Source organism: Staurois parvus, unplaced genomic scaffold, assembly GCF_062004578.1.
Source record: "Staurois parvus isolate SC_StPar_1 unplaced genomic scaffold, SC_StPar_1.0 ptg000379l, whole genome shotgun sequence".
Lineage (NCBI taxonomy): Eukaryota > Metazoa > Chordata > Amphibia > Anura > Ranidae > Staurois > Staurois parvus.
Window position 1 is genome coordinate 67,762 of NW_028318175.1, and position 72,089 is coordinate 139,850.

At 45.7% G+C, this 72,089-nt stretch overlaps 1 protein-coding gene and 1 pseudogene across 1 annotated transcript; one reads left to right on the forward strand and one right to left on the reverse strand.

Annotated features, from left to right (window-relative positions):
• Positions 1-26,249: 26,249 nt before the first annotated feature.
• On the forward strand, positions 26,250-26,998 carry LOC149456050 (zinc finger BED domain-containing protein 6-like; annotated as a pseudogene).
• Positions 26,999-35,497: 8,499 nt separating this feature from the next.
• Positions 35,498-53,909, reverse strand: LOC149456051 (CD276 antigen-like). The gene is made up of 2 exons (XM_089685529.1): positions 53,777-53,909; positions 35,498-35,871 (listed from the first exon to the last, which is right to left on the reverse strand). The coding sequence occupies exons 1-2, from the start codon at positions 53,841-53,843 to the stop codon at positions 35,498-35,500; spliced, it is 441 nt and encodes a 146-aa protein (XP_089541655.1). The 5' UTR covers positions 53,844-53,909.
• Between the last annotated feature and the right edge of the window lie 18,180 nt (positions 53,910-72,089).

Sequence of the window (72,089 nt, forward strand, 5' to 3'; positions counted from 1 at the left end):
TCCATGTATAATACATAAGGAGGGGGGATATGATCTCCATGTATAATACATAAGGGGGATATGATCTCTATGTATAATACATAAGGGGGGATATGATCTCCATGTATAATACATAAGGGGGGATATGATCTCCATGTATAATACATAAGGGTGGGATATGATCACCATGTATAGTACATAAGGGGGGTATAATCTCCATGTATAATACATAAGGGGGGGATATGATCTCCATGTATAATACATAAGGGGGGATATGATCTGCATGTATAATACATAAGGGGGGATATGATCTCCATGTATAATACATAAGGGGGATATAATCTCCATGTATAATACATTAGGGGGGATATGATATCCATGTAAACTACATAAGGGGGATATGATCTCCATGTATAATACATTAGGGGGGATATGATCTCCATGTATAATACATAAGGGGGATATGATCTCCATGTATAATACATGAGGGGGGATACGATCTCCATGTATAATACATAAGGGGGATATGATCTCCATGTATAATACATTAGGCGGGATATGATATCCATGTATACTACATAAGGAGGATATGAGCTCCATGTATAATACATAAGGGGGGGATATGATCTCCATGTATAATACATAAGGGGGGATATGATCTCCATGTATAATACATAAGGGGGGGATATGATCTCCATGTATAATATATAAGGGGGATATGATCTCCATGTATAATACATTGGGGGGGATATGATCTCCATGTATAATACATAAGGGGGGATATGATCTCCATGTATAATACATAAGGGGGGATATGATCTCCATGTATAATACATAAGGGGGATATGATCTCCATGTATAATACAAAAGGGGGGATATGATCTCCATGTATAATACATACGGGGGGGATATGATCTCCATGTATAATACATAAGGGGGATATGATCTCCATGTATAATACATAAGGGGGAAATGATCTCCATGTATAATACATAAGGGGGGGGATATGATCACCATGTATATTACATAAGCAGGGAGGATATGATCTCCATGTATAATACATAAGGAGGGGGGATATGATCTCCATGTATAATACATAAGGGGGATATGATCTCCATGTATAATACATAAGGGGGGATATGATCTCCATGTATAATACATAAGGGGGATATGATCTCCATGTATAATACAAAAGGGGGGATATGATCTCCATGTATAATACATACGGGGGGGATATGATCTCCATGTATAATACATAAGGGGGATATGATCTCCATGTATAATACATAAGGGGGATATGATCTCCATGTATAATACATAAGGGGGGGGATATGATCACCATGTATATTACATAAGCAGGGAGGATATGATCTCCATGTATAATACATAAGGAGGGGGGATATGATCTCCATGTATAATACATAAGGGGGATATGATCTCCATGTATAATACATAAGGGGGGATATGATCTCCATGTATAATACATAAGGGGGGGGATATGATCTCCATGTATAATACATAAGGGGGGATATGATCTCCATGTATAATACATAAGGGGGATATGATCTCTATGTATAATACATAAGGGGGGGATATGATCTCCATGTATAATACATAAGGGGGGATATGATCTCCATGTATAATACATAAGGGGGGGATATGATCTCCACGTGTAATACATAAGGGGGATATGATCTCCACATATAATACATAAGGGGGGATATGATCTCCATGTATAATACATAAGGGGAGATATGATCTCCATGTATAATACATAAGGGGGGATATGATCTCCACGTATAATACATAAGGGGAGATATGATCTCCATGTATAATACATAAGGGGAGATATGATCTCCATGTATAATACATAAGGGGGGATATGATCTCCATGTATAATACATAAGGGGGGATATGATCTCCATGTATAATACATAAGGGGGGGATATGATCTCCATGTATAATACATAAGGGGGATATGATCTCCATGTATAATACATAAGGGGGATATGATCTCCATGTATAATACATAAGGGGGGATATGATCTCCATGTATAATACATAAGGGGGGATATGATCTCCATGTATAATACATAAGGGGAGATATGATCTCCATGTATAATACATAAGGGGGGGATATGATCTCCATGTTTAATACATAAGGGGGATATGATCTCCATGTGTAATACATAAGGGGGGATATGATCTCCATGTATAATACATAAGGGGGGATATGATCTCCATGTATAATACATAAGGGGGGATATGATCGCCATGTATAATACATAAGGGGGGGATATGATCTCCACGTATAATACATAAGGGGGATATGATCTCCACGTATAATACATAAGGGGGGATATGATCTCCATGTATAATACATAAGGGGGGATATGATCTCCATGTATAATACATAAGGGGGATATGATCTCCATGTATAATACATAAGGGGGGATATGATATCCATGTATACTACATAAGGGGGGATATGATCTCCATGTATAAATACATAAGGGGGGATATGATCTCCATGTATAATACATAAGGGGGATATGATCTCCATGTATAATACATAAGGGGGATATGATCTCCATGTATAATACATAAGGGGGGGGATATGATCACCATGTATATTACATAAGCAGGGAGGATATGATCTCCATGTATAATACATAAGGAGGGGGGATATGATCTCCATGTATAATACATAAGGGGGATATGATCTCTATCTATAATACATAAGGGGGGATATGATCTCCATGTATAATACATAAGGGGGGGATATGATCTCCATGTATAATACATAAGGGGGGATATGATCTCCATGTATAATACATAAGGGGGGGATATGATCTCCATGTATAATACATAAGGGGGATATGATCTCCACATATAATACATAAGGGGGGATATGATCTCCACGTATAATACATAAGGGGGGATATGATCTCCATGTATAATACATAAGGGGGGATATGATCTCCATGTATAATACATAAGGGGGGGATATGATCTCCATGTATAATACATAAGGGGGGATATGATCTCCATGTATAATACATATGGGGGGGATATGATCTCCATGTATAATACATAAGGGGAGATATGATCTCCATGTATAATACATAAGGGGAGATATGATCTCCATGTATAATACATAAGGGGAGATATGATCTCCATGTATAATACATAAGGGGGGATATGATCTCCATGTATAATACATAAGGGGGGATATGATCTCCATGTATAATACATAAGGGGGGGATATGATCTCCATGTATAATACATAAGGGGGATATGATCTCCATGTATAATACATAAGGGGGGATATGATCTCCATGTATAATACATAAGGGGGATATGATCTCCATGTATAATACATAAGGGGAGATATGATCTCCATGTATAATACATAAGGGGGGGATATGATCTCCATGTTTAATACATAAGGGGGATATGATCTCCATGTGTAATACATAAGGGGGGATATGATCTCCATGTATAATACATAAGGGGGGGGATATGATCTCCATGTATAATACATAAGGGGGGATATGATCGCCATGTATAATACATAAGGGGGGGATATGATCTCCATGTATAATACATAAGGGGGGATATGATCTCCATGTATAATACATAAGGGGGGATATGATCTCCATGTATAATACATAAGGGGAGATATGATCTCCATGTATAATACATAAGGGGGGGATATGATCTCCATGTTTAATACATAAGGGGGATATGATCTCCATGTGTAATACATAAGGGGGGATATGATCTCCATGTATAATACATAAGGGGGGGGATATGATCTCCATGTATAATACATAAGGGGGGATATGATCGCCATGTATAATACATAAGGGGGGGATATGATCTCCATGTATAATACATAAGGGGGATATGATCTCCACGTATAATACATAAGGGGGGGATATGATCTCCATGTATAATACATAAGGGGGGATATGATCTCCATGTATAATACATAGGGGGGGATATGATCTCCATGTATAAATACATCAGTGGTTCATATAGTGAACTCGGTGTAGTTATAGAAAAAGGAAAAAGGAGTATAACGAGCGCTGGACAGTTTTAGAGCGAAATATAAAAGCAGCTGGCATGAAAGGCAAGCCTCCAAAATGCCTCGTGGTGAACAGTCATATACAAAAACATGCAGCGCTAGAGTAAATGGATCTATCTCATGATGAGGAGTGACCACTTAATAAGATATAAACGCAGTTACCATTATAGTCTTAAGCAACCAATATTATAACATTCTCATGGTTTAAGAAGGTGTAAATGGTGATAAAGGTGTCAAAGTCAATCTATCATAGGAGTGACGTAAATCTGTGACATCTGTGGTAGGAAATGTGGCTGTTGAATGCACTAACCAGATAGCGCAAATAATAGCGCATTGGAGTAAAATGACCTACTCCTGGTCACTGGATCAGGGAACCTGCCGGAATGGTGGTCGTCTCTGCTGTGGTCACCAGAGTCATCCGTGTCCTCTCCAGTTATGGAATTCCCAGGTATCCAGTGGAATAAACGCTCATCCGGTATGCAGTAGAATCCTTGTGTCAGCGACCTCCAGGGGTGCGATGTGCGCTCAAGGACCAGGAATCACCTTCAGGGCTCAGAAATAAACCCAAAAGAGAGGCTTCCGATAGTGTGATAACTTTTATTATGGAGTAGTACACAAAAAAAGCACTTACATGGTGCAATATACACTTCCAAAGATGGCCGCCCGTGTCAAGGTGTGGACCATGTGGGTAGTGGTTGTAGGTTAAGTAGCATCTCTCTAACGCGTTTCGTGGCAATTGCACGTTATCAAACGTGGAGAGGACACGGATGACTCTGGTGACCACAGCAGAGACGACCACCATTCCGGCAGGTTCCCTGATCCAGTGACCAGGAGTAGGTCATTTTACTCCAATGCGCTATTATTTGCGCTATCTGGTTAGTGCATTCTACAGCCACATTTCCTACCACAGATGTCACAGATTTACGTCACTCCTATGATAGATTGACTTTGACACCTTTATCACCATTTACACCTTCTTAAACCATGAGAATGTTATAATATTGGTTGCTTAAGACTATTATGGTAACTGCGTTTATATCTTATTAAGTGGTCACTCCTCATCATGAGATAGATCCATTTACTCTAGCGCTGCATGTTTTTGTATATAACTCGGTGTAGTTCTTCCCCCTGAGGTCATCACAGAGGACAAGGGGGGCTCTTTACATCTGGAGGAAAAGAAATGTAATCTCCAAACACGGAAAGGTTTCTTCACAGTGAGAGCTGTGAGGATGTGGAATAGACTCCCTCCAGAGTTGGTTGTGGCCAGCTCAGTGGATTGCTGTAGGAAAGTCCTGGATTCTTTCTTGGATACACAAAATATAACTGGATATAACATTTATAGGGGAAGTTGATCCAGGGAATATCCGATTGCCTCTCGGGGGATCAGGAAGGAATTGTTTCCCCTGCAGGAGCAAAGTGGATCGTGCTTTGCTGGTTTTTTTTTTTGCCTTCCTCTGGATCAACTGTGGGTGTAGAATTATAACTTCTCTTTTTTTTTTAACAGTTGAACTGGATGGACTTTTGTCTTTTTTCAGCCAGACTAACTATGTAACTATATGTAACTATGTTTACAATGTATTATATAATATATCTTGTACGTATACAATGTATCCTTTTTTCCCTTCAAGAGGAGAAAACACTGGAACGGGCTGTACAGTGAAAGCCAATCAGAGGCTATCACAATGATCAGGTGATCAGAAACCAGTCCTCCCGGTTCCCGATTGTTAGTACAAGACCTGGAGCTGTCACTAACAGCTTGGTCTCTACCCCAGAAGCACACTGTGCAGTGCTCTCTCAGCACAAACACAGCAGTACATATATGCAGCCCCACAGATAAAGACCCCCCTCCATGAGGATGTATAAATATGTAAGATCATCACAAAGTGGATAACAAAGCTTTCCCCAATATTGTAATAGCAGAAGAAACTGTGAAGGGATGGACGCTGCTCAATGACCCCAGGAGTCAGATGTTAAGGAATGGCCTCAGCTACCATTCTGGCCACGCCCTCTGATGCATTTTGCCCCACCCACTGGGGGTCTTGGTCACAGCCTCTGTTACCAAACCCCAGGTGGGTGGGGCAAAACATGTCTGAGGGCGTGGTCAGAATGTAAGCTAAAGCCATTCCCTAACATTGGACTCCTGGGGTCATTGAGCAGCATCCATCCCTTCACTTGTATTGGCTGACACTGGAATCGCTCGGACTCATGCTCCCCTCTTCTCACTTCCCGGTGGGGTGATCTTTTTCCTTCCATCCACAGCTTGGAGCCGCGCCATAAGGTATACTCTTCACCAAGCACAGGAAACTGACAGAAGAGGAATGCAACACATTAATAAAGTAGATGGACTTGTTTCAGGTCAGCGGGGATCAGAGCAAGCAGCAGGATCTGCTCAATCTCTTTGGTTTAGATCAGGGGTCTACAAACTCTCTAAATAAGGGGCCAATTTACTGTCCTTCAGAGTTTAGGAGGGCCGGACTGTGGCCATTGGAAGTAGAAAAGGTCCTGATGTCAGTGGGAGGAATAGTGCCCCATCATTGGTGTCAGTGGGAGGAATAGTGCCCCATCATTGGTGTCAGTAAGAGGAATAGTGTCCCATCATTGGTGTCAGTGGGAGGAACAGTGCCCCATCATTGGTATCAGTGGGAGGAATAGTGTCCCATCATTGGTGTCAGTGGGAGGAATAGTGCCCCATCATTGGTATCAGTGGGGGGAATAGTGCCCCATCATTGGTGTCAGTGGGAGGAATAGTGCCCCATCATTGGTGTCAGTGGGAGGAATAGTGCCCCATCATTGGTGTCAGTGGGAGGAATAGTGCCCCATCATTGGTGTCAGTGGGAGGAATTGTGCCCCTTCATTGGTGTCTATGGGGAGAATTCTTCCCCAATTGGTATCACTGGGTGAAATAGTGCCTCAAGGGTCGGATAAAAGCAATCAAAGGGCCACATCTGGCCCCTGGGCCGCAGTTTGGAGACCACTGGTGTAGATGAGTGCTACAGACTCTATGCTCGCACCACTCTTTGTTAATACCCCCCCCCCCCCACTGTGTCGGACAGATTGTTATTTTTGGTCTTTTTACAGCAGCAGCAATTATAGCTACAAATGCCAGCGAGTTATAATGAGGACCAACAATGGGGCAGAAGGACAGAGCGCACTACACAGGCCCGGGGTTCTTAAATGAAGTGTTTTTGGCCGTGTGTAGCAATCCGAGTGTCAGCTAATGGGTAGTAACCCCAAACCACAAAAATATAACAAAATGTTTTTCACAGCCCAACTTTAGAGTCTATGATGTGTCCAGGACTCCAGCACGGGATTTGTTGTACATCGAAGATCCCGATCAGGTTTGTTCCATAAATATTACAGATTCAGTTATAACTCGCTTGTCTTATCTTCTCCGTAAATTGGGTGTATCTCCTGAAAATGAACACACGTGTTATTTGTTAAAGTCTCTTGTAACAGAACAGGGTACAAATAGATCTGGTAATCTGGATGGAGACGTTTGTGTTTTTAATACTGAGCCATTTCTTTTCTGTATTGGGCTAAAGGTGCCTGCTATCCTCTGCTTGTCAATAGTACAATATTGTTCACCTAACGAGGGGCGTTCAAGTCAAACCGGGACATTTGAGTTTATATAATAAAAGAACAAATTTAATGGAGTGGAAACTGCATTTTTTTTTAAATACTCCCCTGCTACATTTATCCCAGCGTGTAACTAATGCCTTGACAGCTTCGGCATAGAAAGATTTGTCAGCCTGACCCATCCTAGGACAGCCGGCTTCATTCCTCATCATTATGTTCACCGTTCCCAGAGAAAGATTTGTCTTGTGCAATTTCAAGATCGATGATCCAGGACCAGGCATTCCACGTGGTGAATGTACACAGGAATGACTGCTGTGGGCTGAGAACCACCAATCCCGGGATCGTCACTGATGGACAGTACAAATCCCCCCCAAATGTCAGGATGGTACAAATCCTCCCAAATATCAGGACAGTACAAATCCCCCCCAAATGTCAGGACAGTACAAATACCCCCCAAATGTCAGGACAGTACAAATCCCCCCCAAATGTCAGGACAATACAAATCCCCCAAATGTCAGGACAGTACAGATCCCCCCCAAATGTCAGGACAATACAAATCCCCCCCAAATGTCAGGACAATACAAATCCCCCAAATGTCAGGACAATATAAATCCCCCCCAAATGTCAGGACATGACTGGTGACAGTAGGTTAAGAAATAATTTTATTCAATTTTATTTTCTTTTTTTAGTAATTTTTTTCTTTACGATTATTTTTTAACACTCTGTTAGCAGAGCAATACAGTGTTACCATACCTCTTCCCAGAGGAGAAACACCACAAGGACAGGCTATAGAGTGAATATACACTGTGATAGTTAATCTCAGGCTATCACAGTGATCATGTGACCAGGATTTGGTTCCCCCGGGTCCCCCGCGCCTTGTGACGCCATCATGCGCTGTGATTGACCAAAGCAATGTACAGCTATTCATTATAAAAAAAAAGTGTAGTGTAAAAAGTGACATCAGACAGTCTTTGACAAATCCTTTATTAAAAACAAAAATCAACAAAATGTCACCCAAAGTAGATCCAACGTTAACCACGATGCCCGCCGCCACCGCCGACCGAAAAAAAAAGGAAAAAAAATCTCGCTCCGCCCTGAACGCTGGCTACCAGATGACAGTTCCTAAATACTGTTATGACGTCACAAAGGGGCGGGTTCACACCTGCCCCCTTGTGACTTCATCATGCACTGTGATTGACCAAAGCATTGCAACTGACCTGTGGTCAGGTGCATTGCTTTGGCCAATCACAATGCTTTGTCAGGGTGCAATGCATTGTGGGGCGCGGCAGGCGAACACACAACTGTTCCACTCGAACATGCAGCCTATCCCTACTTGTCACCATCAGAGCTTAATACCTTTCTGGTAGGAATGATGGCCAGGGGTTAGGAGGCACAAGGTTTTCTCGGTGATGTACCCCTTGGGAGTGGTGCCCCAGGGGTGCCAAGAAGACACTTTAGATATTTGCACACCATTGAGTTTTCATTGGCACTTGGTCACATGACTTTATGCTTTTCTTGCACATGTCTCTCTTGCATATGTCTGTGGCTCTCTGCCCCCTGCTGTGCTCTTCGCCCCTAACGTGTCATTTACTGGCCCCTTCCTTTTCCGAATGCAGAGTCAGTGATTGGTACCGACCACCGACTCTGTACAGAGCTATTCCTGTTCATTCATTCTATGCAGCTGAGGCTGCAGAGATAGAGATTGTGGACTGTCCTCAATCTCCTTTCTCTGTCCCAAAGGTGGAACATCAGGGGTCTGTTTCACCATAGCCCCCCAACGGGGCTCCTAAAACCGCTTCCCAAACACCTCTTTGCCGCCTGCACACAACGCTAGTGTGAACGTAGCCTTATAGTGACAGGGAAGAGGTCTGTATGTAAACAATACAGGTCTCTCTCCTGTCAGCATGGACATGCTGCTTTGTATGATGTCTCCCTAGTAACACAGCACACAGTTAACCCTTTGATCGCCCCAGATGTTAACCCCTTCCTGCCCAGTGCCATTAGTACAGTGTCAGGGCTTTTTCTTAGCACTGATCACTGTATTGGTGTCACTGGAGATGTCAGTGGCAGTTAGTCAGTGTGAGTTAGTGTCAGAATGTCCACCGCAGTCCTGCTATAAATCGCTGATCGCCGCCATTACTATTATAAAAAGAAATTCCAGTATCTATACCGCCATTTGTATAACTTTCACATAAACTAATTAATTTATATGTATTGGGATTTTTTTTTAGCAAAGACACGGAGCAGAATACAATTTGGCTGAAATTTATGATGAAATTTGATTTTTAAATTTTTTTAGTGGAAATGTTTTTATAGCAAAAAGTAAAAAATATTGGGTTTTTTTTTTCAAAATTGTGTGTATTTTTCTGTTTATAGCGCAAAAAATAAAAAATGCACAGGCGATCAAACACCGAAAGACAGCTCAATTTATGGGGGAAAAAAAGACATACTCTTCATTTGGGTGCGGTGTTGCATGACCGCGCAATTGTCAGTTAAAATAATGCAGCGCTGTATCACAAATGATTGGCCTGGTCAGGAAGGGGGGAATCCTCTGGAGGGCGAGGGGTTAATAGTACTCACAGCTCAATCAAGATAAGGAATTGCTGAGAGCAGTATGACCAAATAACACCACATTAGAATTCCCCCCAAAAATAAAAGGAGTAGGAAGGGGTCTCCAATCCTCCCCCCTCCCCAGAAGGTGTGGCTTGTCTATGTCTATTATATATATGAACCACAAACTAATGTATTAATCCCACCGGATTGGATGACAGAAAACGCAAAACACCCCAATAGAGGGAAAGGATGAAATATTGTACAGTCCTCAGCTGGGTAAGTCTTCCTCACCATACGGCCCCCACAGAAATCTATAAAGAGGTGCAACTCAATAAAATAATAAATAATCCCATTTCCTCACAAATCGCACACTTATATAGGGGGGTTTGTGGCTGAATTCTGTAATAAGGATGTCGGCAAACATATCGGAAACCTCCCACAATTTCTGCAATAGTTTATATATGATATATACAGAAGATGGTAAATGTTTTGTTTCCTTAGGATGGCTGGATCCCCATTAATCTAATAATCTCTCCCTATTGATACCCTTACACTCCATATTGGTTGTATAAACTGTCAGACACTTACCTGTAATGAAATCTCTCCAGAAAAATATCCAATATATAAGCAACATTAATAAAACTAAAATGAATAGAATGGAAAATATCACATTTATCGTTCCTACAAAAGAAAAGCAGAAGAGATGTAATATTAGTCACTCCCCAACATACTGACTATAATAAACCTATTGCTGCAATTAGAGATGAGCGAATTTTTCAAAAATTCGATTCGGCTGATTCGGCAAATTCCAGTATGAAATTCGATTCGATGCGAATTAATTCGCTACGAAGTTAACTTATAAAAAGGGTTTCTAGGCTTCAGAGAGCCTTTAAATTAGTGCAGAACACTGTACCTTTAATTTAAATGCCCTTGGAGATGAGGAAGAAGAAGGAGAAGGATGAGAAGAAGGAGAAGGATGAGAAGAAGGAGAAGGAGAAGGATGAGAAGAAGGATGAGAAGAAGGAGAAGGAGAAGGATGAGAAGAAGGAGAAGGAGAAGGATGAGAAGAAGGAGAAGGATGAGAAGAAGGAGAAGGAGAAGGATGAGAAGAAGGAGAAGGAGAAGGATGAGAAGAAGAAGAAGGAGAAGGATGAGAAGAAGAAGAGGGAGAAGGATGAGAAGAAGGAGAAGGATGAGAAGAAGGAGAAGGATGAGAAGAAGGAGAAGGATGAGAAGAAGGAGAAGGATGAGAAGAAGGAGAAGGATGAGAAGAAGGATGAGAAGAAAGATGAGAAGAAGGAGAAGGATGAGAAGAAGGATGAGAAGAAGGAGAAGGATGAGAAGAAGGATGAGAAGAAGGAGAAGGATGAGAAGAAGGAGAAGGAGAAGGATGAGAAGAAGGAGAAGGATGAGAAGAAGGAGAAGGATGAGAAGAAGGATGAGAAGAAGGATGAGAAGAAGGAGAAGGATGAGAAGAAGGACAGTTCTGTGACAGTTTCTGTCTATTTCTGACAGTTCTGGGACATTCACTCCATACAGCGGTTGAAACATTGTATCTATTTGTTTTCATAAATGACATTCTGCAGATACACTTAGAGGAGCTCTGCACATACACTTTTTGCCGGCTTGGAATTATTCTTATTTTCATCCTACTTCTTCTTCTTCTTCTTCTTCTTCATCCTCATCCTCTTCTTCTTCTTCTGAGGATGAGGATGAGGATGAAGAAGAAGAAGAAGAAGTAGGATGAAAATAAGAATTCCAAACCGGCAAAAAGTGTATGTGCAGAGTTCCTCTATTTCTGACAGTTCTCTCACAGCTTCTTCACATGTACAGCGGTTGAAACATCTGTATCCTAAATGGAAACTAATAGATACAATGTTTCAACCGCTGTACATGTGTTCCTTCTGTCAGAGAACTGTCAGAAATAGCGGAGCTCACTGCAGGGACACTTTTGCCGGCTGATCGGGAAATATTCGATTCGCGCACCCGAAGTAGGCAAAATTTCGGATTTGACGCGAATCGAATATTTCCTGAAATTCGTATCGAATTCCGGTTCACCTGGTTCGATTCGCTCATCTCTAGCTGCAATCACACAGCATTTATTTTACTGTAAAGCGGAGCTCCACCCAAAAGGGGAAGTTCCGCTTTAAGGACTGCCCTCCCGCTCCCCATTAAGGATTGGCACCTTTGTGGGGGGGGTACCCGAATTTGACAGGCACCCACTCCCACTTCTGGTATGATTGCCTAGGCGATCGGAAGTGGAAGGTGTCCTACCTCCCTCCCTCCCCATAGTCTTTTGGGACACGTCACTGGTTCACAAAGTGCAGCGTTTCTCACACATGCGCACTGGGCATCCGGCTGTAAAGCCGCAAGCTATCACATCCGGGCACCCACACTGAAGATGCCGGCCTCCTGGAAACCAGGATGGCCGGTGAAACAGGCTGCGGGGGACACACCACGGGACCGAGGGACAGGTAAGCGGCTGTTTTTTAAAAGTCAGCAGCAACAGTTTTTGTACAGTTTTTGTAGCTGCTGACTTTTTTTTGACAGGTGAGTGGAACTCGGCTTTAATGCGACTTTTACACTGAGGAGTTTATGAAGCACTTTTGCATTAAAAATTAGTCTGAAAAAGCTCAAGAAAAATGCTTCTCTATGTCTGTGTGTGTGTGTCTGTGTGTGTATGTCTCTCTGTGTGTCTGTCTGTCTGTGTCTGTGTATGTATGTATGTGTGTGTCTGTGTGTGTATGTATGTGTGTGTCTGTGTCTGTGTGTGTCTGTGTATGTGTGTGTCTGTGTATGTGTGTGTCTGTGTGTCTGTGTCTGTGTGTGTGTGTGTGTGTGTGTGTATGTATGTGTGTGTGTCTGTGTATGTATGTGTGTCTGTGTATGTATGTGTGTGTCTGTGTATGTATGTGTATGTGTGTGTCTGTGTGTGTATGTGTGTGTGTGTCTGTGTGTCTGTGTGTGTCTGTGTATGTATGTGTATGTGTGTGTCTGTGTATGTATGTGTGTGTCTGTGTATGTATGTGTATGTGTGTGTCTGTGTGTGTATGTGTGTGTGTGTCTGTGTGTCTGTGTGTGTCTGTGTATGTGTGTGTGTCTGTGTATGTATGTGTGTGTCTGTGTATGTATGTGTATGTGTGTGTATGTGTGTGTCTGTGTGTGTATGTGTGTGTGTCTGTGTGTGTCTGTGTATGTGTGTGTCTGTGTATGTCTGTCTGTGTGTGTGTCTGTGTGTGTGTGTGTGTCTGTGTGTGTATGTTCCTGTGTGTGTGTGTGTCTGTGTATAGTATGTGTGTGTGTGTATGTATATGTGTGTGTGTCTGTCTGTCTGTCTGTGTGTGTGTGTGTATCTGTGTGTGTCTATGTATGTTTTCATGCTGGGCGTTGTGCTTCCGCTGCGGTGTAAATACTTCTGCTTGCAGCATCTTTGGGGCATGTTTGTTCAGTTAAAAGAAAAGCCCCAAAAACTCCTCTTCCCATTGAAATCATGGAAATGGAAAATGCCTCCGAGAAGCGTTTTTGGTGCAGTTTTTAACCAATTCCACGCCACCCTATAAGAGAAATACAGCTACAGGGCAGCACGGGTGCGCAAAATCATGTAGATATATGTGATTTTGCAGTTCCGAGTTGCCGCCTTGGCTGTCAATCATCAGGTCCCATCCGGTGATTTCTCGCCAGCACCCGGTATTTGCAGAGTATCTCTGATGGGGATGACACCTGTTTATAAACAACACAGATCTCTTCCCTGTCAGCTCCTGCACACTGCTTTGTATGGCTCTGCATTGCAGCATGCTTACAGTGAAGCACACACACAGCACACAGTTAATCCTTAGATTGCCCCTCATGTTAACCCCTTCCTGCCCAGTGCCATTAGTACAGTGTCAGTGCTTTATATTTGCACTGATCACTGTATTGGTGTCATTGGGATGTCAGTGACACCAAGTCAGTCCCCCCCAGTGTCAGAATGCCCGCTGCAGTCCTGCTATAAGTCACTGATCGCCACCATTACTAGTAAAAAAAAAGAAATCCAGTATATATACCGCCATTTGTAGACGCTATAAGGTTCATGTAAACCAATTAATTTACACTTATTGGGATTTTTTTTTAGCAAACACACGGAGCAGAATACATTTTGGCCTAAAATTTATGACAAAATTTTATTTTTAACATTTTTTTTACTGTATATGCTTTATAGTGAAAAGTCAAAAATAACGTTTTTTTATCAAAATTGTCAGCCTTTTTTTAGTTTATAGCACAAAAAAATTTAAAAAATGCACAGGCGATCAAATACCACCGAAAGAAAACTCTATTTATGAGAACAAAAGGACATACATTTAATTTGGGTGCAGCGTTGCATGACTGCACAATTGTCAGTTAAAGTAATGCAGCGCCATATTGCCAAAAAATGGCCGGGTCAGGAAGTGGGGGGGGGGGGGGGGAATCCTCAGGAAGGCAATTGGTTAAGTCACATGTCCTTTAATAAATGCTCAGAAAGCACGGCAAAAGCGTGTCAAAAACACATATGCACTTTTGCTGTGTTTTTGTGGGGGATCAGTGTGAAAGAAGCCTAACAGCCAACCAATCGCAGGTTACGATCCAATTGAAAAATGCATCAAAAATGCAACACACCTGTGGGAGGTTCGCAAACCGCCATTTACATAATCGCATGACACAGGAAATCACATTATATTCAGTGGTGCCCTTCTAATCAACCTGGCGCAGTGCGATTTTGGAAAAGGTTCCTGGTGAGAATTCAGTCCCATAGACTTTCATGTTATCTCACAGAAGTCGCATCAGCATAGATAAGAAGCATTCCTATACACTTCCTTTGGCTGATCAGCTTTCTATGGTTGATCTCTCCTTTGTTCCCTGAACCTGGAACACACTTGTTAGCATTTGGTAGACGTGCTATTCTCTTTGCTCCGAATCAAAACTGGGACTAAATTTTCATTATACAGAGTTTCGGATATTTCCGAATTACAATAGAAATTTCAACGAATCCAAAATAACGAAACAAAATTTAGTCCGAAATAATTTGAATTGAATTTGAAAACAAATTTGAACTGTAAACATATTGCTGATTTCCTTTAAAGACTGTGTATTAGTGTATTAGTGTTTTTGAAAAGAATAGAATAGAGTAAAATAGAATACCATAGGAAAGAATAGCAAATAAAAAACAATAAAATAAAAATAGAACAGAAAGAATATAACTGCCTTCCAAAATTTGAATTTCAAATAGAATAGAACCAGCTATTGTTCACAATGAATTTGGATCGATTCGTTATTTTTTATTCAAATTCAGTTCAAATCCATTGGAAAAAAATTAGAATTCTGTTTGAAAACAAACTAAACAAATTTAATTAAAAATTATTAACACTCCAAAATTAAACACATTTTATTTGTTCTGCCCTATGTGAAAAAGTAATTGCTTCTCCCCTCCCTTGTTAAATCATGAATGAACTGTGATTAATCGCATTTATTGGAAAGTTGAGTTAAATTTCACTTGCCACGCCCAGGCCTGATTACTGCCAGACCTGTTGAATCAAGAAATCCATTAAACAGAAACATTTAAAGGGACCCAGGATGCTTTAGGTTTACTTGATGAGCTACTGTTGAGCATGGAGTTTACCAACCCAAAAATGTGTTGCCTTTGGTCTGAGATCATCATAAGCATGCATGTTATCATTTCTATGATCGTTGGTGAAGTAACTGATATTTATTTGTAAAAAACAATCAGTTTCAAAATTAACAAAATAACAATCTCATGTGACATCACTAAACACCCGCCCCCTACATGCCTTTAGGACTTCCTGCAGAAGGCTCCTCTGGTCCACCAACATTCTGGAGTTACACCCAACTCTACTACCTGGGGCTGTACAAGAGGCCTGTTGGCTGATGCATGGCTTACATTGTATACCAGATTGTGGACATATCTGGACTTTCACAAACTTACCATCAAAATTCCTCAGGAAGAGTAATGACAAACCAAACAAGACCAATGCTGTGATGGATAATACCGTAAAGATTACCCCGAAAACAACTTTCATCCTTGGACCCAATCCTGTAAAAGAAAAGTACAATAAGTTTAATTGTATTTCTGAATGTCTGGAAAACAATCCAACAACATTTCTGCTTTTCCCGACTATAAACCGATGTCTACGATGTTTCCTTCACTTTAACAGCTCCGCATCTTAACCTCCCCAAATGTGAGGATTGGATTGTACAACTCTCTATATTCTCCTCAACCAAGAGGTTGTTTGTTTGTTTGTTTTCACTTTCTGCCCCAGGATGCTTCCTGACTGGTGATGAATGAACTGGTCTGGGTTCAGATTAGACATCTGCAGAATGAAAACATTTGTTTTGTGTGGATTTGTTAAGTTACTAATTTCATTTTGTTGCATTTGTAATGAATTTCCTTTCAATTTGATTTGTTGATTTGTTTTCAACTGAATTCAATTCCTTTCCTTTTCCTCTCCTTCCCTTTTCCTCTCATTTCCTTTCCTTTCCCTCTCCTTTCCTTTCCTTTTCCTCTCCTTTCCTTTTCCCTTCTTTTTCCTTCTCTCTTTTCCTTTTCCTTTCCTTTTCCTCTCCTTTCCTTTCCATTTCTTTTCCTCTCCTTTTCTTTTCTTTTTCTCTCCTTTCCTTTTTCCTCTCCTTCCCTTTCCTTTCCCTCTCCTTTCCATTAATTTTCCTCCCCTTTCCCTCTCTTTTCCTCTCCTTTCCTTTCCTTTCCTTAGTTACTCATTTTGTTTTGTTGCATTTGTAAAGAATTTCGTTTCCATTTGATTTGTTGATTTGTTTTCAACCGAATTCAATTTCTCTAATTTCCTTTCCCTCCCCTCTCCTTCCCTCTCCTTTTCCTCTCCTTCCCTTTCCTTTCCCTCTCCTTTCATTTCATTTTCCTTTCCCTTGCCTTTCCTTTTCCCTTCCTTTTCCTCTCCTTTCCTTTCCCTCTCCTTTCCTTTCCCTTCCTTTTCATCTCCTTTCCCTCTCCTTTCCTTTCCATCTCCTTTTCCTCTCCTTTCCTTTTCTTTCCATTCCTGTCATTTTCCTCTCTTTTCCTTTCATTTTCTTCTCCTTTCCTTTCCCTTTCCTCTCCTTTTCCTCTCTTTTCCTTTCATTTTCATCTCCTTTCCTTTCCCTCTCCTTTTTTCCCCTTTCCTTTTCCTCTTCTCTCCTCTCCTTTCCTTTTCCTCTTCTTTTCTTTTCCTCTCCTTTCCCTTTCCTTTTCCTCTCCTTACCTTTCATTTTCCTCTCCTTTCCTTTTCCACTCTTTTCCTTTCTTTTTCCTCTCCTTTCCTTTTCCTCTCCTTTCCTTTTCCTCTCCTTTCCTTTTCCCCTCCTTTCCTATAATTTTCCTCTCCTTTCCTTTTCCCCTCCTTTCCTATAATTTTCCTCTCCTTTCCTTTTCCCCTCCTTTCCTATAATTTTCCTCTCCTTTCCTTTTCCTCTCCTTTTCTTCTTTTCCTTTTCCTCTCCTTTCCTTTCCCTCTCCTTTTCATCTCCTTTCCTTTTCATCTCCTTTCCTTTCCTCTCCTCCCCTCCCCTCCCCTCTCCTCTCCCCTGAAACGTGATGGATCTACAGCTACATCCTATTCTCTTATATTGGGGTGTACAGAACCACCTGGCCACCTCTGATTGGTTGCTGCTATGAGCCTAGTGGGAATGGAAACCTTTTCTGGATTTCTCCTTCCAATGCAACAAACTGCTCTTCTGACCATCTTGGTTTGAGAAAATCATTTTGTTTATCGCTTTCACTTTGTGACTATAATAAGCATACATTATTCCTCATGATAATTTGTGACATCATCAATGTGTTATATTCACATTTTAAAAAATAAAAAAATAGAATAAATCAGAATAAAATAGAAACAGATAGAATAGAAAATAATAGAATAGAATAGAAAATAAAGGAAAAATGATGGAAAAGATTAGAATAGCACAGAAAAGAAAGAATATAGCCATCTTTTGAAATGTGAATTTCGATAGAATAGAAGAAAATAGAATATAGCTGTCTTCTGAAATTCACATTTCAAAAAGAATAGAAAAGAATAGAATAAAGCAGACTAAAATAGAAACAAATAGAATAAAAAATAAAAGAATAAAATAGAAAAAGGAATAGAATAGAAAATAAAGGAAATGATAGAAAAGAATAGAATAGAAAAAAAATATTGCCATCTTTTGAAATTTGAATTTTGAATAGAATAGAAGAAAATAGAATATAGCTGTCTTCTGAAACAAAATTCACATTTCAAAAAGAATAGAATAGAATAGAAAAGAATAGAAGAAAACATAATAAAATAGAAGCAAATAGAATAGAATACAAAATAAAAGAATAGAATGAATATAGCCATCTTCCAAAATTCAAATGTTTGTTTTTGATTTAAATTAATTTCCAGTTCATTTCAAATTTGACTCAATTCGAATCCATTGTAAAGTAATGTAATCTGGTCAAAAACAAAAAAACAAAATTAAATGAAATGAATTTCGTTACAAATGTAACAAAACAAATTTAGTAACCTAAAATAGAATTTGAAATTAAATGAATGTTTTTGTTCTGCACGTCTAATCTGAGGTTCTAATGACATATACACACCTTGCGGCATTTATTTACTTCCAGATAAAATAGCAAAAACTTACTTTTATTAAAAAAGATCATCAAACAGCATATTACACATGAGATTGTGGATGCAACAGCTGTAGCTTGAGAAATACCTATCTCTGGATTCCGTCCTATAAAAGAAAAACACAACAGATATTATCTCAGTCCTGCATGTCTGGAGAACCCAACACTTCTATATATACTGACTGTACATTTATCATTGCAGGTGAAGCATTTATATTACTGGATTAGAATAGGTAGAATAGGAGGCTACTAGTGTTCAGGGTATCCGCTCACTAAACATACACTATACTGCCTGAAGTATTGGCCCCGCCCTCCCAATCATTGGATTCAGGTGTTCCAATCCCCTCCCAATCATGTGATTCAGGTGCTCCAATCCCCTCCATGGACACAGGTGTATACAATCAAGCCCCTAGGCATGCAGACGGCTTCTACAAACATTGGTGAAAGAATGGGTCGCTCTCAGGAGCTCAGTGACTCCAAGCGTGGTCCCGTGATAGGTGGCCACCTGGGCAATAAGTCCATCCGTGACATTTCCTGGCTACTAAATATTCCACGCTCAACTGTTAGTGGGATTATAACAAAGTGGAAGCCACTGGGAACAACAGCAACTCAGCCACCAAGTGGTAGGCCACGTCACATGACAGGGCGGGGTCAGAGCATGCTGAAGCGCACAGTGCGCAGAAGTCGCCAACTGTCTGCAGAGTCAATAGCTAAAGACCTCCAAACTTGGTGTGGCCTTCAGATGAGCCCAACAACAGTGCGTAGAGAGCTTCATGGAATGGGTTTCCATGGCCGAGCAGCTGCATCCAAGCCTTCCATCACCAAGTGCAATGCAAAGGATGCCGTGGTGTAAAGCACGCCGCCACTCGACTCTAGAGCAGTGGAGACGTGTTCTCTGGAGTGACCAATCATAATTCTCTGTCTGGCAATCCGATGGATGTGTCTGGGTTTGGCGGTTTCCAGAAGAATGGTACTTGCCTGACTGCATTGTGCCAAGTGTAAAGTTTGGTGTAAGTTTGGTGGAGGGGGGATTATTGTGTAGGGGTTGGGCTTGGCCTCCTAGTTCCAGTGAAGGGAACTCTTAAGGCAACATTTTGGACAATTTCATGCTCCCAACTTTGTGGGAAGAGTTTGGGGATGGCCCCTTCCTGTCCCAACATGACTGCCCCCCAGTGCACAAAGACATAGAGGAGCCAGTTTGGGGTGGAGGAACGTGACTGGCCTGCACAGAGTCCTGACCTCAACCCCATAGAACACCCCTATTTAAGCTGGGCTCGTACCTTGCATTGGTGCAGTTTGGTCTATTACTTTTGAGCACCCCTGCATCCTGTGACCTGTGATTCCATTGTTGATCTGACCTGTTGTTGATCCTGCTTGAACTCTGCCTGCACTGACCCCTGGCCTGCCCTCTGACTATTCTTCTGCCTGCCGTTTCTGCTTACTCTGCCTGTTAATTGCTGACCCGGACCACCTGACCTTGCCTTACTCTGCTCCTGCACCTGAACCGGCTTATCCTTGCCAGTATCCTGCTCCTGCACTTCTGCCAGTGTGCCATCCACCAACTGCTCCTGCATTCCTGACGCACGTCAACATCCATCCACAGAAGTCCTACCAGGCACTCGTGCACCTCTGTGCTCCGGTGCTCCCTATTACTCTACCAAGGCCCCTGATCCAGAGCTGCAAGGGAAGCCTTCCTCTGCACTTCAGGTTCTATCACCAGGTACAGGTGTTTCAAATTGTAAACACAATGGCAGGGGTCCTGCATGATGTCATTGATCAAAACTGGCCATGACCATATTTGGTGAGTGACATCACCCTTTACAAGACGCGCTTTAATACAACACACATGTGATGGGAATACTGGATATTGTTTTATTAATAAATGTCTTGTAAGGATAAAGCTCTATGTTTTGGTCATGTCTTTTCGGTGCATATTTGATGGAGGGGGAGAGCTAAGAGAGTGGAGGAGATTCATGCCCATTGGACACAAGACATCAGTCCATAGAAGGGACACGGGCCATTGATGACCTTATCTAGCGGTTTGGTCATATATATCAGGTGAGAGCAAATCCGGTGAAGGTGTACAGACACGCTTATGGTTTGCAGTGTATATAGCCACGGGGTGTTCCAAAATTTGGAATTTAAGCATCTGAGAAGATATACTATATTAACCCAAGTATTGGGCCGCCGGCCTTCCCACGCACATGACCTTTAATGTTCTCCCAGTCTTAGTCCGTAGGGTTCAGTATTGAGTTGGCCCCGCCCTTTCCACACACATGACCTTTAATGGCCTCCCAGTCTTAGTCCATAGGGTTCAATATTGAGTTGGCCCCGCCCTTTGCAGCTATAACAGCTTCAACTCTTCTGGGAAGGCTGTCCACAAGGTTTAGGAGGGTGTCTATGGGAAGGTTGGACCATTCTTCCAGAAGCACATTTGTCAGGTCAGGCACTGATGTCGGGGGAGGAGGCCTGGCTCGCAGTCTCCGCTCTAATTCATCCAAAAGGTGTTCTATGGGGTTGAGGTCAGGACTCTGTGCAGGACAGTCAAGTTTCTCCACCCCAAACTCACTCATCTGTGTCTTTATGGATCAGTGGCGGCGTGCTTTACAACACTGCATTCAACGAAAAGAATAGACTAAAACAGAATAGAAAATAAAGGAAGAGTATAGACTAGAATAGAGTATAAAAGAACAAAAAAAGAACAGAATAGAATAGAATATTTATTTCAGGTACTTTTATAGCACCATCAATGTATGCAGCGCTTTACATATATATATTGTACATTCACATCAGTCCCTAACCCTCAAGGGGCGTACAATCTAAGGTCCCTAACTCACATTCATACATACACATACTAGGGCCAATTTAGACAGGAGCCAATTAACCTACCAGCATGTCTTTGGAGTGTGGGAGGAAACCAGAGTACCTGGAGGAAACCCACGTAGGCACAGGGAGAACATGCAAACTCTGGGCAGGTAGTGCTGTGGTTGGGATTTGAACCAGCGACCCGAGTACTGCCAGGCAGAAGTGCTAACCACTTAGCCACTGTGCCGCCCATGTAGCCATCTTCTGAAATTCAAATTTGAAAGAATAGAATAGAAAAGAAAAGAAGTTGATAGAATAGAATATAGCTGTCTTCCAAATTTCAAAAAGAATATAATATCATAAAATAGATTAGAAAAGAATAGAATAGAAAAATAAAATACAGTAGAATAGAAAAAATATAGCAATCTTCTGAAATTTGAATTGTGAATAGGATAGAATCGGCTATTCTTCACAATGAATTTGGATCGATTAAATATTTTTGATTATGAATTTAACTCCAATTTGAATTCAGTTCGAATCCATTGAAAAAATTTGAATCTTGTCAAAAGCGAATAAACTAAACAAATTTTGTTATTAATGCGATAAAATAAAATTAGTAACTTAACGATTTGATCCGAAATGAAACAAAACGAATGATTTTGTTCTGCACATGTCTAGACTTCAGTGGGAGTGCCTGAATATATATATTTTTAAACATAAATAACCTTCTCCTCCTCCTAGTAACTAGCTTTCCATTGGCTGAAATAAAATTGCCCAAGCCTGGATACATCTGAAAAAAAAGAGATGCAGAAAAAAAACATTCCAAAATCACCTGTAAACACTTTTCCTGGGGAGTGAATGCAGCCCAAGTATTTGGTGTTTTGGAAACATCACGCTGAGAAATCTCTGGATCTAATCTGAAAGATCTGGGATTTGTGGAAGGCAGTCGGAGCCGAATTCTGCTGATATCCTATTCTAAGGCTACTTACTTGGCATGGTAACATTGAGAGTCATTTCCTCCTCCAGGGATCTGTGGCTGACAATACAGAATAATACATCTTCGGGTTCAGCGTCGGTAGTCGGCTCCACAATCAGCACACTGGTCACATTAAATGTCCCATCGCTGTTCCTGCATAGTGCTGTGAAATAAACGTCCTTGTCCCAAGGTGAGCTCCTGCTGTTACTTTTACTGGATTTAACCCATCGGATCTTCACAGCTTCTGGGTAAAAATTGCTGACTTCACAACGGACAGATCCCTTGATTCCATCTTCAATCTGTTGATCATGGCTCAGCCTCATCTGCGGCTTAACTGTACAAGGAAAGACACAATTATTCATTATTTCTATACTAAAGGCTAATTTCACTTAAAGTGTTACTGAACCCACAACAGTCCAATCAGTCTGTAGATGCAGTAAAGCATGCTTGTTATACTCACTATGGAACCTAAGGGGTTAATCCTCTGCATTGTGTAAAAATGCTGTTAGATCCTGAATTCGCCTGATAAGACATATCATGTGGAGACACTCTGCACATGCTCAGTTTGGTGTGTATTGCTAGAGAAGTTTTTTTTTTCCAGGAGGGTGCATGTGATCAGCAAAGAGCCAATCAGTACTGTCCAGACAGAGGTTATTATTATTATTATACAGGATTTATATAGCGCCAACTGTTTGCTCAGAGTTTTACAATATAACGGGAGACAATACAGCAACGATACAGATCAATACAAGAGGGATAGGAGGGCCTGATCCTGGGAGCTTACAATCTAGGAGGGAGGGGCTGGTGGTACAAAAGATAGTAACTGTGGGGGAGGGACTGGTAGGAGGAGTAGAAGATTCCATTATTTGCTGAGGGCAGGACAGGCTTCCCTGAATAGAGAGGTTTTCAGAGATCGCCTAAAAGTGAGTAGGCGATAGTCTGATAAATTGGAGTAAAGAGTTCCAGAGGATGGGGGAAGCTCTGGAGAAGTCCTGGAGATGAGCAAGGGAGGAGGAGACAAGGTAGCTAGAGAGCAGGAGGTCCTGCGAGGAGCGGAGAGGACAGTTTGGGTGATATTTGGAGACAAGATCGGTGATGTAATTTGGGGCGGAGTTATAAATGGCTTTATATGTTATTGTTAATGTTTTGCATTTTATCAGTTGGACAATGGGAAGCCAGTAGAGGGATTGGCAGAGAGGGGTGGAGGACACCGAGTGGAGGCCAGTGGAGGGATTGGCAGACAGGGGTGGAGGACACTGAGTTGTGGACAGTGGAGGGATTGGCAGAGAGGGGTGGAGGACACTGAATGGAGGCCAGTGGAAGGATTGGCAGAGAGGGATGGCAGATACAGAACGGTTAGTAAGGTGGATGAGTCTGGCAGTAGCATTCATGATAGTTTGACGATGGGATAGCCTGCGATGAGGTCGGCCAATGAGGAGGGAGTTACAATAGTCAAGTCGAGAGATAACAAGGGAGTGAATAAGTTGCTTAGTAGTATCCGAGGTTAAGAACGGCCGTATCTTGGAGACGTTGCGGAGGTGAAGTCTACAAGATTTGGACAGCGAGTTTGAGGAAGTGGAGTGACATCCATGCTGATATGTCGCTTACTAGGTTAGTAATGCGAGAAGAGACTGAATATTGGCTGTTTGTGTGTTCACCAAACACATGAACATATGGGGCGTTCGGTGGGATGTTCACGCCCTACAAAGCAATGCACTCTGGCGGTGCATTGTGACTGGCTAAAGCATTGCACCTGACCACAGGTCAAGTGCAATGCTTTGGCCATTCACAGCTCTAGTTCACAGGAAGAACCATGATTGGCCAAAGTCTTGGTGACTTTGGCCAATCATGGCTCAGGGGCTAAGTCCACGCCCAACACTATATAAGGCTGCTTATTCAGCAGCCTTGTGCAGTGTTATAGGAGCGGCCTTGTGCACTGTTATAAGAACAAAAAAAAAATAATAAAACAGTTTATAGCACACCCAAGCAACAACAATCCCATCCTACACAGAAAAATAAAGTGATATAAATCCCCCTAAAAAATCCCCATCATGTCCAAAAGGCCAAGGAGAGGCAGGTGCTCACAGGCCGTGAAGAGAGGGCAAGCAGCCTCTGTGTCCACAGTGAAAAGTGGTGGTCGTGGACATGGTGTATCCTCTGCAGGCAGGGAGCGCTTGTCCTTTTTTTCCCAATGCTGACCGTATTTATTATTGAGCCACAACATGCAGAAGAGATGGTGGAGTGGATAACTAATCCATCCTCATCCTCCTCATCCTCTGTCACCCAGGCTCATACTATTTTGTCTTCCACCACAGCTGCTCCTTTCATAGCCCCACCATCATGCACGGAGGAGTCACCAGAATTATTTGATCGTAGTGTCAGTTACATGCTGCTGGAGGATGCGCAGCAATTTGAATGCTCCGATGTTGGTACCCGGGTTGAGGAAAGGAGTGATGTGAGCCTAGAGAGAGGGGGTGCCAGTGAGGGAAAATAAATTGGCAGTCATGTTCCCCCAGCTGCAGCACACTGCCAAGTTGGCTCCAGTGACGAGGAGGAAGGGGATGTTGAGTTCACTGACTATACTTGGGTGCCTGAGAGAACAGAGGAGGAAAGTGAGGAGGAGGCAGAATTCCAATGAGGCAGGATGTTCTCCAGGGGCAGGCGTAAGGGCAGCCAACCGATGACATCACACAACAGCGCTCCACAGGTGTAGGGTGCTGCTGACTCCTTGCAGACTTCCAAAAGTTCTCTGCTGTGGGCTTCCTTCAACACATGTGCAGCAGACCGCAGCATTGCTGTTTGCAGTCTCTGTCTGAAGCAGATCAAACGTGGCCAAAACACCAGCCGCTTGGGCACCACATGCTTGACAAGCCATGTGATGAGCTTCCATGCAGCTCATTAGCAAGAGCACCTGAAAGACCCACATCTGAAAAAAGTGCAGACTTCTTCTTGCTCCTCATCTGGGATCTCTACCTCTACTGTATAATGTCAGGTCTTCTCAGTACAGTAGTGAGTGCCAGAGGTCCTGGCACCCCATCTGATGGCAGTACACCACCTATTGATTTCTGCAGGCAAAGTTTGCTACCCCATTTGCTGAACCATTAAAAAAAATACTGTCCCACCCATCCACCTGCTCAGTGTCTAAGTGCTAGCCTGGCCAAATTGCTATCATCACAACTGCTGCCTTTCCATCTGGTGGACTTTGCCCCCCTCCATGAATTTGCAGAATGTGCTGTACCACAGTGGCAGGTTGGGAAAAGACAATTCTTTTCACGTAAGGCCATTCCAGCTCTGTACCATCATTTGGAAGGCAATCTTTTGGCCTCGTTGGACAGGGCAGTCAGCAGCAAGGTCCATATTACTGCTGCCACGTGGTCCAGCAGGCACGGTCAGGGACATTACATATCCTTTACGGCGCACTGGGTAACTCTGCTAGCAGCTGGGAAGGATGTAGGACACGGTTCAGTCCTGGAGCTTGTTCTGCCACCAAGCCTCCAAAAACCTAGTGGTGATTCTGCCACATCTGTTTGCTCCACCCCCTCCTCTTCCTCTGCCTCTATGGCCTCTTCTCCTGAATTGTCATCTGAACCAGCAGTGCCCTGTAAGCGTTGAAGGGGCTACGCAAGTAGTCAGGCTAAAAGATGCTTCAGCTTGTCTGTCTAGGGAACAGGAGCCACACCGGGCCAGAGATTTTGTCAGCTCTGTAGGGGCAGGCTCAGAGGTGGTTGATGCCATGGCAGCTTGAGCCAGGAATGGTTGTATGTGACAATGGCACCAACCTTCTCTCCGCCCTCAGACAGGGACACTTGACACATAGTCCATGCTTGGCACATGTCCTGAATTTGGTGGTGCAGCGTTTCTTGAACAGGTACCCAGGCTGTCAAGATCTTCTGAGGCAGGCCAGAAAAGTCTGAGGCCATTTCCATCATACACGGCCAGTGTTTGGCTGGCCGAAATTCAACGGGAATTCAACCTGCCTACCAACCAACTCATTTGTAACATGCCCACTCGATGGAACTCAACTTTGGCAATGCTGCAGCGGCTGCACCCGTAGCAGAGGGCCATCAATGAGCACCTGTGTGAATATGGCACAAGGACAGGCTCAGGGGAACTTGGATTCTTTTCGCCACACCAGTAGCTGCTGATAAAGGATGCATGCACTGTCCTGTCACCATTTGAGGAGGCCACAAGGATGGTGAGCCACGACACTGCATGTATCAGTGACACTGTCCCTCTAGTCTTCCTGCTGGAGCACACACTGCGTAGAATCATGAACAGGGCACTGGAGGCAGAACAGCAGGAGGAAGAGGAGGATTTCTTGTCCTCTCAAGGCCCCCTTTATGCAGAAACCATTCCTGCGGGGCCACAGAACACACAGCAGGAGGAGTAGGAGGAAGATGAGGAGGAGGATTGCAGCAGCATGAAATTAGAGGATCACATACAGCAGTCTTCAAGGGGTGGATTTTAGTCTCCAGAAACTCAGACAGTAGTAATACATGGCTGAGAGGAGGTAGTTCCTGACAATGTCATCCTCAGTACTGGGAGGACTCAGAATTTCCTGCCTCCTCAAACTTACACTGCATGGGCTCCCTGATCTGCAAAGCCTGCGTAAGGACCCGAGGATTCGGGTTATCAAAGAGAGGAATCAATAATGTTTGGCAACCCTTCTTGATTCACGTTACAAGAGCTTATCCAGTCTTCACAGAGGGAGAAGAGGATGAAACATCTTGAGGACCCCTTAAAAAAATTTGCGTAGCACCTTTCCAGACAATGGGAGGTTACCATTTCCTGGACAACGTGTTTGAGGCTTTGTTCTGTCAAAGGAAGAGCTGTGGAGAAGGCGGCCGGCTGACTGATGCCTTTAACCACATGCCGCCCAGCCACTGTAGAAATACAGCGGCACAGCTGGGCAAACCCACATTTTAAAACGTGTGTTTGCAAAACAGGTAGGGGGTGCGCTTGAGGCGTTACCGGCTGTGTCCCGACGATTAGCGGCAATCACTGACAGAGAGCAGGGCTGCAGTAGCTCTGCTCTCTGTCAGTTCCCTGTCAGCTCCTGATATGCTGAGCCGGAGAGAAGAGTTTATCTCTCCCGATCAGCGTGTCCCCCCCCCCCCTGCAGTACACACCCCCACACCCTAGTAAAACACTCCCCTCACACAGTTAACCCTTTCAGTAAATAAAAAAGTTAACCCCTTCCTCCCCAGTACCATTAGTACAGTGTCAGTGTTTTTTTTTTGCACTGATCACTGTATTGGTGTCACTGGGGATGTCAGTGACCCCAAGTCAGTTCCCCCCCAGTGTCAGAATGTCTGCCGCAGTCCTGAAGTCCCGCCATAAGTCGCTAATCGCCGCCATAAGTCACTGATCGCCGCCATAAGTCGCTGATCGCCATCATTATTAGTATAAAAAAAAATTAAAAATCCCAGTATCTTTCCCGCCATTTGTAAACGCTATAACTTTCACGTAAACCAATTAATTTACACGTATTGTTTTTTTTTTTTTAGCAAAGACATGTCACAGAATGCATTTTGGCTGAAATTTATGACGAAATTTGATTTTTAAATTTTTTTTACTGGACATGTTTTATAGCAAAAAGTCCAAAATATAGTTTTTTTTTTCTTAAAATTGTCAGCCTTTTTTTTTTATAGCGCAAAAAATAAAAACCGCACAGGCGATCAAATACCACCGAAAGAAAGCTCAATTTGTGTGAAAAAACAACATAAATTTAATTTATGTACCGTATTGCATGACCGCGCAATTTTCCGTTAAACTAGCGCAGCGCTGTATAGCAGAAAAATGGCGTAAATTGCAGTATCTATACCATAGTTTGTAGACGCTATAACTGTCACACAAAGCAATCAATATACACTTATTTTACCAAAAACATGGAGCAGAATACATTTTGGCCTAAATTTATAATTTATAATATAGGTTCTTATAAATTATAACCAACTTTGAGTTTACTATATAATTTTTATAGCTGAAAGTAAAAAATATCGTTTTTCTTCAAAATTTTTGGTCTTTTTCTGTTTATAGCGTGTAAAATCTTTAACAAACTCGTGCAGACTCCACCTCCGCAACATCGCCAAAATCCGCACGTTCCTTACCCCAGAAACCACTAAACAGCTCATCCACTCCCTCATCATATCACGACTCGACTACTGCAACTCCCTCCTCACTGGCCTGCCTCGCCGCTGGCTATCCCCTCTCCAGTCCATCCTGAACACGGCTGCCAGACTCATTCACCTTTCCAACCGCTCTGTCTCCGCCACCCCCCTCTGCCAATCCCTCCACTGGCTTCCGATTGCGCAACGGATCAAATTCAAAATCCTAACGCTGACGTACAAAGCCGTCCACCATACTGCCCCGTACTACATCTCTGACCTAATATCCAAGTACCGCCCAGCTCGCACACTCCGGTCCTCTCAAGACCTCCTTCTCTCTAGTTCCCTGATCTCCTCCTCCCATGCCCGCCTCCAGGACTTCTCCAGGGTGTCACCCATCCTCTGGAACTCCCTGCCCCAACCCATCAGATTATCACCTACTCTCCTCTCCTTTAGGCGCACCCTGAAAACCCAACTCTTCAGGGAAGCCTACCCCACCCCCTGCTAACTTGCCGACCTCCTCCACTCTTCCTACCACTCCATCCCCCACAGCTATCTCCTCCTGTGCCACCACCCCCTCCCTCCTAGATTGTAAGCTCGAAAGAGCAGGGCCCTTGATCCCCTCATGTTTTGCATTGTATTGGTATTGTTCTGTCACATGTTCTGTCTCCCTCTGTAATGTACAGCGCTGAGCGAACTATTGGCGCTTTATAAATACTGTATAATAATAATAATAATAAAATAAAAAGCGCACAGCTGATCAAATACCACCGAAAGAAAACTCTATTTGTGTGAAAAAAATTTTGTTTGGGTGCAGCATTGCATGACCGCGCAATTATCAGTTGAATTAGTGCAGCGCCGAGTAGCAAAAAGAGGCCTGGTCATTAACCCCTTCCCGCCGGCGCCTCCCGGCCCTTTAAGAGATTCAGACGCCGGGAGGCGGGGCGGTTGGGGCGTGGTTTAGGAATCATGTGACCGCCGTGATGACGCGTCACGGCGGTCACATGATCGGGAAAGGTCCCGATCGAAAGAGCGGACCAGGACCTTTCCGTGAGTACCACACGCGTGCTGGGAGCGCGCAGGGTGCGCGCTCTCAGCACATACAGTGGGGATCAAAAGTTTGGGCACCCCAGCTAAAAATTTGTATTAATGTGCATAAAGAAGCCAAGGAAAGATGGAAAAATCACCAAAAGGCATCAAATTAAAGATTAGACATTCTTATAATATGTCAACAAAAGTTAGATTTTATTTCCATCATTTACACTTTCAAAATAACAGAAAACAAAAAAATGGCGTCTGCAAAAGTTTGGGCACCCTGCAGAATTTATAGCATGCACTGCCCTCTTTGCCAGGCTGAGACCTGCCAGTGTCATGGATTGTTCTCAATCATCGTCTGGGAAGACCAGGTGATGTCAATCTCAAAGGTTTTAAATGCCCAGACTCATCTGACCTTGCCCCAACAATCAACACCATGGGTTCTTCTAAGCAGTTGTCTAGAAAACTGAAACTGAAAATAGTTGACGCTCACAAAGCTGGAGAAGGCTATAAGAAGATAGGAAAGCGTTTTCACATGTCAATATCTTCTGTTCGGAATGTAATTAAGAAATGGCAGTCATCAGGAACAGTGGAAGTTAAAGCAAGATCTGGAAGACCAAGAAAAATATCAGACAGAACAGCTCGCAGGATTGTGAGAAGAACAATTCAAAACCCACGTTTGGCTGCACGATCCCTCCAGAAAGATCTGGCAGACACTGGAGTTGTGGTACACTATTCCACTATAAAGAGATACTTGTACAAATATGGTCTTCATGGAAGAGTCATCAGAAGAAAACCTCTTCTACGTCCTCACCACAAAAATCATCGTTTGAACTTTGCAAATGAACATATAGACAAGCCTGATGCATTTTGGAAACAAGTTCTGTGGACCGATGAGGTTAAACTTGAACTTTTTGGCCGGAATGAGCAAAGGTACGTTTGGAGAAGAAGGGGCACAGAATTTAATGAACAGAACCTCTGTCCAACTGTTAAGCATGGGGTTGGATCAATCATGCTTTGGGGTTGTGTTGCAGCCAGTGGCACAGGGAACATCTCACGAGTAGAAGGAAAAATGGATTCAATAAAATTTCAGCAAATTTTGGATGGTAACTTGATGCCATCTGTGAAAAAGCTGAAGTTAAAGAGAGGATGGCTTCTACAAATGGATAATGATCCTAAACACACCTCGAAATCCACGGGGGATTACATCAAGAGGCGTAAACTGAAGGTTTTGCCATGGCCTTCACAATCTCCTGACCTCAACATAATTGAAAATCTATGGATAGACCTTAAAAGAGCAGTGCGTGACAGACAGCCCAGAAATCTCAAAGAACTGGAAGACTTTTGTAAGGAAGAATGGGCAAAGATACCTCAAACAAGAATTGAAAGACTCTTGGCTGGCTACAAAAAGCGTTTACAAGCTGTGATACTTGCCAAAGGGGGCAGTACAAGATATTAACTCTGCAGGGGGCCCAAACTTTTGCAGACGCCATTTTTTTGTTTTCTGTTATTTTGAAAGTGTAAATGATGGAAATAAAATCTAACTTTTGTTGACATATTATAAGAATGTCTAATCTGTAATTTGATGCCTTTTGGAGATTTTTCCATCTTTCCTTGGCTTCTTTATGCACATTAATACAAATTTTTAGCTGGGGTGCCCAAACTTTCGATCCCCACTGTATGTATTTAGTTACATGGACGCAAATATGTGGCCGCTCGGCGTCTAGGCCCAGACGCCGGGAGGCTGCACATTTGTGAGCGGCCAGCGCAAAGGGGTTAAGGGGGGTAAATCCTCAGGAGGGCAAGTGGTTAAATAATTCTTTAGTCCTCAGCGCCCAGGGCTGTTAGGTTTAAGCGCCCATCAGCAGCATCTGCAGCATATGGTGGAGGATTATCTAGGGGCAAGAGTAGACTTGGAGACCTTTCCAACTGAGCATCCACTGGGTTACTGAGTCTTGAGGATGGATCACTGGCCAGAACTTGCTCAATACGCCATCGAGCTACTGGTCTGTCCTGCATCCAGCGTGCTTTCGGAATGGATATTCAGTGCTGCTGGAGGTTTTGTGATGGATAAAAGAGTGCGTCTGTCCGCAGACTCCGTTGACCAGCTGGCATTTATCAAAATTAATCAATCCTGGATCAACAGCAACTATCTTGCCCCTGATGCTGATGTAACTGATTACATTTCTTAGGGATCCGGGATCCCTTGAAGACTGCCTATCCTATTCCTGAATCCTGATTTTGCTAGATTCCAACCATTTCTTTGGAATAGATCACCACCAACACCCAAAGCCCAATTTTTTGGCACTTGTTTCACAGGTGCATGTCATTTCAAAAATTTGTTACCATTAGTCTGTAATTGTTAACAATTTTTAACTGCAGGGCCCATGCCTGTGCCCATCAAGAGTACCTGTGGGGGGTTACAGGGTTTCAGGCACCACCAACACCCAAGGCCCAGTTTTTCTGCACCTGTATGACAAGTACATATAATTAGAATTTTTACAGCAGGGTCCAATCCTGCACTCGTCAAGAATAGAAGGGTTACGGTGTGAGTCCTGCTGCAGCAGGTTCTATACATTGTATGGATGTGCAACTTTGCAGGTAGTTTAAGGAGACCCCAAGGCATGATATTTAAAGGAATTTTTCAAATTTGTTTTTTTACTTTACCCACTTGTCTACCAGGCATTTTCGCATTCTGGGAGGATGTCCATGGACGCCCTTCCAGAACTGGAAAACAGCACTGTAGCTGTCTTTCGGCTATAGCGTGGTTGGCAATGAAAAATGACTGCCCCTTACCCCATACCACTTTTATGGCCAAAACCTTGCATGTAAGCCTGGACACTTTTGAATTTGCAAGTTCGAGCCCCATAGACTTGCATTAGGTTCGATGTTCACGGCAAATTTTTGGTCTGTTCAAATGTTCTACCGCAAACTGAACGGCTTTCTTGAATTCAGCTTCATCATGTATACTGATGAGGCTGCACCGATAGGCAGTACTGATGGGCACTGATGGGCACTGATGAGGCAGCACTGGTGGGCATTGATGAGAAGGCACTGATAATGCTGTGGGGGACAAGCGAGCGCCCCCCCTCAAGAACCATACCAGGCCATATGCCCTCAACATGGGGGGGGGTGCTTGATGGGGACAAGAGCATCTTTCCAACAACCGTGGCTGGTGGTAGTGGGGGGTCTGCGGGCGAGGGGCTTATCAGAATCTGGAAGCCCCCTTTAACAAGGGGGACCCCAGATCCTGGCCCCCCACCACATGAATGAGTAAGTGGTAGATGGTACTGCTACCCATTCACAAAAAAAAAAGCGTAGTGTAAAAAAAAACCAGGGGACAGTCTTTGACAAGTCCTTTATTAAAAACAAAAATAAAAAAAATTAATGTAGATCCAACGTCAATCACGATGTCCGCCGCCACCACCACCCGGAAAAAGAAAGAAAAAAAAACTTGCGACACTGGCTCCCACCATCTGACAGCTGTGCCCGATATGACAGTTCTTATATACTGTCATGACGTCACAAGGGGGCAGGATAAATGTCATCACACGCTGTGATTGGTCAAAGCATTGCACCTGACCTGCGGTCACAATGAACCAAAACCTGCAACAAGGTGCATTGCTTTGACCAATCACAATGCATTGTCAAGGCGCAGTGCATTGTGGGGGTGTGGGGTGAGTGAATAGCCCGCTGAGCACCCATACCGGTTGTGTGTTCACCAAACACATGAACGGCCGATGTTCGACTCGAACATGAAGCCCATTCCTATTGCTAAGATATACAAGATTTTATCTGCTCTCTGCATGATGTCTCTTTCACACAAGTGATTTACTGAATATATGATTTGGGTTCATTGTGGATATTGGTATGTAACCACTTCTGGTTGATGTAAGCACCGGACCTTTCCTTTATTTCTATTCTATAAAGCAGCCCAAGTAGGAATCATCATCTAATTTCACTTTTATACCTTACTGTATTTATTGCAATATGTTGCCATTTCAAATTCAAATTCATTTTTGAATTTGAATTCAATTTTATTTTTGAATTTGAATTTTATCAATGTTGTCATCTATTTCAGATTCATTGAAATTTGTTACTGTTTGTGTTGTTCCAGTTTTGGGGTTGTATTCGATATGTGCAAAGAGAGATCACACAAATACTGATAACATTAAAAGTAATGACAGATATAGATAAAGGAGATATAATAATACTTAAAGCGGAGCTCCACCCAAAAGGGGAAGCTCGACTTTAAAGACTGGTCCTCCGCTCCCCATTAAGGATTGGCACCTTTGGGGATTGGAATGGGGGAGCGGGTATTGACAGGTACCCACTCCCACGTCTGCTGCAATTGCCTAGGCTATTGGAAGTGGAAATTGTCCTCCCCTATCCACCCCCATAGTCTTCTGGGACACGTGACAGTTCCTAGAACTGTAGTATAGTGAATGCGGGGTCCAGGGAGAGCGGATATAGTGAATACGGGGTCCGGGGAGAGCGGATATAGTGAATGCGGGGTCCGGGGAGAGCGGATATAGTGAATGCGGGGTCCGGGGAGAGCGGATATAGTGAATGCGGGGTCCAGGGAGAGCGGATATAGTGAATGCGGGGTCCGGGGAGAGCGGATATAGTGAATTCCGGGTCCAGGGAGAGCGGATATAGTGAATGCGGGGTCCGGGGAGAGCGGATATAGTGAATGCCGGGTCCGGGGAGAGCGGATATAGTGAATGCCGGGTCCGGGGAGAGCGGATATAGTGAATGCCGGGTCCGGGGAGAGCGGATATAGTGAATAAGGGGTCCGGGGATAGCGGATATAGTGAATACGGGGTCCGGGGAGAGCGGATATAGTGAATGCGGGGTCCGGGGAGAGCGGATATAGTGAATGCGGGGTCCGGGGAGAGCGGATATAGTGAATGCGGGGTCCGGGGAGAGCGGATATAGTGAATGCGGGGTCCGGGGAGAGCAGATATAGTGAATGCTGGGTCCGGGGAGAGCGGATATAGTGAATGCTGGGTCCGGGGAGAGCAGATATAATGAATGCGGGGTCCGGGGAGAGCGGATATAGTGAATGCGGGGTCCGGGGAGAGCGGATATTGTGAATGCGGGGTCCGGGGAGAGCGGATATAGTGAATGCGGGGTCCGGGGAAAGCGGATATAATTTTGATTCGAAACAAAACAAATCGCATGTGCCTATAGTAGATGTGGAGCCTGTACATGGTCATAGGATGTCTGTGTTACTTTTGAGGTCTTGGCTGGATTATATGGCTGCTCGGGTTGCAGTCTGGACTCTTCATCTCCACATACTACATAGTAGCGAGGGAGTCCAGATTTTTTTTACAATTTTACACCTGGTGAAGACAGCTCTCTGTGAATGACCCATGCACTATTGGGATGATTTACTAAAGGCAAATAGACTGTGCACTTTGCAAGAGCAGTTGCTCCAGAGCTTAATAAATGAGCAAAAGCTCTGATGACTTCCATTGTCCAATCATGTGCAAGCAAAAGTGAATTTTTTTCAATTTTCCTTGCACATGATTGGGTATTTGCAAAGTGAATCTTTATCTCATTTACAAAGCTCTGGAGCAATTGCACTTGTAGTGTTCAACTGCACCTTGTATGGTGCACAGCCTATTTGCCTTTAGTAAGTCAACCCCCATGTGTGAGTATAATTATTGTTATTCCTTTCATTATCAATAAATGCATTATCGGCACTGTCTAGTGCACCTAATTTTTCTCTTTTCTTGCAGATCTCACTGTGTACCTGATACTTGCAGAGTAGATGTAGCGGAGGTGGAATCCGGAGTGCAGATAACAAAGCAGTGATAGTCCCCTTCATCTGTGATCTGAATGTTGGGTATGGAAAGACTGGCATTGCCTTGTTGGAGGTCTTTGTCATTCATGTGAGATCCGATCCTCGATGGTGTATGTTTGTAACTACTAAAACCATAAACCTCACGTCCAGTTCCATTCTGTAATCTGAGAGTCCAGACAACTGCTAGTTTCTCTAGATTCAGCGGTATTGGGACACCAGACAGCAGACAAGGGATGGTGACATCTTCTCCTCTAAGGGCTTCAGTAGGAACATCTTTCCCAGTAACTCTCAGCCTCCGAACCTGAAAATCACCTAAAAATTAGAACAAAAAAGAGTGATGACAATTGTACAGGATCATTTGTGATGGAGGAAACTAAACTGCTAACGTAATCCAGAATAACACTGCAACGGCACCCAAACCACTTATGGACCCCCCCCCCCCCGCAGTATACTGTGGACAGGCGGGCCGTGCAGGCAAAGCAACATACTGGTCTGTCACTGTCTGGTTTTGGGTTTAGCGGACACGCATGCGAGACCCCACCACCAACACCTGCTGTGATTGTACACAACGGGAGTCTGTTAGCAAGCCCGACTGGTTCCACAACAGGATTCAGGACTGGGACCTGCTGATCAGCTGTGTCCAATCACAGTCCAGCAAACAAACAAGAGATACCTGTGCTCAAATCCCAACAGCAAGTGCATGCATTTATCCATCAGGTGCTAAAGGGGTGCAGCCCAGAGCTCTTTGTTGATGAACAATCTGTACACAGGGAAAGATCTGTGGTTCTTATTCCTGCAAAGCAGGGATGAGAAACAAAGAGATCTGTTAGTAAAAGCAGCACATAATACACACATTACACATTGTTGGGTACATATTTATTCCCTTGATCACCCCTAAATGTTAATCCCTTCCCAATTTTGGTATTTATTGTATCGTAAAAAATAAAAAACCCCAGTAGTGATCAAATACCACCAAAAGAAAGCGCTATATGTGTGAAAAAATTATATAAATTTCATTTGGTAACAGCGTTGCATGACCGTGAAATTACCAGTTAGAATAGCGTAGTGGCGAATAGCAAGAAATGCCCTGGACATGAAGGGGGTAAAACCTTCCAGAGGTCAAGTGGTTAAACCGGGATCCAACAAGGTGCTTTGACAATGGAATCAGTAATGGTAACCCTCCAGTCAGAGGCATCCCTAGGGTTGGTGTCACCCAGTGCGGTACCATATGGTGTCGCCCCTCCTGAGAGGAAGGAACGTTGCCGGTGTAGCAGTAAAATGAGTATCCCATGAAGATATGTATCCCCTGAAGCAACTGCACATGTGCTGGTTTCAGGCCGAAGAAGCCGATCTATGACTAGCACAGAGCTGCCACGGTTACCCTCTTACAGGCTGCAAACCACTGAAGCTGATCCCGCAGATCACTATGGGGTGCAAGATCAGTTAACCCCGTATAGGTTCATATCTTCATGGGATTCTCATTTTACTGCTACACCGGGGGCAGCTGTCACTGCTGGCATCCTGCACCCCTGTGATGGTGTCACCCGGAGCAGCCCGCACCCCCTGCCCCACCCCTAGGGATGCCACTGCCTCCAGTATGCTTCAACCTGAGGTTCTACACTTCTATAAACCCTCTGAATCCAAAATGTGGTGCAGATGCAGACAATCAGTTGGCGTTTTCTTTCATATATTCTGGCTATGCCCCGTGATTCAACCTGAGAGAAGGTAGAAGATTATCTGTGTCAAGTCTAGGGAGGGTTACTCCAGTTGGACCGTGTCCTCAACCCTATTGGCCTCCTTTTCACAGATATACCCAAAACCTCTAAAAAATTGACCACCCATATCCTAACAGAAGGTTTGAGACCTATCCCTCTCCACTGGAGGAAACTGTTGTCCTTTCTCAGACAGACCTACTGGATACGGTTATAGAAATTAGGAGGATAGAACATCTGATGGCTAACATTTGGTATAGACTGGAGACATCCTCTCAGATATGGGCACTGTGGGATCAGCCATCTTTAAGAGCTTTTTTTGGTGGTATTTAATCACCACTGGGTTTTTTTTTTATTTTTTGCTATATAAACAAAAAAATACTCAAAATTTTGAAAACAAAATTCCATTATTCTTAATTTATGTTATAAAATCTTGCAAGCAAAACATCTTTCCTCTTAAATTTAAACCAAAATATATTCTGTTACAACTCTTTGGTAAAGATACCCCAAATCAGTGTTTATTATTTAGTCTGTACCAAAGTTACAGAATCTACAAACTATTAGATATACAGTATATTTGAAAATTGAACTATTCTGCTTTACTGACTTCAGGTTTCAAATCTTGAGGCCCTAAAATGTCAGGACAGTACAATACCCCCAAATGCCAGGACAGTACAAATACCCTCTAAATGTCAGGACAGTACAAATACCCCCCAAATGTCAGGACATTACAGATATCTCTCAAATGTCAGGGGAGTACAAATACCCCCAAATGTCAGGATGGCACAAATACCCCCCAAATGTCAGGATGGTACAAATCCCCCCCAAATGTCAGGACAGGACAGATACCCCCAAATGTCAGGATAGTACAAATACCCCCCAAATGTCAGGATGGTACAAATATACCCCAAATGTCAGGACAGGACAAATACCTCCCCCCCAAATGACCCCTTTTTTTGGAAACTAGACAGTCTTAGGTATTTAATCATGTGATTGCTATGATTGGTCATAACGCTCACATGATACCCCGGCTCACAGCAGCTGGGTATTGAGCTCAGTGATCCACTACGTCCATAAGATGGCAGATGAGTTCCTACTTACCATTCAAAGGGAACATTTTGACATCCTGGGTCACATTACGTGGAATTACAAGTGTTTCTTTGACCTTTCTAGATGTAGGGTTCATATCATACACATAATCTGCTTTCCATCGGTGGTGGGTTGGAATGCACAGATGTATTTTTGAACATGAGTGGTGTTGACGCAAGATTAAAATGACTTCCATTATGGCTGACACTGATTATACATGTTAGTTGTTATAAAAAAATAACAGGCTTTATGTATGGTTGATATGAGGTATAATCACTTAGGAGGACTTCCTATTTTTGGGGGAGGTGTCCATGCTGTATGTAATAAACATCTTAATAAAAAGACAACTTTGAAGTAGGTAGTTTTTGCCAAAAAAAACATTGATTGTTTTATGTAGCAGCAATAATTGATGCGTTGGAAGCAGTAGAGTCAATACAGCCAAAAACTAAAAGTATACACTTTAAAACAAGAAAGCTATTAACATCATATACACTGCCAAACAGGGGCAAAGAAAGTCACAGCACACAGGATCTTCTAGTTAGTAGCACACTGTACTGTGTACAAACCACAAATCATAATCCTCAAACCCACATTGCAGAGATGACGCAGTTAAAAAAAATGAGGCAAGAACAAAATAAACCAATGCCATGTTTCAGAGGCAAAAGCAAAAGTTTTAAAACACAGCTGGAGAGCATGCAAACAATTGGAATGGGGCCCAAGGCAGAGATAGAAATGATTTTTTTTCTCTAAAAAAAAACGATCAGGGTAAAATATTACAAAGTATCCTTAAATATTGGCCATTGACTTGGAAAACCCATCAGATCTCAATGGGGAAAAACCTCCTGCTGGATATCTATACTGATATGGACGGGGTAATGTGTTAGGAACCTAAGGACGCCCCATCATTTGACAGAAATTAAATTTATCAACCTACAAAGGAATGAATTCAAAGACACCCGAAAATTAAAGTGAAAAAATAATGCAGCAGTCCATTTCATTGCAGCAACTCAGAATGGTCCTCAGTAGTCTGTGTGGCCCCCACGTGCTTGTATGCATGCCTGACAACGTCGGGGGAGGCTCCTAATGAGACCACGGATGGTGTCCTGGGGGATTTCCTCCCAGATCTGGACCAGGGCATCACTGGGCTCCTGGACAGTCTGAGGTGCAACCTGGTGGCGTCGGATGGACATCCCAGAGGTGCTCTATTGGATTTAGGTCAGGTGAGCGTGGGGGCCATTCAATGGTATCAATTCCTCCATCCTCCAGGAACTGCCTGCATACTCTCTCCACAGGAGGCTGGGCAGGAGGAACCCAGGACCCACTGCACCAGCGTAGGGTCTGACAAGGGGTCCAAGGATTTGACCCCGATACCTAATGGCAGGCAGGGTGCCATTGTCTAGCCTGTAGAGGTCTGTGTCCCTCCATGGATAGGACTCCCCATACTATCACTGACCCACCACCAAAACAGACATGCTGAACGGTGTTACAGGCAGCAGAATGTTCTCCACGGCTTCTCCAGACCCTTTCACGTCTGTCACATGTGCTCAGGGTGAACCTGCTCTCATCTGTGAAAAGCACAGAGCACCAGTGGTGGACCTGCCAATTCTGGTGTTCAATGGCAAATGCCAATTGAGTTCTATGGTGCCGAACAGTGAGCACAGGGCCCACTTGAGGACATCGGGCCCTCAGACCACCATCATGAAGTCTGTTTCTGATTGTTTGGTCAGAGACATTCACACCAGTGGCCTGCTGGAGGCAATTTTGTAGGGCTCTGGCAAGGCTCATCCTGTTCCTCCTTGCACAAAGGAGCAGATACCGGTCCTGCTGATGGGTTAAGGACCTTCTGCGGCCCTGTTCTGCTTTTCTAGAGTAACTGCCTGTCTCCTTGAATCTCCTCCATGATCTTGAGACTGTGCTGGGAGAGACCGCAAACCTTCTGGCAATGGTACGTATTGATGTGCCATCCTGGAGGAGTTGGACTGCCTGTGCAACCTCTGTAGGGTCCAGGTATGGCCTCATACTACTAGTAGTGACACTGACCCAAGCCAAATGCAAAACTAGTGAAAAACAGTCAGAAAAGATGAGGAGGGAAAAAAATGTCAGTGGCCTCCATCTGTAAAGCCATTCCTGTTTTGGGGGGTCGACTCATTGTTGTCCATTTAGTGTACCTGTTGCTAATTTAATTAACACCAAAGCAGCTGAAAGTGATTAACACCCCCCTCTGCTACTTCCCTGACCAGATCCATATCCCAGAAGTTTCATTGACTTGATGCTATACTTGGATTAAAAAGTCTTCCTTTAATTTTCTGAGCAATGTATATCATGAATCCCCTGAGCACAAAGCAGAGATGAGCGCCTTGGTGAAACCATGGGGAGCAGTGGAGAAGCAAAAGGGGAGGGTGAAAAATTGGAAAAGGTTCTGGAAAACACAGATTCCGCTGTTGAGGTGGAAATTTTGTAATCTGTAAGAAAGTCACCTGGATGTCTATTGAGGTCAGAAAATCCCCCAGAAGGAGGGAGGCAATCACCAACCTGGCAGCTTCCATTTGGAACTTTTGTACCTGTAGAGTGTTCAGGTCGAGGAGTCAGACACCTTCATTTCCGATCTGCTTCAGGGGGGTCAATGTTTCCCAAAGACACACTAAATACAGGCTGTAAGTGCATTGCGTTTGCCTGAACTGGATCACATGATACCATAGTGATGTGCGGTCTGGGTTGCACAGCGTTTTTAACCACTTCAGCTCCGGAAGATTTTACCCCCTTTATGAGCAGGCCATTTTTTGCTATACCACACTGTGCTACTTTAACTGGTAATTACTCGGTCATGCAACACTGTACCCAAACAAAATTTATATTATCATCACACAAATATAGATTTATCTTGGTGATATTCGATCACTTCTGGTTTTTTTTTTTATTTTTGTGATATAAACGGAAAATTAAAAAAAAAAAACATGATTTTTGTTACTTCTATAAAAAATTAAAAAAAAATCTAATTTCTTCATAAATTTTGGTTAAAATGTATTCTTCTAAAAAATACAAAAATCCCAATAAGTGTATATTAGTTGGTTTGTGTGAAAGGTACACCGTCTATAGACTATAGTGGAATGTTTATTTATAATTTTTATTTATATACTACTAATGGCGATGATCTGCAATGATATTGTTTATATAATAAAAAATAAAAAGTGGTGATCAAAAGAATTCTTTATTTGTCTGAAAAAAAATTACAATTTCTGCTCCCTTATTTTATTTCTTCTCTTCTCAATCTCTTTTTCCTGTTAACCTTTATGTATAAATCTTTCTGCTATAATTTGACTTTGTATTTTATAATCTTGAGATGTACTACAATTTTTCTTATTACGCATAAATTGTCCCCTTGGGATGTTTGTGAGCCATGGTTTGACATGGCAACTATTATTATTATTATACAGTATTTATATAGCGCCAAAGGGTTTGCTCAGCTCTGTACAGTAGCAAGGGGGACAGGACATGAGACAGTACAGTAACAATACAATACACGAGGGGTTCGAGGGCCCTGCTCTTTCGAGCTTACAATCAAGGAGGGAGAGGAAGGTGGTACAGGAGGAAATGGCTGTGGGGGATGGAGTGGTGGGAGGAGTGAAGGAGGTTAGTTGTTAGGTGAGGTCGGGTGTTAGGTGAGGTTGGAGTAGGCTTCCCTGAAGAGGAGGGTTTTCAGGGTGCGCCTGAAGGTGAGGAGGGTAGGTGACAGTCTGATGGATTGGGGTAGGGATGTAGGCATTTCTATCAGTACTTTTTAAAATCTGTTTTAGTGTAGATTACATTCTCATCTCTAATAATTTCTAAGTCCAGAAAATGTATGTTGTAAGGATTAATCTCCCAACTTAATTTAATATTTTTATCATTATTATTCAGGTTGACCAGGAATTCATGTAAGGAGTTTTGTTCTCCCTGCCACACTATGATAAGATCGTCAATAAATCTGTACAGGGTTACATCTTTCTTTACATTTTCAAAAATAGTTTCCTCTTCCCATTCAGCCATATATACGTTTGCAATGCTGGGAACAAACTCAGCTCCCATAGCCGCTCCCACTGTTTGCAGATATACTCCCTGGTACCAAAAATAATTATGTTTAAGACAAAATGTTAGACATTTTATGATAAACTCGTGTTAATGTGGAGTATTTTTTAGTGCCTATTTAGCTGCCTTAATTGCCCCTTCATATTCTATATTAGTGTTTAGTACTGATACATCAGCTGTACTAAGGACAGTTTGTTGTGTTACCTCTATATTCTGAATTAATTGTATGATGTGTTTGGTATCCTTCGTATACGCTGGTGTCTGCGCTTCTAGTGGTTGTAAGAAACAATCCACATACTCCCCCATTCTAGCTGATAGAGAATCTATCCCATTAATAATTGGCCTTCTGGGGGGTTGTCTGCTATCTTTATGAATTTTTGGAACCATGTATATGACCGGTAGTTTACATAAAGATGGAATTAGATTTTTTCTTCTTCCTTTTAATTTAGTATGCCCTTCCTACGTCCATATTTCACTATTTTTTTCCAATTCTTTTTTTTATATTGTTTAGTAGGATTTTCTTAGAAGATAGCGTTCTGTATTACTATTACTCAACATATTACTCAATTTCCTGTTCATAATATTCTTTAGACAATATAACTATTCCTCCCCCTTTATCCGCAGGGCGGATGACTGTCTTTCCTTTTTCCTAATGTCTCAATGCCCCTCCTGATTTCTATAGTTTCTATAGGTTTTTTTATTGGTAATCTATCTAAATCCTCTATAACTAATTTATTGAGCATATCTATGTATCTGTTGTCTGTAGCCACTGGGTTGAAAGTAGACTTGTTACTAAGATGTGTATGATATTCTCCCTTTCTTACATCATTTTGAATAGGGCTGGGTTGTGGATTTTGAGCGTAATATTTTTTAATGTTAAGATTCCTCACTAATTTTTGAATACCAACATGGGTTTCAAACTTATTGAGGCTTTTGGTCGGAGCAAATTTTAATCCCTTATCTAGGACCTGTATCTCTTCCTCTGTGAGTGCCACCCCACTAAGGTGGAAAATACCTTCACCTGTTATTCCCTTCTTCTTTTTCTCTTGTGTGCTTTTTCCTCCCCTACACCCTCTGTAATAAATCAGCAGGATACACATTTCTAAAAAGAGCTACTTTAGGCATGAGATATCAGCTGGAAAGGAAATCACTGGAAGTTCTCTTTGTCGCTGACGTGCACGCCAATTGTTTATTTAAACAAAACTCAGGCGGGGCAACGCCTTCCAGCACCTTCACATGCAGCACGGACCACAGCTATTACAAGGTAACCTGAACTTCTATCTATATGGTCACAGCCTGATGAAAAATCTATATGTTATGATTTACTTCAGGTACATATATAGCGCCATCAATTTACACAGCGCTTTACATATATATTGTACATTCACATCAGTCCCTAAACCTCAAGGGTCACTCTCAGGAGCTCAGTGACTCCAAGCGTGGTCCCGTGATAGGTGGCCACCTGTGCAATAAGTCCATCCGTGACATTTCCTGGCTACTAAATATTCCACGCTCAACTGTTAGTGGGATTATAACAAAATGGAAGCCACTGGGAACAACAGCCACTCAGCCACCAAGTGGTAGGCCACGTCACATGACAGGGGTCAGCGCATGCTGAAGCGCACAGTGTGCAGAAGTCGCCAACTGTCTGCAGAGTCAATAGCTAAAGACCTCCAAACTTGGTGTGGCCTTCAGATGAGCCCAACAACAGTGCGTAGAGAGCTTCATGGAATGGGTTTCCATGGCCGAGCAGCTGCATCCAAGCCTTCCATCACCAAGTGCAATGCAAAGCGTCGGATGCCGTGGTGTAAAGCACGCCGCCTGTCAGGAATGGACTCAGTACTGTTGGTGGGACTCACCTGCCGTGTGGGCTGCAGTACCAGGGCTGACCAGCGGGTGCTCTCAGCAGCCAGAAGCTCACTCCTGCAGTCAGCCAACACCTGAAGCTGATTGCAGGAGGTGTATTTAAGGAATGACCAGGCCTGTGATCAGGGCCTTGGTGTATGTTTCCCATGAGCCCCTGTACCTAGTATCCTGTGTTCCTGCCTCGATGCTGACCCTGCTTTGATCCTGACCTCTGCTGACCGTCTCCTGTTGAACCCCTGGCTTGCCTGACCATCCTTCTGCCTGATCCTCGGTACCGCGCTGCCCGCTACCTGCTGAACCTGGCTTGTGACCCCGATCATTCTCTGCTTGCTCCTCCTGTACCACGCTGCCCACACGATACCGACCCGGCCTGTCTGACTACGCTTACTTCACCCGACGATCCATCCATCCCGCACAGATCACCTTTAGTAAGTCTGCCTGCCTCTTCCCATCAGACTCCGTTCCTGCACTCCTCTGCCAGTACTCTCTACCACAGCCGGATGCACTCGGGTCACGACCTGGTTCCAGTCTGCACCAAGTCCATCCCCACCATCAGGGGCCCTGGTGAATAGCAGGCTGGGACTTAGACCCCGCGCCCTGAGGAAATCTGTGCTGTGGGCTGCTAGAGACACTGCCAGGTGGCACCTGACAGTACCTTACGGCCTGCCTGACCATTCCACCTCTCTAGCCTGACTACGCCTGTGTTCCTGAAGCCTGCTACTTCCCTGTGTCAGTCCACACATTTCTGGTCATACCCGGATCCTTAACACCGCCACTGGACTCTAGAGCAGAGGAGACGTGTTCTCTGGAATGACCAATCACACTTCCCTGTCTGGCAATCCAATGAACGTGTCTAGGTTTGGCGGTGGCCAGAAGAACGGTACTTGCCTGATTGCATTGTGCTAAGTGTAAAGTTTGGTGGAGGGGGGATTATGGTGTGGGGTTGTTTTTCAGGGGTTGGGCTTGGCCCCCTAGTTCCAGTGAAGAGAAATCTTAAGACGACAGTTTGGACAATTTCATGCTCCCAGCTTTGTCGGAAGAGTTTGGGGATGGCCCCTTCCTGTTCCAACATGACTGTCCACCAGTGCATCAAGGAAGCTCCATAAAGACATGGAGGAGCCAGTTTGGGGTGGAGGAACTTGACTGTCCTGCACAGAGTCCTGACCTCAACCCCATAGAACACCTTGGGATGAATTAGAGCGGAGCCAGACCTCCTCCTCCGACATCAGTGCCTGACCTGACAAATGTGCTTCTGGAAGAATGGTCCAACCTTCCCATAGACACCCTCCTAAACCTTGTGGACGGCTTTTCCAGGAGAGTTGAAGGTGTTATAGCTGCAAAGGGCGGGGCCAATTCAATATTGAACCCTACGGACTAAGACTGGAGGACCATTAAAGTTCATGTACGTGGAAAGCCAGGTGTCCCAATACTTTTGGCAATATAGTGTGTGTGTATGTATGTATGTGTGTGTATATATATATATATATATATATATATATAGTATTATGTGCCTTATTGGGGTGCCAATAAACTCCAAGTGTGTCAGTTCTGTCTCTGCATGTAATGCAGGATGGGATACCTCTCCATTGTGTTACTAGATGGGACTCTATACTTCTAATCCCGTAAAGACTCTTAAAGTGCAACCTCACTCAATCAACTATTAACTATTTCTGCTGCTGGCATTAATAAATAGATAAGAAAGTATATTAAATTTATTTGTTTGAACTTTTTTTTTGCATTCCTTCATTTAATTCCTGTTTTTCATGCCTAGGCAAATGATGTCATACATCCCAGAAGTTTTCAGGAGGGGAGGGAGAGTTCTCAGCTCAGTCAATGCCTGAGCTAAGGACAGATGGATTCCAGGAAGTAACTGCTACATGAATCATCTGCCTTTACTCAAGATGGCCACTGCCAGAAATGCCTCAAAATTATTTATTTGCAAAATAAATCCTGGAGGCATGGATGGATGGATGGGGGGAGTTTGTTTTGAGTTTTAAAAATGAATTATATAGCCTTTTTGGTTTGTGGTGCTCAGATGCAGTGCGTTTCCTCTTTAATTTCTGCACACTCAATGGGGAATAAACACCACCAAAAGAAAGCTCTATCTTTCTCTAAAAACAGATATGAAATTAATGTGTGAACAGTGTTGTATGACTGAGTAATTGTCATTCAAAATGTGACAGTTTAGCATTCCGGTCATCAAGTGGTTAAAGCCTCCGGCCTCCAACTCCGGTAGGGTGGCCACCTCATCCCTTTAAAGCTGAACACATATTAATTACACAGGTTCTGGGACTGATTAAGGTGGTAATTAAACTCACTCAGTGCCTTATCTGTATTAAATTAGACTCAGAATCTGTGTCATTAATATGTGTTCGGGTTTAAAGTGATGAGGTTCTCCCTTGCAGTGGGACGGCACCCGCACTGCAAGAGTTAACGGTTCCTTTTACTCTAGAGGACGTATAAAGCATTTCCCGATTCTCCAGCAAACGGCACTCCCCTTGGCTCCAACTGTGGACTGGCTCTCGGTTTCCTAACATCCAGCTAGGGTTGGGGTCTCTGCATTAGTCTTGATGACTACAGAGAGCCTCAGACCACCAGGGCTGGGGGAGCAGAGGCTGCAGAGACCAGTATAGCAGTGCAGAGGAATCTATGGGGGAGTGGACGATCAAAACTGTTCCCCATCCCCCCATCCCCCTAGACATAAACTAGCTGGTAGCAGGTGCAGGGAGGATTTTTACTTTTCCTGGAGTTCTGCTTTAACTTTTTATGTATGGATTGCTGATCATAGAGGGAAGGGCCGTGAGAATCCCTCCTAGGAGGACACAGGCCAGAGAACCTCCATTGTCCGGCTCTGTAATGTATCCTCAGGTACAAGGACATTATACACAGAAGAGTGACACTGACCTGATCTCAGGAGGAGAAGAAAGCAGATCACATGTGCAATTTTCAGCCCACTCCCCATTGTTCCATCCATGCAGGATCCACTCCAAGAGAACTGTGAAAGACGTCCGAGTTCTGGGAAATGACTAAGATGTTCTGAACCTTGTTCCACTTTCACTTTTTAGAAATCGAAAATTCCAATTACAGGATTCCAGATTAATTTCCGTCTCCAAACCACACCACAAATAAGAGCAGAGACAACCAAAATCTACAATCTAAAAACAATATGTCACATCCCTAAATCTATTGTAGTATCAAAAAGAATAATCAGATGGGACTTTTGAGGCACAACACATTTTATAAAACACATTTTTATTTCATCCTTATATAAAGAGAGACGGTATTTAACATTAATTACATTAATGGATGAAGTGTGTGGTTTTAAATACTTTCTCTATGGATGAAGTAAAAATGTGTTTTATAAAATATGTTGTGCCTCAAAGATCCCGTCTGATTAGTCTTTTTGATACTATAAGAGCACAGAGACATGAGAAGTCCAGCCTACTCCAAATTGTGTTCATATTGTACAAGCAAAGCAAAGATTAAAAAACAAAAAAACAACAAGTTGAAAGATAAGTTACACAACAGTCATTTGTTACTTTGTTTGTTTTCTACAGCTTTTAAGTGTTACTTCCCCTTCTACACTCACTGGCCACTTTATTAGGCCCCACACCATGACACGGCCACCACCAGCCTGAACCGTTGATACAAGGCAGGATGGATCCCCCACACCATGACACCACCACCACCAGCCTGAACCGTTGATACAAGGCAGGATGGATCCACCACACCATGACACCGCCATCACCACCACCAGCCTGAACCGTTGATACAAGGCAGGATGGATCCCCCACACCATAACACCACCAGCCTGAACCGTTGATACAAGGCAGGATGGATCCCCCACACCATGACACCACCACCACCAGCATGAACCATTGATACACCACACCATGACACCCCCACCACCAGGCTGAACCATTGATACACCACACCATGACACCATCACCACCAGCCTGAACCGTTGATACAAAGCAGAATGGATCCCCCACACCACCACCACCAGCCTGAACCGTTGATACAAGGCAGGATGGATCCCCCACACCATGACACCACCACCACCAACCTGAACCATTGATACAAGGCAGGATGGATCCATGCTTTCATGTTATTTACACCAAATTCTAACCCTACCATCTGAATGTTGCAGCTGAAATCCAGACTCATCAGACCAGGCAACGTTTCTCCAATCGTCTATTTTTCAATTTTGGTGAGCCTGTGCGAATTGTAGCCCCCGCATCCTGTTCTTTACTGACAGGAGTGGCACCCGGTGTGGTCTTCTGCTGCTGTAGCCCATCTGTTTCAAGGTTGGACGTGTTGTGTGTTGAGAGATGGTATTCTGCACACCTTGGTTGTAACGAGTAGTTATTGGAGTTACTGTTGTCTTTCTATCATCTGGAATCAGTCTGCCCATTATCCTCTGACCTCTGACATCAACAAGGCATTTTCCTCCACACAACTGCCGCTCACTGGATATTTTCTCTGTTTCTGACCATTCTCTTTAAACCCTAGAGATTCTTGTGCGTGAAAATCCCAGTAGATCAGCAGTTTTTTAAATATTCAGACCAGCCCGTCTGGCACCAACAACCATGCCACGTTCAAAGTCACTTAAATCCTCTTTCTTCCCCATTCCGATGCTCGGTCTGAACTTCATGAAGTTGTCTTCACTATGTCTAGATGTCTAAATGCATTGAGTTGCCGCCATGTGATTGGCTGATTAGCAATTTGTGTTACCAATCCATTGAACAGGAGGACCTAATAAAGTGGGCGGGGAGTGTAGGTTTGTTAGGTTTTATCTTCTGAGAGATAGCGTTGTAGAATTGTAGATTTTACTTTACAATAAACGTCTTCCGATCTTATTTTCACCACAGATACACTTTATCAATCAGGGGAATAAATATTTCTGCATGGTTTAATGGGATTTACCATGGGCCTAGCTTTGGATGGAGTGGGCAAGGGTTGGGCTTCCTGTCGGGTTTTTATTTCTGTCTGTACCCCCATTGGGATGATTCGCCCTCTCTATTTGTCCCGGAGAATTAATGTCCCCATTTTGACCACTAGAACAGGAGTAGAGGGGAAATCTTCAGTTGGGGAAAACCTTTCTAGTGACTACTGCCCCCGAGATTAAGGGGGTCAGATTTTCAAAATGAAATCTGGGGACCACGCCCACAAACACTCCCCCCCCCCCCCCCCTTATACTTACCACATCTTCGAATTGGCTTTTGAAACAGGAGGCAGCCATTTAAGGTGTATAGACTGAACAGACTGAACAGATTTTAGTTAGAAGGCACCAAGATATGCATTCATAGTTTGAGGGGATGCATTGAAGGCACAAGGGAAAGAAATGCAGTGGACCACCCATAGAAGTACACGTAAAACCCCCAACAGTACAATCGGTCTGTAGATGCAGGAAAGCGTGCTTGTTATACTCACTGTGGAATCTAAGGGGTTAATCCTCTGCATTGTGTTAAAAGGCTGTTTGATTCTGTCTTCTCTGATCTTCCCCTTCATCTACTGTCCCCAATCCATCTGCTGACAGTACAGAGCCCTAGGAGTCACTCTGCACATGCTCTTCCACTAAGGTGGAAAATACCTTCACCTGTTATTAAGTGTTGTTGCATGGCGACCACTTCCTGTTATCTCACATATATATTCTTATTATTATAGCCAAATTTACCCCCCTAACTCCTCCCACAGTTTTTACACTACATAGACAGTAATAAACCGAAACGTGCAGATTGTTCCCGATTGGTGTGCTATTACTTTGTGGAACGTTTCGCCGAATGGTTCAAGAAATATCGGCGTTTTTGTGGTGAAATTGGTCCCATAGAAATGAATGGCGGAATGTTCAAAGCTAGAGTGTGAGCTGAAAAATCAGGACATGATTTCTAAACTACCATCACTCTCTCATTTGCAAGCCCACCTACACATATCTTATATCAAAACGTTCATCTATACCTGCTGCCACTAAAAATGTCCACGGCTAAGCCATAGTGCTGATAGTTTTCACAATATGATCATTTTTTTGCAACTCACGCCGCCCATTGACATTGAAACTCCACAATAACCACCTCAAATTTGAAGGGCAATATCTAAACTGCGACTGTGCCTTCATTTAATATTTCAGAGACATGCAATGCATCAAAATGTAGGTCTGGGTATTGTGATTCTCAAAATATAAAGCTCTTCGGTGTAGGATTTATAATTTTTAAACTACAACCATTTGAAAATGGCAACCGCCAGTGAAGTGAGCAAGTTGGAGCAGTTTGTTTTTAACCGTTCTTCTCTGCCCTTGCTGTAAAGTGAGTTGCCATAGGAACCCAGGTGTGTGAGCAGGCAGCAGAGTGACAAGCCACTCCACCCAGTTACTCCGCCCACTCCAGTTGTAGACTACTGGTGGAGGCAAGAACACTTCACACAATTTCCCCAGAAATTGTAGCTTTTTCCTCCCCTACATCCTCTGTAATAAATCAGCAGGATACACATTTCTAAAAAGAGCTACTTTAGGCATGAGATATCATCTGGAAAGGAAATCACTGGAAGTTCTCTTTGTCGCTGTCGTGCACGCCAATTGTTTATTTAAACAAAACTCAGGCAGGGCAACGCCTTCCAGCACCTTCACATGCAGCACAGACCACAGCTATTACAAGGTAACCTGAACTTCTATCTATATGGTCACAGCCTGATGAAAAATCTATATATTATTTATTTCAGGTACCTATATAGCGCCATCAATTTACACAGCGCTTTACATACAGTCAGGTCCATAAATATTGGGACATCGACACAATTCTAACATTTTTGGCTCTATACACCACCACAATGGATTTGAAATGAAACAAACAAGATGTGCTTTAACTGCAGACTGTCAGCTTTAATTTGAGGGTATTTACATCCAAATCAGGTGAACGGTGTAGGAATTACAACAGTTTGCATATGTGCCTCCTACTTGTTAAGGGACCAAAAGTAATGGGACAGAATAATAATCATAAATAAAACTTTCACTTTTTAATACTTGGTTGCAAATCCTTTGCAGTCAATTACAGCCTGAAGTGTGGAACGCATAGACATCCCCAGACGCTGGGTTTCATCCCTGGTGATGCTCTGCCAGGCCTCTACTGCAACTGTCTTCAGTTCCTGCTTGTTCTTGGGGCATTTTCCCTTCAGTTTTGTCTTCAGCAAGTGAAATGCTCAATCGGATTCAGGTCAGGTGACTGACTTGGCCATTGCATAACATTCCACTTCTTTCCCTTAAAAAGCTCTTTGGCTGCTTTTGCAGTCTGCTTTGGGTCATTGTCCATCTGCACTGTGAAGCGGCATCCAATGAGTTCTGAAGCATTTGGCTTAATATGAGCAGATAATATTGCCCGAAACACTTCAGAATTCATCCGGCTGCTTCTGTCAGCAGTCACATCATCAATAAATACAAGAGAAGCAGTTCCATTGGCAGCCATACATGCCCACGCCATGACACTACCACCACCATGCTTCACTGATGGGGTGGTATGCTTAGGATCATGAGCAGTTCCTTCTCCATACTCTTCTCTTCCCATCACTCTGGTACAAGTTGATGTTGGTCTCATCTGTCCATAGGATGTTGTTCCAGAACTGTGAAGGCTTTTTTAGATGTCGTTTGGCAAACTCTAATGTGGCCTTCCTGTTTTTGAGGCTCACCAATGGTTTACATCTTGTGGTGAACCCTCTGTATTCACTCTGGTGAAGTCTTCTCTTGATTGTTGACTTTGACACACATACACCTACCTCCTGGAGGGTGTTCTTGATCTGGCCAACTGTTGTGAAGGGTGTTTTCTTCACCAGGGAAAGAATTCTTCGCTCATCCACCACAGTTGTTTTCCGTGGTGTTCCGGGTCTTTTGGTGTTGCTGAGCTCACCGGTGCGTTCCTTCTTTTTAAGAATGTTCCAAACGGTTGTTTTGGCCACGCCTAATGTTTTTGCTATCTCTCTGATGGGTTTGTTTTGTTTTTTCAGCCTAATGATGGCTTCACTGATAGTGACAGCTCTTTGGATCTCATCTTGAGAGTTGACAGCAACAGATTCCAAATGCAAATAGCACACTTGAAATGAACTCTGGACCTTTTATCTGCTCATTGTAATTGGGATAATGAGGGAATAACATAGACCTGGCCATGGAACAGCTGAGAAGCCAATTGTCCCATTACTTTTGGCCCCTTAACAAGTGGGAGGCACATATGCAAACTGTTGTCATTCCTACACCGTTCACCTGATTTGGATGTAAATACCCTCAAATTAAAGCTGACAGTCTGCAGTTAAAGCACATCATGTTTGTTTCATTTCAAATCCATTGTGGTGGTGTATAGAGCCAAAAATGTTAGAATTGTGTCCATGTCCCAATATTTATGGACCTGACTGTATATATTGTACATTCACATCAGTCCCTAACCCTCAAGGGGCGTATAATCTACGGTCCCTAACTCACATCCATACATACACATACTAGGGACAATTTAGATAGGAGCCAATTCACCTACCAGCATGTCTTTGGAATGTGTATATATATATATATATACACAGCGTTTTGTAATTTTAAATATATATATATATATATACACACACTATATTGGTTTGTGGTTCTCAAATGCAGTGCGTTTGCTCTTTAATTTCTCCACACTCAATGGGGAATAAACACCACCAAAAGAAAGCTCTATCTTTCTCTAAAAACAGATATGAAATTAATCTGTGAACAATGTTGCATGACTGAGTAATTGTCATTCAAAATGTGACAGTTTAGCATTCCGGTCTTCAAGTGGTTAAAGCCTCCGGCCTCCAACTCCGGTAGGTGGCCACCTCATCCCTTTAAAGCTGAACACATATTAATTACACAGGTTCTGGGACTGATTAAGGTGGTAATTAAACTCACTCAGTGCCTTATCTGTATTAAATTAGACTCAGAATCTGTGTAATTAATATGTGTTCGGGTGTAAAGTGATGAGGTTCTCCCTTGCAGTGGGACGGCACCAGCACTGCAAGAGTTAACTGTTCCTTTTAGTCTAGAGGACGTATAAAGCATTTCCCGATTCTCCAGCAAACAGCACTCCCCTTGGCTCCAGCTGTGGACTGTCTTTCGGTTTCCTAACATCCAGCTAGGGTTGGGGTCTCTGCATTGGTCTTGATGACTACAGAGGGCCTCAGACCACCAGGGCTGGGGGAGCAGAGGCTGCAGAGACCAGTATAGCAGTGCAGAGGAATCTGGGGGGGAGCGGACGAACAAAACTGTTCCCCGTCCCCCCATCCCCCTAGACATAAACTAGCTGGTAGCAGGTGCAGGGAGGATTTTTACTTTTCCTGGAGTTCCGCTTTAACTTTTTATGTATGGATTGCTGGTCATAGAGGGAAGGGCCGTGAGAATCCCTCCTAGGAGGACACAGGCCAGAGAACCTCCATTGTCTGGCTCTGTAATGTATCCTCAGGTACAAGGACATTATACACAGAAGAGTGACACTGACCTGATCCCAGGAGGAGAAGAAAGATCACATGTGCAATTTTCAGTCCGCTCCTCATTGCTCCATCCATATCAGATCCAGTCCAAGAGAACTGTAAAAGACGTCCGAGTTGTGGGAAATGACCAAGATGTTCTGAACCTTGTTCCACTTTCACTTTTTATAAATCAAAAATTACAATCACAGGATGCCAGATTAATTTCCGTCTCCAACCCACACCACAAATAAGAGCAGAGACAACCAAAATCTAAAATCCAAAAACGATATGTCACATCCCTAAATCTATTGTAGTATCAAAAAGAACAATCAGATGGGACCTTTGAGGCACAACATATTTTATAAAACACATTTGTATATCACCCTTATATAAAGAGAGAAGGTATTTAACATTAATTACATTCATGGATGAAGTATGTTGGTTAAATACCTTCTCTATGGATGAAGTAAAAATGTGTTTTATAAAATATGTTGTGCCTCAAAAGTCCCATCTGATTATTCTTTTTGATACTATAAGAGCACAGAGACATGAGAAGTCCAGCCTACTCCAAAATGTTTTCATATTGTACAAGCAAGGCAAAGATTAAAAAACAAAAAAACAACAAGTTGAAAGATAAGTTACACAACAGTCATTTGTTACTTCGTTTGTTTTCTACAGCTTTTAAGTGTTACTTCCCCTTCTACACTCACTGGCCACTTTATTAGGTCCACCTTGCTAATGCCACGAAAATCTCCCCCTCACCATGACACGGCCACCACCAGCCTGAACCGTTGATACAAGGCAGGATGGATCCCCCACACCATGACACCACCACCACCAGCCTGAACCGCTGATACAAGGCAGGATGGATCCCGCACACCATGACACCACCACCACCAGCCAGAACCGCTGATACAAGGCAGGATGGATCCACCACACCATGACACCACCACCACCAGCCTGAACCGTTGATACAAGGCAGGATGGATCCCCCACACCATGACACCCCTGTGGCAAACTTGCTCATCCTTGTTGGAGCGGAGTCCCCCTTTACACTCTCTTTTTCGTGTTCTGTCTATTTATCTGAGGCATTCCTCAAATCATTCCTCACATCCCCCCTGCATTCCTGTGATCTCCTGGCAGATGGGGTGGAACAACCAGGTTAAGACATCCTGCATCCAGAGGCCAGCTGTCCATAAAGGCTGTAAAGTGTACTTCCTCCCCCATCTTACTCAAGATAAGTAATTGCACAGTCCTCGGGTCAACTGTATGGTTCATATCATGGGACATGAGCTGGCAGTTTCAGAAATCTCCCAATGACCACTCCCAAAAGGTGTAGTCAGAGCCCCTTCCGTTTGAGAGGGACTTTCAAGAGAGTTAGAGTTTGTCACACACACACACAGAGATCTCCGAGGTAACATCGTAACAGAGGAGATCAAAGAACCTTTCTGCTCTGCATCTTGAATTTGCTAAAACCAGGCAAGGAAAGTAACTTACCCTGTAATTCCCTCGCTATTCTATGTTTGCTGTGTCTTTATATACATATTAGAGATGAGCGAAGAAATGAAAAATTCGATTCGACTGATTCGGCGAATTCGTGGACAATATTCGATTCGAGTCGAATAAATTCGCTGTGAATTTAACTTAAAAAAGGGTGTTTCTAGGCTTCAGAGAGACTTAATATTAGCGCAGAACACTGTACCTTTAATTTAAATGCCCTTGGAGTCTGCTGGGGAAGAGAAATAATACTGTCAGTCAGTATGACATGCAGATGAGTGCCGTCGATCTTAGAATCACTGCACACTTCACTCCTTTGGCCAGTCACGGGGCCAAAACCAGTGTTTGGAGCCACAGTGTGGCGGTGGAGCCAGCAGCAATGGGAGGCCATACAGCAACCTATGACAAAATGGAAACCAGCAGGAGCGTGAGGAGACCTGAAAGTGGCACATGGCAGAGTGGGAGCAATGGGAGGCGGTACAGGGACCCAGGTCACACTGTGGGACCAGCAGCAGCGTGACCAGGCGGTACGGGGGCCCATGGCCGATATGGGGCCTGGCGGCATCAATAGAAGGCCTGTAATCTGCCAGCAACCTATGACAAAATGGACAACCGCAGGAGTGTGAGGAGATTTCAAAGTGGCACATGGCAGAGTGGAAGCAATGGGAGGCCGTACAGGGACCCAGGTCACACTGTGGGCTCAGCAGCAGCGTGACCAGGAGGTACGGGGGCCCATGGCCGATATGGGGCCTGGCGGCACCTATGGGAGGCCGCTAATCTGCCAGCAACCTATGACAAAATGGACAACCGCAGGAGTGTAAGGAGACCTCAAAGTGGCACATGGCAGAGTGGAAGCAATGGGAGGCCGTACAGGGACCCAGGTCACACTGTGGGCTCAGCAGCAGCGTGACCAGGAGGTACGGGGGCCCATGGCCGATATGGGGCCTGGCGGCACCTATGGGAGGCCGCTAATCTGCCAGCAACCTATGACAAAATGGAAAACCGCAGGAGTGTAAGGAGACCTCAAAGTGGCACATGGCAGAGTGGAAGCAATGGGAGGCCGTACAGGGACCCAGGTCACACTGTGGGCTCAGCAGCAGCGTGACCAGGAGGTACGGGGGCCCATGGCCGATATGGGGACTGGCGGCACCTATGGAAGGCCGCTAATCTGCCAGCACCCTATGACAAAATGGAACCCTGGGCTGGGGCAGGCAGAACCGCCGTATCTTTATCACGTTTTTCACAGGCCACCGAATGGCGACGCTGCATATGCTGACGCAACGCTGTAGTCCCAACATGGGCCCCCTGGCCACGCTTGACTTTCTGGCCACATAGTCGACATTAGGCTACGTTTACTTCCTCGGGCGGCTTGACGAAAACTTGCCACACCGCCGAGTAGGAAACTTTGCACCCGCTACTCCTCACTGGCTGACTGCTACTTCCTCCGTGCACACCGGCACCACTACTGGCTGTGGTGGCAGGCTGCAGTGGAGCTGCTGCTCTACTCCGTGGCCGTTTGCCTCCACTGACAAAGCTGCGACCCTGCTGCCTCCTGGCAGCAGCAATGGGAGGCCGTACAGGGACCCAGGTCACACTGTGGGCTCAGCAGCAGCGTGACCAGGAGGTACGGGGGCCCATGGCCGATATGGGGCCTGGCGGCATCAATAGAAGGCCTGTAATCTGCCAGCAACCTATGACAAAATGGACAACCGCAGGAGTGTGAGGAGATTTCAAAGTGGCACATGGCAGAGTGGAAGCAATGGGAGGCCGTACAGGGACCCAGGTCACACTGTGGGCTCAGCAGCAGCGTGACCAGGAGGTACGGGGGCCCATGGCCGATATGGGGCCTGGCGGCACCTATGGGAGGCCGCTAATCTGCCAGCAACCTATGACAAAATGGAAAACCGCAGGAGTGTGAGCAGATTTCAAAGTGGCACATGGCAGAGTGGAAGCAATGGGAGGCCGTACAGAGACCCAGGTCACACTGTGGGACCAGCAGCAGCGTGACCAGGAGGTACGGGGGCCCATGGCCGATATGGGGCCTGGCGGCATCAATAGAAGGCCTGTAATCTGCCAGCAACCTATGACAAAATGGACAACCGCAGGAGTGTGCGGAGATTTCAAAGTGGCACATGGCAGAGTGGAAGCAATGGGAGGCCGTACAGAGACCCAGGTCACACTGTGGGACCAGCAGCAGCGTGACCAGGAGGTACGGGGGCCCATGGCCGATATGGGGCCTGGCGGCACCTATGGGAGGCCTGTAATCTGCCAGCAACCTATGACAAAATGGACAACCGCAGGAGTGTGAGGAGATTTCAAAGTGGCACATGGCAGAGTGGAAGCAATGGGAGGCCGTACAGGGACCCAGGTCACACTGTGGGCTCAGCAGCAGCGTGACCAGGCGGTACGGGGGCCCATGGCCGATTTGACCTCATTCATCCCATAGTCCTGCCGACTCACGAATAGCGTGGCCTCCTCAAAGGGCCTGAGCAAGCGCAGGTGTCACGCATGAGATGACAATGGCTGACATCTAAGTTACACAGGGAGTACCTTTATCCGCTTTTAACATCAGGAAATCTGTGATGGCCTTTAGCTGTTCGTAAAGGCGGTCTAACATATGTAGGGTTGAATTACACCTTGTTGCAACGTCATAGCATGAGGAGTCGGTACGGGGGCCCATGGCAGATTACGTGCCTGGCAGCAGCAATGGGAGGCCCGTAATCTGCCAGCACCCTATGTCAAAAAATTCAACACACCAGCAGTGTGAGGAGACCTGAAAGTGGCACATGGCAGAGTGTGGCGATGGAGACAGCAGCAATGGGAGGCCGTACAGGGACCCATGAGAGACTCTGGACCTAGCAGCAGCATGAGGAGGCGGTATATAGGGGCCCATGGCAGATAAGAGGCCTGGCAGCAGCTATAGGAGGCCCGTTATCTTGCAGCACCCTATGTCAAAAAATTCAACACACCAGCAGTGTGAGGAGACCTGAAAGTGGCACATGGCAGAGTGTGGCGATGGAGACAGCAGCAATGGGAGGCCGTACAGGGACCCATGAGAGACTCTGGACCTGGCAGCAGCAGGAGGAGGTGGTATATAGGGGCCTATGGCAGATTAGGGGCCTGGCAGCAGCTATAGGAGGCCCGTAATCTGCCAGCACCCTATGTCAAAAAATTCAACACACCAGCAGTGTGAGGAGACCTGAAAGTGGCACATGGCAGAGTGTGGCGATGGAGACAGCAGCAATGGGAGGCCGTACAGGGACCCATGAGAGACTCTGGACCTAGCAGCAGCATGAGGAGGCGGTATATAGGGGCCCATGGCAGATAAGGGGCCTGGCAGCAGCTATAGGAGGCCCGTTATCTTGCAGTACCCTATGTCAAAAAATTCAACACAACAGCAGTGTGAGGAGACCTGAAAGTGGCACATGGCAGAGTGTGGCGATGGAGACAGCAGCAATGGGAGGCCGTACAGGGACCCATGAGAGACTCTGGACCTAGCAGGAGCATGAGGAGGCGGTATATAGGGGCCCATGGCAGATAAGAGGCCTGGCAGCAGCTATAGGAGGCCCGTTATCTTGCAGCACCCTATGTCAAAAAATTCAACACACCAGCAGTGTGAGGAGACCGGAAAGTGGCACATGGCATGAGAGACTGTGGACCTGGCAGCAGCATGAGGAGGCGGTACAGGGGCCCATGGCAGATTAGGGGCCTGGCAGCAGCTATGGGAGGCCCGTAATCTGCCAGCACCCTATGTCAAAAAATTGAACACACCAGCAGTGTGTGAGGAGACCTGAAAGTGGCACATGGCAGAGTGTGGCGATGGAGACAGCAGCAATGGGAGGCCGTACAGGGACCCATGAGAGACTGTGGACCTGGCAGCAGCATGAGGAGGCGGTATAGGGGCCTATGGCAGATTAGGGGCCTGGCAGCAGCTATGGGAGGCCCGTAATCTGCCAGCACCCTATGTCAAAAAATTCAACACACCAGCAGTGTGAGGAGACCGGAAAGTGGCACATGGCATGAGAGTCTGTGGACCTGGCAGCAGCATGAGGAGGCAGTACAGGGGCCCATGGCAGATTAGGGGCCTGGCAGCAGCTATGGGAGGCCCGTAATCTGCCAGCACCCTATGTCAAAAAATTGAACACACCAGCAGTGTGTGAGGAGACCTGAAAGTGGCACATGGCAGAGTGTGGCGATGGAGACAGCAGCAATGGGAGGCCGTACAGGGACCCATGAGAGACTGTGGACCTGGCAGCAGCATGAGGAGGCGGTATAGGGGCCTATGGCAGATTAGGGGCCTGGCAGCAGCTATGGGAGGCCCGTAATCTGCCAGCACCCTATGTCAAAAAATTCAACACACCAGCAGTGTGAGGAGACCGGAAAGTGGCACATGGCATGAGAGACTGTGGACCTGGCAGCAGCATGAGGAGGCGGTACAGGGGCCCATGGCAGATTAGGGGCCTGGCAGCAGCTATGGGAGGCCCGTAATCTGCCAGCACCCTATGTCAAAAAATTGAACACACCAGCAGTGTGTGAGGAGACCTGAAAGTGGCACATGGCAGAGTGTGGCGATGGAGACAGCAGCAATGGGAGGCCGTACAGGGACCCATGAGAGACTGTGGACCTGGCAGCAGCATGAGGAGGCGGTATAGGGGCCTATGGCAGATTAGGGGCCTGGCAGCAGCTATGGGAGGCCCGTAATCTGCCAGCACCCTATGTCAAAAAATTCAACACACCAGCAGTGTGGGGAGACCGGAAAGTGGCACATGGCATGAGAGACTGTGGACCTGGCAGCAGCATGAGGAGGCGGTACAGGGGCCCATGGCAGATTAGGGGCCTGGCAGCAGCTATGGGAAACCCGTAATCTGCCAGCACCCTATGTCAAAAAATTGAACACACCAGCAGTGTGAGGAGACCTGAAAGTGGCACATGGCATGAGAGACTCTGGACCTGGCAGCAGCATGAGGAGGCGGTATAGGGGCCTATGGCAGATTAGGGGCCTGGCAGCAGCTATGGGAGGCCCGTAATCTGCCAGCACCCTATGTCAAAAAATTCAACACACCAGCAGTGTGAGGAGACCGGAAAGTGGCACATGGCATGAGAGACTGTGGACCTGGCAGCAGCATGAGGAGGCAGTACAGGGGCCCATGGCAGATTAGGGGCCTGGCAGCAGCTATGGGAGGCCCGTAATCTGCCAGCACCCTATGTCAAAAAATTGAACACACCAGCAGTGTGTGAGGAGACCTGAAAGTGGCACATGGCAGAGTGTGGCGATGGAGACAGCAGCAATGGGAGGCCGTACAGGGACCCATGAGAGACTGTGGACCTGGCAGCAGCATGAGGAGGCGGTATAGGGGCCTATGGCAGATTAGGGGCCTGGCAGCAGCTATGGGAGGCCCGTAATCTGCCAGCACCCTATGTCAAAAAATTCAACACACCAGCAGTGTGAGGAGACCGGAAAGTGGCACATGGCATGAGAGACTGTGGACCTGGCAGCAGCATGAGGAGGCGGTACAGGGGCCCATGGCAGATTAGGGGCCTGGCAGCAGCTATGGGAGGCCCGTAATCTGCCAGCACCCTATGTCAAAAAATTGAACACACCAGCAGTGTGTGAGGAGACCTGAAAGTGGCACATGGCAGAGTGTGGCGATGGAGACAGCAGCAATGGGAGGCCGTACAGGGACCCATGAGAGACTGTGGACCTGGCAGCAGCATGAGGAGGCGGTATAGGGGCCTATGGCAGATTAGGGGCCTGGCAGCAGCTATGGGAGGCCCGTAATCTGCCAGCACCCTATGTCAAAAAATTCAACACACCAGCAGTGTGGGGAGACCGGAAAGTGGCACATGGCATGAGAGACTGTGGACCTGGCAGCAGCATGAGGAGGCGGTACAGGGGCCCATGGCAGATTAGGGGCCTGGCAGCAGCTATGGGAAACCCGTAATCTGCCAGCACCCTATGTCAAAAAATTGAACACACCAGCAGTGTGAGGAGACCTGAAAGTGGCACATGGCATGAGAGACTCTGGACCTGGCAGCAGCAGGAGGAGGCGGTATAGGGGCCCATGGCTGCTTAGGGGCCTGGCAGCAGCTATGTGAGGCCCGTAATCTGCCAGCACCCTATGTCAAAAAATTGAACACACCAGCAATGTGTGAGGAGACCTGAAAGTGGCACATGGCAGAGTGTGGCGATGGAGACAGCAGCAATGGGAGGCCGTACAGGGACCCATGAGAGACTGTGGACCTGGCAGCAGCATGAGGAGGCGGTATAGGGGCCTATGGCAGATTAGGGGCCTGGCAGCAGCTATGGGAGGCCCGTAATCTGCCAGCACCCTATGTCAAAAAATTCAACACACCAGCAGTGTGAGGAGACCGGAAAGTGGCACATGGCATGAGAGACTGTGGACCTGGCAGCAGCATGAGGAGGCGGTACAGGGGCCCATGGCAGATTAGGGGCCTGGCAGCAGCTATGGGAGGTCCGTAATCTGCCAGCACCCTATGTCAAAAAATTGAACACACCAGCAGTGTGTGAGGAGACCTGAAAGTGGCACATGGCAGAGTGTGGCGATGGAGACAGCAGCAATGGGAGGCCGTACAGGGACCCATGAGAGACTGTGGACCTGGCAGCAGCATGAGGAGGCGGTATAGGGGCCTATGGCAGATTAGGGGCCTGGCAGCAGCTATGGGAGGCCCGTAATCTGCCAGCACCCTATGTCAAAAAATTCAACACACCAGCAGTGTGAGGAGACCGGAAAGTGGCACATGGCATGAGAGACTGTGGACCTGGCAGCAGCATGAGGAGGTGGTACAGGGGCCCATGGCAGATTAGGGGCCTGGCAGCAGCTATGGGAGGCCCGTAATCTGCCAGCACCCTATGTCAAAAAATTGAACACACCAGCAGTGTGTGAGGAGACCTGAAAGTGGCACATGGCAGAGTGTGGCGATGGAGACAGCAGCAATGGGAGGCCGTACAGGGACCCATGAGAGACTCTGGACCTAGCAGGAGCATGAGGAGGCGGTATATAGGGGCCCATGGCAGATAAGAGGCCTGGAAGCAGCTATAGGAGGCCCGTTATCTTGCAGCACCCTATGTCAAAAAATTCAACACACCAGCAGTGTGAGGAGACCGGAAAGTGGCACATGGCATGAGAGACTGTGGACCTGGCAGCAGCATGAGGAGGCGGTACAGGGGCCCATGGCAGATTAGGGTCCTGGCAGCAGCTATGGGAGGCCCGTAATCTGCCAGCACCCTATGTCAAAAAATTGAACACACCAGCAGTGTGTGAGGAGACCTGAAAGTGGCACATGGCAGAGTGTGGCGATGGAGACAGCAGCAATGGGAGGCTGTACAGGGACCCATGAGAGACTGTGGACCTGGCAGCAGCATGAGGAGGCGGTATAGGGGCCTATGGCAGATTAGGGGCCTGGCAGCAGCTATGGGAGGCCCGTAATCTGCCAGCACCTTATGTCAAAAAATTCAACACACCAGCAGTGTGAGGAGACCGGAAAGTGGCACATGGCATGAGAGACTGTGGACCTGGCAGCAGCATGAGGAGGCGGTACAGGGGCCCATGGCAGATTAGGGGCCTGGCAGCAGCTATGGGAGGCCCGTAATCTGCCAGCACCCTATGTCAAAAAATTGAACACACCAGCAGTGTGTGAGGAGACCTGAAAGTGGCACATGGCAGAGTGTGGCGATGGAGACAGCAGCAATGGGAGGCCGTACAGGGACCCATGAGAGACTGTGGACCTGGCAGCAGCATGAGGAGGCGGTATAGGGGCCTATGGCAGATTAGGGGCCTGGCAGCAGCTATGGGAGGCCCGTAATCTGCCAGCACCCTATGTCAAAAAATTCAACACACCAGCAGTGTGAGGAGACCGGAAAGTGGCACATGGCATGAGAGACTGTGGACCTGGCAGCAGCATGAGGAGGCGGTACAGGGGCCCATGGCAGATTAGGGGCCTGGCAGCAGCTATGGGAGGCCCGTAATCTGCCAGCACCCTATGTCAAAAAATTGAACACACCAGCAGTGTGAGGAGACCTGAAAGTGGCACATGGCATGAGAGACTCTGGACCTGGCAGCAGCAGGAGGAGGCGGTATAGGGGCCCATGGCTGATTAGGGGCCTGGCAGCAGCTATGTGAGGCCCGTAATCTGCCAGCACCCTATGTCAAAAAATTGAACACACCAGCAGTGTGTGAGGAGACCTGAAAGTGGCACATGGCAGAGTGTGGCGATGGAGACAGCAGCAATGGGAGGCCGTACAGGGACCCATGAGAGACTGTGGACCTGGCAGCAGCATGAGGAGGCGGTATAGGGGCCTATGGCAGATTAGGGGCCTGGCAGCAGCTATGGGAGGCCCGTAATCTGCCAGCACCCTATGTCAAAAAATTCAACACACCAGCAGTGTGAGGAGACCTGAAAGTGGCACATGGCATGAGAGACTCTGGACCTGGCAGCAGCAGGAGGAGGCGGTATAGGGGCCCATGGCTGATTAGGGGCCTGGCAGCAGCTATGGGAGGCCCATAATCTGCCAGCACCCTATGACAAAAAATGTAACACACCAGCAGTGTGAGGAGACCTGAAAGTGGCACATGGCAGAGTGTGGCGATGGAGACAGCAGCAATGGGAGGCCGTACAGGGACCCATGAGAGACTGTGGACCTGGTAGCAGCATGAGGAGGCGGTATATAGGGGCCTATGGCAGATTAGGGGCCTGGCAGCAGCTATAGGAGGCCCGTAATCTGCCAGCACCCTATGTCAAAAAATTCAACACACCAGCAGTGTGTGAGGAGACCTGAAAGTGGCACATGGCAGAGTGTGGCGATGGAGACAGCAGCAATGGGAGGCCGTACAGGGACCCATGAGAGACTCTGGACCTAGCAGCAGCATGAGGAGGCGGTATATAGGGGCCTATGGCAGATTAGGGGCCTGGCAGCAGCTATAGGAGGCCCGTAATCTGCCAGCACCCTATGTCAAAAAATTCAACACACCAGCAGTGTGTGAGGAGACCTGAAAGTGGCACATGTTTGAGGCATGATTCATGGCGGATTTAGTCAGTTGTGTCAGGAACTGGTGGTTTGAAATCCAGACTAATCCACGCCTGATTCATTTTCACAAACGTGAGTCTCTCCACACTTTGGGTGGACAGTCGTGTCCTCCGCGGAGTTACAATACCTCCTGCCGCACTAAACACGCGCTCCGATGCCACGCTACTGGCCGGGCATGACAGCCTTTCAAGGGCAAATTCAGCTAGTTGGGGCCAAAGGTCAAGTTTCGTTGCCCAGTAGTCAAGGGGATTGTCTACCTCGGTTGGCAGGGTGCTGTCCAAGTAGGCCCAAGCCTGTTGTTTGAGCTCCTGCTCCAGGTCCACCTGATGCTGCTGCTGCTGCTGCTGCTGCGGCTGGTTAGTAGTTTCCTCACTGCGCTGGTGAAGAAAGCTACTCATCATCGACTGCAGACTGAGGCAGCCGCTGCTGGTGGAGCTGCCACTGCTCCTACCACCCCACCCCTCCCCTGCTGCCATGCCAGCGGAACGCGAGCGCACAGGGCCCACAGTGTCTGAGGATGGACGTTGGCGCACAAAGGCAGAGACCAACTGACTACATAGGTGGTTTTTATAGTACGTAATTTTGGCCTCCCTCTCAGCAGGTGTGAAAAAGGCCACCATTTTGGACCGGTAGCGAGGGTCCAACAAGGTGGACAGCCAAAAGTCATCCCTCTGTCTGATGGTTATTATTCGGCTGTCGCTACGCAAGCAACCGAGCATGCTATGGGCCATTTGTGCCAAGGAATGCGAGGGACTCCCTGCCTCCATCTCCACAGCATACTGCCACGGTGCGTCTGGGTCCTCTGTCTCCTCCTCCTCTACCAGATGCTCCTGCTCCTCCACTCCTGTCCGCTGAGTGGAAAAACCACCCATTTCACTCAATAATTCCTGAGCACAAATGTCCTCCTCTACCTCCTCCTCTTCTTCCTGTCCTGCCCCCACAGGGGTCATGTGGCGTTGAGATCTGTGCGCCACGTCTACCGCACCCTGACCAGCCATTGTTAACAGCATTTGTTCCAGGACGTGCAACAGAGGAATGACGTCGTTCATCCCATAGTCCTGCCGACTCACGAATAGCGTGGCCTCCTCAAAGGGCCTGAGCAAGCGGCAGGTGTCACGCATGAGCTGCCAATGGCTGACATCTAAGTTACACAGGGGAGTACCTTTATCCGCTTGTAACATCAGGAAATCGGTGATGGCCTTTCGCTGCTCGTAAAGGCGGTCTAACATATGTAGGGTTGAATTCCACCTTGTTGCAACGTCGCAGATCAGGCGATGCTGTGGAATTCCGTTCTGCCGCTGCAGCTCAATGAGGGTGTTCTTTGCGGTGTAGGAATGGCTGAAATGCATGCACAGTTTACGTGACATTTTAAGGATGTCTTGCAGTGGGATGGTGGATTTTAGGAACCGCTTGACAACCAGATTGAACACGTGAGCCATGCATGGCGCATGGCACAACCTTCCTTGACGCAGAGCAGACACCATGTTCTTTCCGTTGTCGGTCAACATGGTTCCGATTTTCAGTTTGCGTGGAGACAGCCATCTGTCGATTTCTCTGTTCATTACACTCAGAAGTTCCTCCCCTGTGTGACTACGTTCGCCAAGGCATACCAGGTGCAGCACAGCGTGACACCGTTGCGCCCTGCACATGTGATATGCCGGTCGGGTAATGGGACTTGGCACGGGGGTGGCGGCTGAGGACACGGCGGAAAAAGAGGTGGTAGAGGCGGACATGCTTGCTGGACCAAGGACGTGCAAACGTGGAGGCAAAAGCGTCGTGACCTGTCCAAGTTGCTGGTGCGGCTGTGCCGGCACCACGTTCACCCAGTGGGCCGTAAATGACATGTACTGTCCCTGACCGTAGTTACAGCTCCACACGTCGGCGCTGCCGTGCACTTTGGCAGAGACCGACATGCTCAAAGACTGGCCCACCATCTCTTCTACATGTGAATGCAGGGCTGGCACTGCCTTTTGGGCAAAGAAATGACGGCTTGGCACTCTCCACCGTGGCGCGGCACAAGCCATCATTTCTCGGAAAGGTGCTGAGTCCACCAGTTGGAAAGGGAGGGACTGCAGCACCAGCAACTTGGACAGGAGGACGTTCAGCTTTTGCACCGTCGGGTGCGTGCTCGCAAACTGTTGTCTCTTGGATACGGATTCCAAGAAAGACTGTTGACGGAATCCGAGAAGAGGAGTAGCAGGAGAAGGAGCATCTGAACGAGCGGAAGATGCCAACGAGCGACAACTCCCCTCAGCAGAGGTGTTGGAGCCTTGACTGGCTGATAGAGGGTGATTGACGACGTCGGGTGACGGAGCAAGTAACGGAGCGGGTGATGGAGCGGGGGCTGGGGCAGGCAGAACCGCCGTATCTTTATCACGGTTTTCCCAGGCCACCGAATGGTGACGCTGCATATGCTGACGCAACGCTGTAGTCCCAACATGGGCCCCCTGGCCACGCTTGCATTTCTGGCCACATAGTCGACATACGGCTACGTTTACTTCCTCGGGCGGCTTGACGAAAAATTGCCACACCACCGAGTAGGAAACTTTGCCCCCGCTACTCCTCACTGGCTGACTGCTACTTCCTCCGTGCGCACCGGCACCACTACTGGCCGTGGTGGTAGGCTGCAGTGGAGCTGGTGCTCTACTCCGTGGACGTTTGGCTCCACTGACACTGATGCGACCCTGCTGCCTCCTGGGCAACCCACCGACTGTTTCGCTCGCTGCCAAGCTGGCACCCTCTTCTCCTGATGATGCGGAAGAAATTGCCTGATGACGACGAGGCAGCCAAGTGCGATCAACCTCCTCATCATCAAGTACGGTCTCCGCCTCACTACTAGCCCCCTCGGCTGCGTCTGGGTCAGGAGACAGACCTGTCTCTAGACCGGCTACAGAGCCACTCTCCTCGCCAGTACTTCTTCGCCTGGCTGCTGAAAAGGCCGATGTCTCCCCCCGTTCCTGACCGCCCTCTGTTAGCTCTTCCTCACTGTACAGTGGGGCTGAGCCCACAGCATGCGATACTTCGCTTGGTGAGGGAACAGCAAAGGACAGGGGCAGGTAGAGGACACGTGATTTCAGTGGGCTTGCTCCCGGGCCATGCCAACTAACGGTTGTGTCTGACGTACCCACCGACCGTTGGCTGTAGGTGTCAGAGGTGACCTGGGAAGAGTTAGACGACCGAGCCAACCAATCAATGACGGCAGGGTTGTCGGTGGAGACACGACCGCTGGATGACACCGGGAGCACTGGCCTCTGGCTGCGAATAGTGCTGCCTCGACCCCTTCCTCTGCTGCCACGTCTGCTCGCTCCTAAAACATTGCCTCCTCTGCCACTCCTCTGCATGTTGTCTGACATACTCTTTAATTCAACGATTAGGTGTCCCTGAGTAACAATTCTGTGTCCCTGAGTAACAATTCTGTGTCTGTGCGAGTAACAATTCTGTGGCCCTAAGTAACAGTTCTGTGGCCCTCAGTAACAGTTCTGTGTCTGTGCGAGTAACAATTCTGTGTCTGTGCGAGTAACAATTCTGTGGCCCTAAGTAACAGTTCTGTGGCCTTCAGTAACAATTCTGTGTCTGTGCGAGTAACAATTCTGTGTCTGTGCGAGTAACAATTCTGTGTCTGTGCGATTAACAATTCTGTGTCTGTGCGAGTAACAATTCTTTGTCTGTGCGAGTAACAATTCTTTGTGCGAGTAACAATTCTCTGGCACTCAGTAACAATTCTGTCTGTCCCTGAGTAACAATTCTCTGGCACTCAGTAACAATTCTGTCTGTCCCTGAGTAACAATTCTCTGGCACTCAGTAACAATTCTGTCTGTCCCTGAGTAACAATTCTCTGGCACTCAATAACAATTCTGTCTGTCCCTGAGTAACAATTCTCTGGCACTCAGTAACAATTCTGTCTGTCCCTGAGTAACAATTCTCTGGCACTCAGTAACAATTCTGTCTGTCCCTGAGTAACAATTCTGTGTCTGTGCGAGTAACAATTCTGTGGCCCTAACTAGCGTTTCTTTGTCCCTAAATAACAGTTCTGTGGCCCTGAGTAACAATTCTGTGTCTGTGCGAGTAACAATTCTGTGGCCCTAAGTAACAGTTCTGTGGCCTTCAGTAACAATTCTGTGTCTGTGCGAGTAACAATTCTGTGTCTGTGCGAGTAACAATTCTTTGTCTGTGCGAGTAACAATTCTCTGGCACTCAGTAACAATTCTGTCTGTCCCTGAGTAACAATTCTCTGGCACTCAGTAACAATTCTGTCTGTCCCTGAGTAACAATTCTCTGGCACTCAGTAACAATTCTGTCTGTCCCTGAGTAACAATTCTCTGGCACTCAGTAACAATTCTGTCTGTCCCTGAGTAACAATTCTGTCTGTCCCTGAGTATGAATTCTGTGGCCCTAACTAGCGTTTCTTTGTCCCTAAGTAACAGTTCTGTGGCCCTGAGTAACAATTCTGTGTTTGTGCGAGTAACAATTCTGTGTCTGTGCGAGTAACAATTCTGTGTCTGTGCGAGTAACAATTTTGTGTCTGTGCGAGTAACAATTCTCTGGCACTCAGTAACAATTCTGTCTGTCCCTGAGTAACAATTCTCTGGCACTCAGTAACAATTCTGTCTGTCCCTGAGTAACAATTCTCTGGCACTCAGTAACAATTCTGTCTGTCCCTGAGTAACAATTCTCTGGCACTCAGTAACAATTCTGTCTGTCCCTGAGTAACAATTCTCTGGCACTCAGTAACAATTCTGTCTGTCCCTGAGTAACAATTCTGTCTGTCCCTGAGTATGAATTCTGTGGCCCTAACTTGCGTTTCTTTGTCCCTAAGTAACAGTTCTGTGGCCCTGAGTAACAATTCTGTGTCTGTGCGAGTAACAATTCTGTGTCTGTGCGAGTAACAATTCTGTGTCTGTGCGAGTAACAATTTTGTGTCTGTGCGAGTAACAATTCTCTGGCACTCAGTAACAATTCTGTCTGTCCCTGAGTAACAATTCTCTGGCACTCAGTAACAATTCTGTCTGTCCCTGAGTAACAATTCTCTGGCACTCAGTAACAATTCTGTCTGTCCCTGAGTAACAATTCTCTGGCACTCAGTAACAATTCTGTCTGTCCCTGAGTAACAATTCTCTGGCACTCAGTAACAATTCTGTCTGTCCCTGAGTAAAAATTCTGTGGCCCTAATAACGTTTCTGTGGCCCTAAGTAACAATTCTCTGGCACTGAGTAACAATTCTGTCTGTCCCTGAGTATGAATTCTGTGGCCCTAACTAGCGTTTCTTTGTCCCTAAATAACGATTCTGTGGCCCTCATTAACAAGTCTGTGTCCCTGAGTAATGGTTCTCTGTCCCTAAGTAACTTTTCTCTGTCCCCAATTCTCGTTTCTGTGGTCCTAACTCTGTCCCTGTCCCTAGTACAGAGCGGTCTGCCTCTGTTCAATGACTGCAGGCAAATGAAGAATTCCAAAATGGCCGCTATTTATAGCTCGACCATTACACAGTGCTGGCTGGCTGGCTGCTGATTGGCTGATGCGATCACATGTCGTTGAGGAATGCATTATGGGTCAGCGCGCCTTGTCTGCGCGCCTTCCCAGACATCCCCGCTCCGTCGCCGCACATGTCAGCCGCCATTTTCTGAAAAATTTCGATTCGCGCGTCCGAATTAGACTATTTTTCGGATTCGGCACGAATCGAAATTTTTCAGATATTCGACTCGAATTCCACTTCGGATACTTCGATTCGCTCATCTCTAATACATATATATATATATTTTTATGACATCTTTGTAAATATTTATTTGCATCCGACGCTTTTAGTAATAAATCTTTCTTTCTGAAAGTGTTAAACTGTTTCTAAGCGCTTACTTGCAATTCACGAATTCCTGCCTTTGAAGAGACGCTACGGTTTGTTGTATCTCTGTATAGCAGGTCCGCGGGCCGTGCTATATAGATCAATATTTCAATCATTATAGTGTATATTTGGTAACGGGAGTTTCCCAGTCTCCGACAAAAGTGGTGGTGGCAGTAGAAGGGTTAGTTGCGTAACTGACCCGACCCAGTAACAAGCGCATTCAGGCTGCAGGCACCGATTGTAGTCCATTAGCTGGGCAATCGCTGTGTAGGGTGCAGCTGGGTGGGGCCTTGTTACGCGCGTCACACCGCGGTTTTGGATCGGCCGGCCCTTCGGTCACGAGTTTGGTGAGAAGGTCTGGGGTCTGACGCCGTGGGCGTGACGTATTACTGTTAGTCGCGGCTGTGCGATTGTCGCCTGTTGGTGGCGGCGACCGCGGGTCGTGACAACCCCCACCACCAGCCTGAACCGTTGATACAAGACAGGATGGATCCACCACACCATGACACCACCACCACCAGCCTGAACCGTTGATACAAGGCAGGATGGATCCCCCAGACCATGACACCACCACCACCAGCCTGAACCGTTGATACAAGGCAGGATGGATCCCCCAGACCATGACACCCCCACCACCAGCCTGAACCGTTGATACAAGGCAGGATGGATCCCCCACACCATGACACCACCACCACCAACCTGAACCGTTGATACACGGCAGGATGGATCCATGCTTTCATGTTTTTTACACAAAATTATAACCCTACCATCTGAATGTCGCAGCTGAAATCCAGATTCATCAGACCAGGCAACGTTTCTCCAATCTTCTATTGTCCAATTTTGGTGATTCTGTGCAAATTGTAGCCTCCGTTTCCTATTCTTAGCTGACAGGAGTGGCACCTGGTGTGGTCTTCTGCTGCTGTAGCCCATCTGCTTCAAGGATGGACGTGTTGTGTGTTCAGAGATGGTATTCTGAATACCTTGGTTGTAACGAGTTGTTATTGGAGTTGCTGTTGCCTTTCTATTATCTGGAATCAGTCTGCCCATTCTCCTCTGACATCAACAAAGCATTTTCCTCCACACAACTGCCGCTCACTGGATATTTTCTCTTTTTCGGACCATTCTCTGTAAACCCTAGAGATGGATGTGTGTGAAAATCCCGGTAGATCAGCAGTTTTTTAAAATATTCAGAGCAGCCCGTCTGGCACCAACAACAATGCCACGTTCAAAGTCACGTAAATCCCCTTTCTTCCCCATTCTGATGCTCGGTCTGAACTTCAGCAAGTCGTCTTCACCACGTCTAGATGCCTAAATGCATTGAGTTGCCTCCATGTGATTGGCTGATTAGCAATTTGTGTTACCAATCCATTGAACAGGAGGACCTAATAAAGTGGGCGGGGAGTGTAGGTTTGTTAGGTTTTATCTTCTGAGAGATAGCGTTGTAGAATTGTAGATTTTACTTTACAATAAAGGTCTTCCGATCTTATTTTCACCACAGATACACTTTATCAATCAGGGGAATAAATATTTCTGCATGGTTTAATGGGATTTACCATGGGCCTAGTTTTGGATAGAGTGGGTAAGGGTTGGGCCCTCTGTCGGTTTTTATGTCTGTTTGTACCCCCATTGGGATGATTCGCCCTCTCTATTTGTCCCGGAGAATTAATGTCCCCATTTTGACCACTAGAACAGGAGTAGAGGGGAAATTTACCATTGGAGAAAACCTTTCTAGTCCCCGAGAGTAAGGGGGGCAGATTTTAAAAATGCAATCTGGGGACCACGCCCACAAACACTCCCCCCCCCCTATACTTATCACATCTTCGAACAATTGGCCGCAAACTTTTGGAACAGGAGGCAGCCATTTAAGGTGTATAGACTGAACAGATTTTAGTTAGGAGGCACCAAGATATGCATTCATAGTTTGAGGGGGTGCATTGAAGGCACAAGGGAGAGAAAAGCAGTGGAC

Coding starts and splice junctions, on each gene's coding strand:
- LOC149456051 (XM_089685529.1), bottom strand. CDS start 53,843: ATGGATGGAGCAATGAGGAGCGGACTGAAAATTGCACATGTGATCTTT. Junction 35,872..53,776: donor TCTTCTCCTCCTGGGATCAG/GTCAGTGTCACT, acceptor TCTAATTTTTAG/GTGATTTTCAGGTTCGGAGG.